This window comes from Lycium barbarum, chromosome 8 (assembly GCF_019175385.1).
Source record: "Lycium barbarum isolate Lr01 chromosome 8, ASM1917538v2, whole genome shotgun sequence".
NCBI classification, from domain to species: Eukaryota; Viridiplantae; Streptophyta; class Magnoliopsida; order Solanales; family Solanaceae; genus Lycium; species Lycium barbarum.
Window position 1 is genome coordinate 114,227,161 of NC_083344.1, and position 72,089 is coordinate 114,299,249.

Here is a 72,089-nt window from a genome sequence, read left to right on the forward strand (position 1 = left end):
TAACCTAGTATATTTCTATCGATTAAAGTATTTATCCTTTATAGTACAAATCCATATGAACTGATATACCTTATACAGACACACACAGAGCTTAGATTTAGGGATCGACTGCAACTCTGATAGGGGCCTCCTCCTTATGGTGTCGTGTAACAAATAAGGAACTTTTAAACCTAAAAGCTATGAAAAATTAAAATGTCCACAATTTTTGCCTTTTTAATCTAAGTAGATACATGAAATTAATTTTGGAAAGAAAATTCAAGTGATATTAATTAGGACATTAAATTTTCTGCAGAAAGGTGGATTCCAACAATAGCTAGCTGCTTGTCCAAAGTGCGTAAACATACATATTTTAATATGAAAAAATAAGCTACAATGTACTTCATCTTTATGACAAATACTATCAACTGATGTAGAATAATCAATTTCATAACTTACAAGTCAAGGCATTAGGGATTAGTTGCAACTTCCGATAAATCATCGATGACCATAGAAAAAAAAATCTGTCACAACCAGCTTGAATACGATCTCCTAGTATTTTCGATAAGACAACATATATAAACAAAGTTGCATAGTTAGAAATTAAGTAAATGATTTTAGATAAATATAAAACCACTTCTGCTGGTGGAGAACGAAACGATGATTGGTCTGAATTCTTTCGAACGATGCTTCTCTTACAGGGAAAAGATTTCTACAAAGGTAAATAAAGGAGACATATTCTTGACATTAAAAGAAGAAAAATGTCATGCTTATATTGATCTTCAGGATATTAGTTCACCTTTGCATGATGCTGAAACGTAAACATCTTGGACAGTAGTTTATTCTCTTTTAATTCTTCTAGAGTAGCCGACAAAGGAAAGTTTTCTCTAGCTCATTGCTGCCAAGTATATCTGTGCTGCTATTGTAATTTTTTCTTCACTACCTGGTTCATAGTAATACTGCACACGAAGACAAATATAAGCCAGTTTACAATTTCATCAGATGGTACACTTACCAAAATAAAGAAGGAAAAGCAGAACATGATCAATAATCTTTGTCGTCTGTGTTGTCAATTGAGTAAATTACAAACCTGTAAAAGAAGGCAATAAGAAAATTGTTACATGACAAGAATTGAATAGCCATAATAATTTGACTTCACGTACAAAGAAAAAAACAAACAATTGAAACTTCAGAATTTAAAAATCTTTCCACGAAGTTAGAAGTTATACAAGAAAAATCTATAGAAAGTTGAACATGGATACAATATGTAAATTACTTCAAAATCGGTTCTTGAAATCAATATAAATAGATACATAGGGTTACATGGACCTTTAAGTTAGAGTCCTTTACAAACTTGGCAAGGACTTCAAAAATAACGTGATTTTTTTACTTTTCTAAAAGTAAATTATTTGCCAAAACCGAAAAGAATTCCAAAAGTAAGGGTGGGGTTTTTACTTTTCCAAAAAAGATACTAAAAATAACCGTTGAGATTTTTACTTTTCCAATATAAATATATATTATTAGTGGTTCTTGTTCTTCTTTTTCCTTTTTTCATTTAACGTTTTCCTTTTCTTTTCCCTTAACCTGCGACAATTTGATTCCTATGAAGCTTCTTAATCCTTTTTTTTTTCCTTTACGTACACAATTTGGTTCCTAGTAAGTAATAACCTATTAATTGTCATTAATTTAAAAGGTAAAATAATCAACTATTAATTTGAGTAAACTAGTAAATGACAGTTTTGTCTATTGTAGAGTCTTTTAATGAAGGAGAAAAAGTTCAATCAATATTTCTAAAGTCCTCCGTGTTTTTAATATAGTATAGATAAACAAAAACAAAATACTTGTTAATTATAAAATCTCAATTGATTTTCATATTCCATTAATTAAAAATTGAAGCGACTAATGAATCCATAACTAGTTGTACCGTACTGATAAAAAATTAAAATCTAAACAACATATGCCTTTAAAATTAATTGAAAACAAGTTTGACGTAAGAATTCTATAATTGTATTTTATTTCGTAAATTCTAGTCTCTTAGTGCTAATATAATGCTTGAATTGACAGAGATTTTTGTCCAAATTTTCAGCAAAAAGGAATTTAATAGCTTTTACTTGATGATTAACATAACAATTTTAATATTTTATTTTTATACATAATATATTTGTTCCAAAATATTATTACATAATATTTGAATATGGCTGTTATAGAGAGGTAATTTTACAAAGAGTGTACCGCATAATGAATGTCATTGCTGTTATAGAGAAGTAAAATATAACATGAAAAATCAGTTTCGGAGAAAATCAGGCTGTTATAATGAAATGCTATTATAACGAATGACAATTATAGATAGGTTTGACTGTAGTTGTTTTAAACATTTGATGGAAAATCAATCAATGAAATTTAGAGAAATTACCAAGTGCGTTCCGATCATTTCGTATGCTTGTAATCACATTTGACAAAAGATTGCAGAACCATTTGAAATACCATTTCACTTTGTATTGTTTCAACAAAATTGAAAGAAATATTATTGCACGTTTCTCGCTTCCTTCGGTAAAATGACCACTCCATAGAGCCCAAGAGCAAACAAAATATTCGCATTAAAACAATTCGACAACGATTGTTTATTTTGTTGATGATGTTGTAAAGTACTAACTAGTAACTAGTATAATATTGTGTCCAAAAACAGATCTTTATTCACGATTTTCACATCTTATCAAATTGAAGGTGCCAAACCTCACATAATTAAATGGTGAGAAAATGGCCAAATGAGCCCCAACGTTTGACCGAAATCCCAACTACACATCTTATCTTTGCGGGAGTCTTACTACCCCCTGAGCATTTTAAAAGTAGAATATTTACCCCCCTAAAAAGCCCCACCCACATAGATGCTCGCTGGTGAAACGCACCCGCTTGGCACATGGAAATTTCAATTAAAACTTTTAAATCTTTTTTTTTTTATTTGTTATCCTATTTTATATTTCTTTTTCTTTCCTTTATCTTCCTTAATCAAAACCCTCTTTCTTCTGCAACACCCCCAAAGCCATAGGTGAGACCATTTTCGTTCTCCATTTTAACACACACACACATTCAATTTCATCTTCAATCATACATTTCTTTTCAAGAAATCTTCGCATCCATTTAAGAATTCCTACAAGGGATGGTTCAAAACTCTCAAGAACGTCTTCCTTCCTCAGCTACGTCACGCCATGTCATTATCCGCCAAATTCTCTAGCTTCCCACGTCGAGGTAATGCACCGTAGAAGAGATTAACGAATCAAGTCGATCAAATTGAGTGTGGGTTTAGGCTAATCGATGAAATGTAAAAAGTATAACATTGTATTTACTGCGTAACCTGAAAATGGGAGTAGTGAGGGGTTTTTGAGTGATGCGAAAGGGAGAAGAAGCGGCCTTGGGCTTGGAACCAGTGGTAAGTTTCGTGGTGATGGTTCTGGCGTAGCGAAGGACTAACTTGGCACCAAACCTAGCCATTATTTTGGATCACAAGGGCCCTGAGGTAAAGGGCGGAAGGAGAAGATGAAAGGGGTAGTGGTAGAACTTTTGGCGGTGGAGATGGAAGAGCTCATCGGCGTGTTTGATGGTGTTGTAGAAGAAGTTTTCACAAATTAAAAAAATAAGGAAAAAATAATTAAAAATACATATATTTATTAAAATAAATATTAAAAATAAAATTTTAATATTTGTTTTTGGTTCTCACTTTCTCAAGGAGAGTGAAATACCCTCACTTGGCCACGTAAGCATTTGGGGGTGGGGGGGGGGGGTAATTTAATATACTTAATATTAAATTACCTTTGTTATTGAATCAAATTCTTGTATGTTGACATTAAAAATATTTATACTAGAAATATATCATAATTATGCAAAGGTCAAAAAATATCTACATGTGTATGGTGTATTTATGAATGTTTATGGTATAAAATTAATTATAATTCTATATATTTTACACATACTATTATTAAAAATTTAAATTTTCAAACGTTAAAATAATCATAAACCACAAAAATTATTTTTTGCATAAATTAGGAATAAATCAGTAGTTAATATTAGGCTAGATTTTAGGAGACAAATTTGGAACCATCACAGAATTGGGGATCAGTTTTCTTTAGTACGTGAAACATTTATTAGGCTTTAGTAGGATTTTGCTAATATGGTACTAATTATTATTTGCTATAATTGTTATAAACATTTTTGTGCTAAAATCTGCAATGCACACTTTAACATTGTTTAGTAAGGTAATCTTCTCTTAGTTATTTACATTTAGCTTTGGGCCATGGCTAATGTCAGTATTAGCACACAAGCGTAAAAACGCCAATTCGCACGCTTGCCTCTGTTTTGGGTTGGTCTTTAATTTTTGTTCTTTGCCTAAGAAAGTGGCCGAAAATACTCCGAAGTTTTGAGTTTGAAACTCAGGTCAGTAAAAAAAGAAATTGCAAGGCAAAGGTTTCACAAAAGTTATGCGTTATAAGGCAGAACTTAGTTATGCCTTAAGGCATAACTTCTGTAGTTCTAAGTTAAGGCAACTCTATAGATCTAAGTTATGCCTTATAAGGCAAATGTTATGCCTTATGGCACAACTTGGAACTACAGAAGTTATGCCTTAAGGCATAACCTTTTGCGTTAAGGCATAACTAAGTTCTGCCTTATAACGCATAACTTTTGCGAAACCTTGCTTTGTGAAATTATTTTTTTCTTTTTTTTACTGAGCTGGAGTTCGAACCCAGAACCTCAGGATATTTTCGGCCACTTTTTTAGGGGAAGGGCAAAATTAAAGACCAACGCCTTTAAAGGGAAATCCGCGCAAAAAAAAAAAAAAGGGCATAAAAACAAGGGAGATTTTCACAAGTACAACTTTTCTAGAAGTTAATTATACAAACTACAACTACTTTCAATATTACATATTGTACCATCAAAGTAACTTATATGGTAGTATACCTTATTACTATCAATCCTCCCTTAATTATGACTATTCCCAAAATCTTGAATTAATAAATGGAAACATATTAAATATAATTACTCCTCCCAAAATCTCTCTCTCTCCCCCCTCTATGCTATCGTGGGGTCACACTGTGTAGGAAAGAAAAGCCAAGTTTTTATTAACATATATTTTCTAATTTAGAAATGACCTTTATTATAAATAGATTCTTTTCAAACTAAAAATTCTAGACATATAGGGAATATTTGAAAATGAATATCTAGTATAACCTTATTTGAAAAAATTATTTTGCCAAAAAAAAAGGGGGGGGGGGGGGGGTAGATCTATGCTTGTTAGCTCATTTTAAATTTATTTTTTCCCCTCCTTTTGATTTTTATTCCTTTACTTTTCACTTTAATGCAATTATCTTTTTGTGACTAAAATAATTTGCGGGAATTATTCGAATGTAAATATATTAAGAAAGTACATGAATATTCATATTAATTCATAACTACTATTCGCACTTCAACATGAAAATTATTGTTGTAACTTTTATTGTTACACCTCACACTTTCAGAGAATGAGCATGCCACGTACTTCACCGTATTAATGGAGTATCGGAGACGTCCCATGAAGTTCGGGAAGGTACCAGTCATAGGAAGTATGTAACAATGAAGTAAATGATAAACTACGATCTCGTAAGTCGTAACCAGGAAGGACAACCTTGGAACGAAAGGACATTACCATTATCAAGTATGATTAACGATAAATATCATGTATGGAGAGTCTCGGAAGATTCCGGGACCAAGCAAATCGAAGAAAATAAGTTTGACAAAAATTTGGAAAAAAGTTGGCAGAATTTTGGGTCAACTTTGGAGGGGTATATCTCCAGGTATATCAGGAGTTTTAAGGTGTTTCAAAAGCCTAAAATGAAGTTTGTCGAGTCCAGTTTCCAACTCAATAAACCACTCATCAAAACGACATTGAAGCAGGAGTTATGGCCATTTTAACATAAAGACTCCAAGCTGCCAAATGGCTTTCGCGGGTCCCACTTGGGAAAGTCGGTGGAAACGACTTATGAAGGGTATAAACCCCCCCCCCCCAACCCTATTTTTTCAGCATTTTACATTCTCATGAGTCCTAGAAACTTCCCAACACATCCCCCAAACATTTATAGCCCATTAAATCAAGAATTTAACAAGATTACACCAAACTAGTCTATGAAAGGTAATTGTTCTTGCTTCTACTTGATGTTGTGGTAAGTTTGGTCTTGAAGAAAGTTGGTGTGGCTGAACTTCTTCAAGTATAAGGTATGTTCTTCATCCTATCTCTTATGTTGAGTTGATTTGAAGGTTTAGCAAGTCTTAAAAGTGAAAATAGTTATGGAGGAAAGGGTCGTGTGGTTGGGCTGATTTACATGTATATGGATAATATCTAATATTGTTGGTGTGTTGATGAGATTATGCTCTTTGATTGGGAAGAAATAAAGTGTATATTATTGTTGTATGTTGAAAAGCATCATGTGGGATGTTTTATGGAATATTTTGGTGTTGATGATGATGTTGTTGATATTAGTATTGCTATTGTTGTTGTTTTGTTGGTATTGTGATTTCGGGCTAGGGATATAACAAGGGATATGATGCCCGAATTTTGACAGATTCTAAAGGAGTTTAATTTGAAGGCTTAAGATAAGAATATGACGATAAGTCTAACAGTGATATGAATTATCTTGAATGTAGATTCACGAGCTTGGAAGGATAAGCGTTAAGTAATAGGAGACCAAAAAGGCATGTTAAGTCTTTCCCTTTCTTTCATAAGGTATGTTAAGTCTTTCCCTTTCTTTCATTTTGGCATGATCCTATGACATGAGCGAACAATGAGTAATCGAGTCTCACTGTTACTCTACTCGTAGAAGTACTAGGAGTATCTCGGTTCTTGATGGTCCTATACCCCTTGTTACGATGGTCCCTTCTGTTCATGGGTCTTGAGTTTTGTATCATGATAATGTTAGTTCATATTTATGCATTGCATTCATTTATATATATGCACATTGACCCGTGACCAGAAGGAGTTATATACGCTTATATTATATGTATGTGGGCTATAGGGAAAGGGCGAGGCATTATATACGCATTACCACCTGATCAGCTGGACATAGTGATGATGATTATGATGCCCGAAGGGGCCTATATGATATATGGATCGGGCCGTACGTTCCTTGGCACTATGACCTATGCAAATCATACGCCCTCAGAGGCACTTTCAGTAAGCAGAGATATACAGATATGTTAAGATAGTCAGACATATAGATGCATTCATACAGATATGTTCAGATAGTCAGACATATAGATACATTCAGTTAGCCAGTTTAGCCTATGATTTTCAGATTTTATTCATGATTCCTATGTGTATGTTACTCTTATGCCTTACATACTCGGTACGTTTGTCGTATTGACTCCCCTATTGTTCGGGAGGAGGGGGGTTGCGTTCATGCCCGTAGGTTCAGATAGCCAAGAAGACAGATTGCATCCTTAGGCTGCTTCTTCAGCTTGACAGTGGAGCACTCCTCTCTTGCCATAGTTGCCGTCTAGACCTGGTATATGTTTTGATGTTTATGGGTAGGCAGGGCCCTGTCCCGTCCACAGCATGTCCAGTATGTCAGTAGAGGCTCATAGACACTTATATTCAGTCAGACAGTATGGCCTGCTCAACACTTGTTTGGTTATATAGTTTTATCGGGTAGCCTTGTTGGCTTGTACCCCAGTTCAGTTTAGTGATGCATGTATGTATATGCCTTTCGAAGGTGGTGACCCTCCAGTTTATGATACCTATCAATCAGCAGATTATGTTGTGAGTGCCCTCAGGTGGCCTAGAATGAGCATGAGCAGGTATGTTATGTATGTATTGTGACATCTAGGAGGTCAACTTCTGGGTGTCCGTCATAGCCCTCCGATTGGGTTGTGACATTTATATCATCAAAAACAATATATCAAGTATATTTTAATATTATATAAGGCATATAACATCAAGTATATTGTGCTATTGTATACATTATATAATATTAAGTATACCATACACAACATACAATATTGGTGTAATATTAATTATTGTGCTATTGTATACTTTATATAGTATTAAGCATATTATATCTAACATTTAACATTGATATATCAACTATTTTAATGAAATAAAATACATATATTAGTGATAACATAAATACACGATATATAAGAGTTAATTATATAATATACAACTAAGTTAGATATTACAAATTATGCAACTTATAGCTAAAAACAAGGAGATACCTTATATTAGTGATAACAAAATTTAATGCATATAAAAACACAACAATTGCTTACCTATAAAAGCTCCAGCACAATCAAATAGCAAGCTAATTCATGAATTCTTTTTAAAAAAAAAAAAGTTAATTCATGGACAAGTATATTATTCCATCTATATATTGTATATTGGATACTATATATGTTATTGTAGAGTAGAATTGGTTGGCACGTACAGTAATATATTCATAGATTAGGTATATTATAATATTATATAATATATACACAAAAGGTATCATTACATTATATACTATATATAATATAGAAACTTAAATATACTAATTTCTACTATTATATCCACAAATATTTTGCTATCATCTTTTCAATTAAATTTGTCAATTTGAATATACCATATACTTTTTTAGGTATAATCTCATGTACTTTTCTTATGCCATATACCATATATTTTCATTTACTTTTCTTAATATTAATATATTCAAATAATTTCTTTTAGTCAGAAGAAAATAATTGCATCAGTTATCAAGTGAAAATAAAAAAGGAAGAATAAAGAGGAGGAAACGAAAGAAAAAAATCTTTTTAAAACGATAGATTTAATATGAGATTTAAAGTTGATTTTTTTTATTTGGACAATTACATTCTCTATCATGCCCTTTTCATAGATTATTTTTTTTGGGGGGGGGGGGGGGGGGGGGGGTTGGAGAAAGTAAAACGAATTAAGTATTATTGATTTTTTAGAAATGTAAAAAGTTGTATTTTTGTAATTAAAAAGTTAAAATTTTAAATAAGTTGTATTTATGTAGCAGCGTCATAGATTGCAGCTCCTTCACCATCTAGCTTTGCCCACTTACGGTTACAGTGCCTCTATCGAAGCAGAACAGCCTCATACGGCTCCTCTAGGGATGGAGGTAGGCCCAGCGTTCCGGGGGGAAGAGTTAGAAGTATGAGTTCAGTTTTTTAGAAAGTAATTGTAATCTTTATAATTACCATTTCAAAAAATTGTATTTGTGTGACTTTCCCTAAAAACAACCAAATTGGTAAGGAAGCAAATTCATTTGTTAAAGGTCCATGGTTCTTGAGTTTCCAAAAATTCACCTACTATTATGATTTTTCATATTTATAATGCAAAGACAATTGGAGTCAATCAATGCCTAATTGAGGGGTCCGGTTCATAATGAATCCTGCCTTAAACACAGTAGAGTCAATTTGGGTGAATCTTTAATTAGTATATAAATTCTGAAACCAATTAAAGCCACGACTTTTCACAAGTCTTGCTAGTTTGTCATCTAGTTACTCAGTACCACAAGTCTGGCCAATACTTAAATTTAGTTCTACGTAAATAAGGACGAAGAAATAGAAGAGTAGGAGCCCGTTTGGATTGGCTTACAAGTTGCTTATAAGTTACTTATAAGCTATTTTCAGCTTTTATGAGTGTTTGGCTGGCCAGCTTAAAGTCATTTTGTGCTTAAAATAAGCTCAAAAAAATAATTGGGCCCATTTGATTTAGCTTATCTAAAGCAGCTTATAAGCTGAAAACAGCTTATAAGCCAAAAACAATAAATTAGACTACCCCAACTTATTTTTTTTTAGCTTAAAAGCTATTTGCGGCTTATAGGCATAAGCTCATCCAAACAGGCTCTAGGTAGTCGCAGCCGGGGTTGGATCCTGTCAAAAAAAATATCAAGATAGGGTCAAGTATTATGTATTCTTGCTTCGTCTTTTAACGGGCAATTAACAGAATTGCCCTTCTTTTGGGGTGGTCTTTAAATTTTGCCCCTCATAGTTGTAATCTTTAAATTTTGCCCGTCATATTTGTGGTCTTTAAGTTTTGCCCTTAGCTTGGATACCTGAGGTTCTGGGTTCGAACCCCCACTCAGGCATAAAATAAAAAAATAATTTCGCAAGGCAGGGCTGGAGGGAGTGTATGCCGGATCCGACATAAAGTCCTTAAGAAAAAACTAAAGTTATGCCGGAGGGGGCATAACTTTTCCTCAAGGCATAGTTTAGTTATGCCTTATGGGGCAAAACTTTTCTTTAAGTAACTAAGCCTTATGGGGCAGACTTTTAACTAAGGCATAACCAAAAGTATGCCTCATAAGGCAGAACTTTTCCTTAAGGCAAACTTTTAGTTATGCCTTAAGGAAAAGTTCCGCCTTATGGGGGCATACTTTTAGTTATATTTTATGGGGCATACTTTTAGTTATATTTTATGGGGCACACTTTTAGTTAAGGCATAACTAAAAGTATGTCCCATAAGGCGAATTGTTTTTCCTTAAGGCATAATTAAAAGTTTGCCTTGAAAAGTAAAATATATATATATATATGTCTCAATGCAAAGTCTGCCCCCTCCGGCATAACTTTAGTTTTTCCTTAAGGATTGTATGCCGGATCCGGCATAAAGTCCTTAAGAAAAAACTAAAGTTATGCCGGAGGGGGCATAACTTTTCCTCAAGGCATAGTTTAGTTATGTCTTATGGGGGTTCGAACCCAGAACCTCAGGTATACAAGCGAAGGGCAAAACTTAAAGAACACAAATATGAGGGGCAAAATTTAAAGACCACCCCAAAAGAAGGGCAATCCGTGCAAAAAAAATGTCTTTTAACTGTTAAACTTAAATTATTGGTTTCACATAAATAATGAGTATGAGCAGGGGTGTCCATATGGTTTGGTGATACAATCAATTCAAATAAAAAAACTGAACCAAATCTATTAAACAATATTTGTTTGGATTTGGTTTGGTTTGATTTAAAATTTTAAAAAATCGATCATATTTGGCTTGATTTGATTTTATAAAAAATAAATCAAATAAAAAATTGAATAATTATGTATGTAAAATTTATTAATTTTATAACTAATTTTAAATACTTTATATACTTTTTCATTAAAATTAAATTTTACCATTAATTTTAGGGAAAAGGTCCAAATATATCCCTCAACGTTGTGATTTAGAACAGATATACCATTCGTTAAAAATATGGTGCATAGATACTCCTGTTGTTACACAAATGGTGCAAATATGCCCTTTTCGCTGACAAATTTAAAAAAAAAAAATCATTTAGCTTGTTATTTAATTAAAAAAAATGTCAAATGGCTTTAAAAAATTAAGAAAAAAAATAAGTGTGCCTATTTTTATTAGTAGACATATTATTTTAAAGCCATGTGATAATTTATTTTTGGTGGGTCGGGTCTGATTCATTTAAAAATTGGGTAGACTTATTCTTTTAAAAGACAAGGAGATATTTTTTTTAAAAAATGAACAAGAAAACCTACTAGAAAGAAAATGGTTTCGTGGCTTTAAAAAAATAAGTCTACCCATTTATTAAAGCTTTAGTAGGCTTATTTTTTTAAAGTCATGTGACATTTTCTTAATTAAAAGATAAACTAAATGATTTTTCAAAAAAACTCTTGCTACGAAAAGGGTATATTTGCACAATTTGTGTAATGACAGGGGTATATATGCACCACTTTTTAACAGAGGATATATCTGCTCTAAATCGCAAAATTGAGGGGTATATTTGCACTTTTGCCCTTTAATTTTATCTCTAACATGCTAAATTGCTAATGATCTTAGGCCTTTTAAGTCCATTTCTTGAAAGAAAGTACCAAGTGCTTGGTGAACGATGCATTATTATGGGCCAATATAACATTTTTTTTGTGCGGCTTACCCATCAAATGCACTGGTCTTTAATTTTTGTCCCTCAAATTGGCGATCTTTAATTTTTGTCCTGCGCCTAATACCATAAGGTTTGGGGTTCGAATTCCGGCTCAGTTAAAAAACAAATTCACAATGTAGAGTTTTGTAGCAAAGTTAGGCCTATTCGGGTTAAAGTTAGGCCTTAAGGCAGAATTTTGAAACTCTGTCTTGTGAATTCAAACTCTACCTTGAGATTTTTTTATTTTTTTTTTATAATTTTTAACTGAGCGGGATTTGAACCCGAAACCAAGAGAATTTTAGCGAAGGACAAAAATTCAATTTGAAGGACAATCGTGCAAATGACACCCAATAAAATGCAACTTGGCAAATTATGACCGCTCCCACACAATTAGTGCTTAGTTGCGGCATTTGTAGCACAATGTAAAGAAAAACAGGAGTATAGTACCAGCGGGGGTTGTTTCCTGTTAACAAGCTAAGTTCAAGTTCAGTCAAATCCCTCTATAATTGTGATTCGTTATAACATCATTTCACTATAATGGTCTAATTTTTTCCGGAACCGATTTTTCATGTTATATTTTACTTCTATACATATTCTACTTATAACAATAGTGACATTCATTATAGCGATACATTCTTTGTAAAATTACCTCTCTATAACAGTAATACTCAAATATTGTGTAATAATATTTTGTAAGAAATATTTTATGTATAAAAATAAAATATTATGTCCTCATCATTAATGTTATGCACATAGTAAGTTTCAAGTATGAAATATTTTAAAAAATATATATATTTCTCATGTTAATCCGATTTAGTCTTGAAAATATTCAAAATCACATGTTTTCTATCTACCGATTTTGTATAAATTTGATACTTATTTCCGTGATTTTGATAGCTGTAATTGGTTTATTTTAAGTTTGAAATTTTGCAGACCAAATCATATTACTATGAGAATTATTTTTTTCCTTTTAATATATGCAAACAACTGAATCATACGATTTAATGTAGTCTCAATTTAGTTAACACAATTGGTATGATAATATCTCTGAATATTTGCAGAACTTTTAAATAATTGTTTGTTTATTTTTGTTTATAACAACTAAATGAGATCTAAACATCAAATGCCAGTATAGATACATAACAACACCTCATTATAGCAGCTATGAAATTTTCGGACAAACGCTGTCACTATAGAGAGATTTGACTACTGTATTATGTATTCTTGCTTCATCTTTTAGTTGTTATTGTTATATTAGTGGTTTCACATAAATAATAAGTATGAGTAGGGGTGTTCATGGTTTGGTAAAACAATCGATGCAAATGGAAAAACCAAATCTATTAAATAAATTAATATTTATTTGGGTTTGGTTTGGTTTAATTTTAAGCTTTAAAAAATTGATAATATTTGAATTGGTTTGATTTTATTGAACAAAAAATTGAATAAAATAAAAAAATTATATACAATATTTTTATAATTATATATGTAAAATATATTAAACTTTATAAATAATTTTAGATGCTTTATATGCTTTTTCATGAAAATTTTATGTTATCTTTAATTATCTCTAACGGGCTAATGGTCTTTAGGCCTTATTAAGCCCATTTCTTAAATGAGAGCCATGAATCTAAACCCATTTATTCAAAGAAACAACTACTCCCTCTGTCCCAATTTGTTTGATACTTTTCATTTTTCGAGAATCAAACTTCTTAATTTTGATCGTGTGTTTGAACATAAAATTTTTAAATTTTTTGACATAAAATTTACATATTTGGAAACTACGTAAAAATTATTGTAAGTCACAATAATTAATAATTTAAAATATTTAAAAGACATATGAAAAAATTAAGGTCAAAGAACAATTCATTTGACTCTCAAAAAGTGAAAAATGTCAAATAAATTGGGACGGAGGGAGTATGAGATTTACCTCGTTTGACTCGCATAAAGCGAAAAGTGTCAAATAAATTGGGACGAAGGGAGTATGAGATTTACCTACTTTTTTTTTTATTCATTTGATTAAGCTTATACATCTTAAGACATTTTCTCTATAATTCAAGAAAATGAAGGTCACCACAATAAAAGGATAATAACTGATTATAAGCTGGAGAAGGATGAAAGGTTCTTTCCTGATTTTAGGGGAAAAAAGAAGAGAAAATATCACCAGGTTGCTTAAAATATGAAAAAGCAAACCGATAATATGTTATTATATCTGTTTTGGTTCTATTCTAATAATTTAAAAATCGACTATATTGATTTGGTTTTAATTTTACAAAAACCAATCAAACGAAACCATGAACAACCGTAACTATGAGTAAGTAGTAAGTACTTACTGCGTCGACCTTGTCTAATAAAAAAGAGTACCAGTATTTAGGAGTATTTACTGAAGGGACAACTACGTATATATACATATTAAGGAGAAATATTTACGAAACGTGATAATAGTTTTATATTTATAAAACATAACATTACAAAACCTATACAAAACATGCTTTAAAAAAATTATTTTTTAAAAAACTTATTATTATTTTTATTTTTATTTTTTTAATTTTTTTTAAAATATTTTTTCCACTCAAAAATTTATGTATGAAATGTGTATATCTCGCTCAACGCTTAAAAAGTTCGCTCAAAATTTAGTGTATGAAAACGGTATGAAAAATGTATGAAATGTGTATATCTCGTTCAAGGCTTAAAAAATCAGCTCAAAATTGTGTGTATGAAAAACAGTATGAAATTTGTATCTCGCTCAAGTCTTAAAATTTCGCTCACATTTTCGTGTATAAAGTTCATGTTAGATTTCTGTAAAATTAATACAATTACAACAACATTGTATACAACTTTGATACAACATTCTGGACTTAAAATAATCGCTCAAATTTTGTGTATGAATTGTGTATATCTTGCTCAAGGCTTAAAAAGTTCGCTCAAATTTTATTTATGAAAAATGTATCAAGTGTGTATATCTCGATCAAGGCTTAAACATTACGCTCAAAATTTTATGCATGAGAATGGTATGAAATGTGTATATGTCGCTCAAGACTTAGAATTTCATTCACATTTTTTGTATAAAGTTCATATTAGGTTTCTGGAAAATTAATACAACTACAACAACTTTGTAACAACTTTCATACAATATTCAAGGCTTAAAGTTTTCGCTCACAATTTTGTGTATGACAATTATATTAAAAATTTCGTTCACACATATATATTTCATACAGTTTTCATACACAAAAATTTGATGTAATTTTTTAAGCCTTTGAGCAAATTTTTTTTTTTTTTTTAAATATATATTTTTTTAAAAAAAATATAAAAATTATTTTTAAAAAAAAAATATTCAAAAAAAAAAATTATTTTAAAAAAAATTCTGGAAGAAAAATAAAAAAACGAAAAATATATGAAAATCCGTCATGTTTCGTAATATATCGATATGTTTTGTAAATAAGGAAAACTATCGTCACGTCTCGTAAATATTTCTCATTAACATGTATATATATACGTAGTTTTCCCTTTACTGAACGATGCATTATTATGGGCCAGCAAAATGCAACTTGGCAAATTATGGCCGCTCTCAGTCAAGTAGTACTAGTTGCATTTGTAGCACACGGTAAAATTAGATATTTCTTGGGTGACTAACTCGAAAGAGGACTGACTTAGCTTGTTTACAAAAGAATAGTCATTTCCCCTTGTTGAAAAAAATATTATCATACAGATGCAAAATAAAAAATATTAAAAACTTATCAAAATATTGTATTGTGGCAAGTCATTTTCTTGAAAGCATATCGGTCCGACTAGAATGTAAATCAATTTAACTGGTCACTACCCAAGGTATCACGACACTTCTAAACATGTACACTTGTGACTGAAAGTTCAAAGTTTGCAAAAAAATGATTGCCCAGAAAGTAGACTTGAGAGGGAAAAAAAAAAGAGTTTTTGTAGGTGATTCACAAAGAAGGTTGGTTTATATTAGCTAAAAATGCTGGAAGTTTACGGAGACAACTAGTAAACGTGTCCGTGCTTCGTGCCGCGTGAAAGACATCAATTAATTAAATTAAACAGTAGTTGTATCTTTAGTCGATACATATTTCAAGCAGATGAAAATAAAGACCCTATCGAAAATTATTCAATCACCTCTGTAGACATATGAATTTTATGGAATTAAAATTCATATTAAATTTGAATAAATTCCTAAATTCAAGAAAAGTCAAGTTCCAAATCAATATTAAATTATTTAAGTCCAAGACATGGATTTGAATTAAAGTCTAATTCTATTGGGCTAGTTTGTTGAGTTGGTCTTCACAAGATGAGCCCGCTCCATTAGCCCAAGGTACATGTCATGTGTCAAATGATGTAGCGCGCCAAGTCAAGTCAAGGACCACTAAAATCATGTCACGTGCATAAGTGACACAACATGTCAAGTCAATAGAAGAACCAATCAAATGTCGCAAAGTGTTCAAACAATATGGTTCAACCAATCATATACATACCCTAGCTCTCCCCAGCAACTATAAATAGGGTCTTCATAAATTCAAAGGGCATCAAGAAAAATACATAGAGAAGCTCTCAGCCGCAAGTCTTTCGCATACTAAAAAGTCTTCGCTCCAAGTGGTGAGCTGTAAGTTTCTAGACCTCTACGTTTGTGATTAAAGCTCGGCTCCGCATACGTAGTGAAGTCTCAACAACAAGTAATCCGTCCATTCAAGAACAAGCAAAGCCCTTGATTGATGGCCGTATCGTGAGGAGAAGAATCAGAGGATCACATCTTTTTATTTAAGATTTCATAAAGATTGTAACCCCCGCACAAATTCTTGAACTTTGTCACTATTTTTTCTTGTCTTGATTATTATTTCCAGGAACGAAAGATTAGTCGTTACAACCTCAAAGTAATTAGTCACTGTAATAAAATAATAAAGCGAGAAACAAAATATTGTAGAGAAGAGAATTCTTATTTCTCTTGTTAGGGATGATTTTACAATGAAGGAGAAGCTCTATATTTATAACGGAAAACTGACTTGATCCATCACTAACCCTAATTTTTCTCCTAAAGATAGACATCCACAATAATATTTATAACACTCTCCCTTGGATGTCTTTTTGATAGATAATGTGCTTCATTATAACCTTACTAGAAAAACCCAGTGGGAAAAATTACACATTTCTAATAATACGCATTTTGGCTTCCTCATTAAAAGCCTTATCAGGAAAATCCTATTGGGACAAAAACTTTGGTTATTGGAAAAAGAGTACAATACGTATTAACTCCTCCTGATGAGAATATCAATCCAAAACTTGAATCTTCACACCCCAATCTTGTGCACGATCTTCTCGAAAGTTGCAGTTGGTAGAGACTTGGTGAACAAATCAACTATATTATCACTTGAACGAATCTATTGCACATTGATATCACCATTATTTTGGAGACTGTGTGTGAAGAACAACTTTGGTGAAATATGATTTGTCCTTCTATGAATCCTCTCTTTAGTTGGGCTATGTATGTTGCTGCATCTTCAACCTTTGGATAGAGTTGCTTCAGCATATAATATTGTTGGAATCACTCCAAGTGCATTCCTGACTTGCTTTATAAACAAATGTTATCTTTATATGATTTGACTGTCATGTAGAACAACATCGTATGACTGTAATCCCTCATAGTCATAGCAAAATATATAAATGCATCAATTGCATAAAGATATGACACTTTAGGACCAAATAATTCTGCAAGTTTCTCATTTCAACTCTTTCAGTAGATAATCTATTGCTTGTGTAAACTCTTCAAGAGTTCGAATAATATTCAAGTATTCAATTTACACTCATAAAGACATAAGGATAGTAGAGTCATGTGTACCCTTAGTCAATGAATACTCATTATGATAAAATCGCACTCACCTTGCTTGATATAATCCATATAAGAATTATGAACAGATTTTTAGAACCTTGTATATGCTTCAGGCATTAAAATTCTTCAAGAATTTTCATATAAATTGTGTCAAGTGACAATATCCATTAATATTTAAATGGTGACATTTTCTGTTGTCTGGTCTGCAGGTCCAATAAGCTTGAAGCTTACCAAAATGCGTCATTTCACTTAGTAATAATGTCTATGTTAGCATGCTTTATAGACATAGAATTCAGATCCTCACACTCTTTTACAGTATTATCATCGACGACGATATATCATTTGTATCGGTTCTCAATAGAACATAACTTATTGAGATCTCATCAATTCCATTATTTTTTTAGGTACCTAAACCTCTCATATGGTCTCATGATGTGTTATGTCGTAGGCTCTTCAAGAGCACATTGCCTCCTTATAATGATCATTGATCATTTGCTCCTCTTTCTTTTCAATGATTATTGCATTTGGAACCGATTGGTCTACCACGCTTCATGCATATAGTAGACTCTGTCCTTCAGGGACATGAATTTAATAGGACCATTTTGCAGCTGAAATTAGAAATTAATTTTGGGTCAGCAAATGATTCTAGCATTTGACTTGAATTATCTTTTGAGTGAGGATCATACTAATGATAATTCATAACATATTTCTCAGTTGCTTATTCTCTCCCCCTTACGTTAGAAAAAACTAACATATATTTCATATCCTCTTTAGGGGAAGCTATCTTTGTGCATCATTGTAGATAATTAATCATATACCATACATAAAAAATGTTAGATGGAAATATCTGGTTCCTGACCCTGAACCAATTGTGAGGAAAGAATTTATCATAATTTATTGGTCTGAATCATATAAATGCTGTTGCATACAATATATCATATTTCAGATCAACACATGAAGCTTTGTTCTCATAAGCAATGGTTTAGCTATTTATCGGAGACATTCAACGCCAAACTAGCTTGGATATAAACCAGCATTAACAAGATGAATTATCTTGATTACATAATCAAAAAATTGTGCTCTCAACTCAACTATTTTTAGCAACTTTGCATAAGTCAAACTGCGGGTTGACAATAAACGCACATGTGACCTTCTTATCGATGTATCTATTTAAGAAATCACATAACAAGTGAACGGGCTCATATTCACCTTTTATATTTTTTTAAAATTTAGGGAATTCAAGCCTAACATTAGCCAGTATAATCAACTTATCATGAGAACAAGCAACAAAAATAAATTCTTGAAGAGTCTTCTAGTTCTTCAATATATGTCAAATACTCAATCTGCACATCATATTGAATCGGGATGGCCAAATCGCTCATGCCGACTAATAAAATTATTTATACTAGTAAACTTCAAGTTTACCATGCCTTGTTCTATTTGTTTTAGTAAACATCTGGTTTACTATGACATGAATTTTGTTTTTGTACCAATAAACTTCTGGTTTACCGTGACATGTGATTTCATCATGCTTATATTTGTGTAATACAATTTTGAGAATAAAGAGGGTAACCATTCACATACATATTTCTTACCCACTATGATTTTGAAAATATTTAATCCTCCAATCATTTATAGCTTCAATATGATAGCCATTTACTTTAGTAAACTTCGGGTTTACTACAACTTGTGTTTCGATCATAACAACTTCGTATATTACAATCTAGAACGAATTACGTAATAGTATACAAGCTCTTCAGGAGCTTTTTAATTTATTCTCCATAATCACATATTGTTTGGACACTACTAGTGCCATATCTTCTAGATAAATAGTTAGCTCTTCTGGAGCCATTAATCTTTCATTTTGGACTACCAAATATTGCTGGTATCATAAAAGAAATTTTATTTAAACGCTACAGGTGTCATGGGATGAACATTAATTAAATGGACATGTAAAAACAATAGTAGAGTTCAAAGTTTGCTTCTTCGGGAGCAGATTTATGAGTTTACTACTTCGGGAGTAAATCATAAAATATTTAGAATATTTTCTTTTTCAATTATTCTACCTTTATCTGAGGTGAGGCGTGATATTTTCACAACCAAAAGAATGTCTGTATTTATAATCTTTTCGAAATATTATCATATTCACTTCAAGGAATAGACCTGTATTTATAACATTTATCAAAAGTTCTTATTCTCCAAGAATGGAACATAATCATCTGAACGTGACTTAATCAGATAAAGTTCTGATAGCTTATAACCTCTTTTAATATGTTGCTACTTCAGGAGCATATCGAGACATATATATATATATATATATATATATATATATATATATATATATATATATATATATATATATATATATATATATATATATATATATATAATGTAGAAAAAATTTCTCTCACATTACCACATCTAGTGGTTAGTGAATTTAATGACAACAGGCATATAACATTTTATCACTTCTGGTGATCAATTTTCTTTCTTCAAACTCTGTCAGAGTTTAAGCGATACTTTCTAAGTATAAGATTTGCAATTTATAAAATTGTTGCAATACGAACAATTACTATGGAATAGTCCGATAAATCATCAATTCGATTTGCTAAACACTGTCAATACATAAACATGGTACTCACTTACAATTTCATCTCACGGAGTGACTTTATTGACATATTTGAAATATTCTCTCAATTCCCCGTATCACGTGATGACGATAAGAATTGCCTTTTGTACCTAGCAATAGGGTGTACAAAGCAAACCGACAAACCGCATCAAATCGATAAATCGAGTCAAATCGAGAAAAAAATCCGATTAATGGTTTGGATTGACTTGGTTTGATGTTGAAAAAAAAAAACCCGACCATAATTGGTTTGGTTTGGTTTTAGCTAAAAAAAGTCAAACCGAACCAAACCGACCCGACATTACGTGTTTCGATTTTTAAAATATTTTATACCTCAAAATATTTATTTATAATGTAATTTATAAATATTTCTTTAATGTTTTCATAGTTTTTTTTGTCTTTTATCATATTATTTTAAGCTTGAACTTAGAATTTTGAATGCCAATAAGTTTTATATCCCATGAATGCTAGTAACTCAAATAAAGTCCAAATCAAAACCAACTCAACACTTAGCTAACAAAAGAAATGCAATTCTAACACTAGGAATGACAGTAATGTTGGATATCTATTCTTTAGTTTTGCATAATTGGTTTAGAGCGTAAAAATACATAGCTTAATTTTTTTCTTTGTCATGTAATTAATACTTATTAGCTGTACTTATTTTAGCATAACTTAGTATTTAGATTAAAGTCATTTTCTTTATAGTATTTAGATTAAAGTCATTTTCTTTATGGCTTTTTAATTAGCAATACTTATTTTAACAGATTTTATTATCTTCTTTGTTGAATATTTTAATATGATGTCATTACCCATCTCACATCTTGTGTTTTTTTGTTAAGAAACACCTTAGTTATATAGTTGTATCTTACTAGGACTAAAGAAATCTTTGAAGTAAAAGTCATATGTTTTGTATGAAGACTTTTTCGGAAAAAAACCCGAGCAACCCAAAAAAATCGAATAATCCGAGAAAACCCGAAGTTAAAAAACCCGAATTTTATTGGTTTGGTTTGGTTTATAAATTTAAAAACCAGACGCAATTGATTTGGTTTGGTATTTAAAAAAATACAAATCAACCCGGTCCATGTACATCCCTACCTAGCAAATATAATACTAATATCTCCAAATTAAAGTTGTTACTTCCATTCTTTGAAGATGTAAGTGATTGGTTATAGAAAGCACAAAAGATTAAAATTGCCATTAGTACAATCATTAGTAGGGATCAGAAAGTAAGATACTTATCTTGAAACTCATAGATTCTCCTATATCTCTGCCATGATATCAATCCAACAGACACTTGAAATAATATTAATTTCAAAGTTCCACGGTTCACCGTGAAATCAAGTGCTCAAGACATAGTCTTGTGCTGATAATGTTTTATAAAATAATAAAGCGAGAAGCAAAATATTATAAAGAAGGGAGGAGAATTCTTATTTCTCTTGGTAGGGATAATTTTACAATGAAGGAGAACGTCTATATTTATAAGGGAAAACTAACTTGATCCCAAAGTCACTAATCCTAATTTTTCTCCTAAAGATAGGCATTCACAATAATAAATAATATTTATAATAGTCACAAACTTCTCAATTATTTCTTGAGTTGTTGCTGTCAATTCCATTTGTATCTTCTCACAGTTTAGAAATGCAATAAATAACAAGGATGAGAGATATTCGATATCACTATTCTAAACCTTGAAGAGAAATTCAAAAGCAAGGGGAAGATATTGAACTAATTGATACACTCAAATTACACCTATTAATGGCGTAAAGCGGACGTTGTCAAATATAGTAACCCAACAAGGTTGGGGTCGAATCCCACAAGGAATATGGAGAGAAAAGAGTACTAATTGTATGCGATACTAGTCTTTAAAGGCTTTAATCCTATTCCTGATAGTTTGAAATAGTTATTGAATAATGTAATTAAGTATTTTGACTGAAATTGTATTTAATGCGAAATAGAGACTAAGGTTGTGTTCCCCAATTTGATTAGATATTATGCTTCAGGTTTCAATGTGATATACTTCTAATGGTTGTTCTATGAATATGCACTTGGTCTCTTAAGAACTTCCTAATGTTTCCCAACAGTTAAGTCGTATTTCCTCTTTATGATTCTTCCGAATGTAAAAGAGTTGCAATCGAAGAACGACCAATAATGCCAATTTAGACTTGTTCTTATCCCTAAGCTAGTCTATTAAACGAGGGTTAAAGCCTCGAGTCATTGTCATTCAATCTTACCAATACTAACACTCTTTCCCAAGAAAAGTTAATATAATGGCTTAGGATAATGCTTGCAATCATCACCCAACGCTAAATCACAAAGACTGAATGAATACTAACAACCATTATGCATATATCAATAATAGAAACCCATTCACATAATATCCATCATGGGACTCACAACCTTAGCTTTAAAATTAGCTACTCATAATTTTGACTAACAAAGAAAGCTTAAAAGTTGACATAATGTACTTACAATGCGATTACAATGTGGAATGGAAGTGAAGTTGTTGTCTTAAATGCTCCAACCACTTCTAATAATGAAAACCTAGAGTTTATGCTCTCAAAATGAATCTGGCTGCTGAATTAAAACCCTACATTAAGTATTTATAGAGCCAAAAATCACGCCAGGTTTCTGGACAAAAATGCCCTTACGCGGCATCGTTACGGACCGTAACCCAGGTTACGGTCCGTCCTTCAGTTCGTCATTTGTCAGCTTTGTTGTTACGGCCATCATGCGACGGACCGTAACCTGTGTTACGGACCGTCCTTCTGAGGCGTAACGTGTGATATTACTTGGCAACTCTCTAGAAATTTGGTTGATGTTACGGTGCGATGTTTGATACGTTCAAATTACACCTCTTAATGGTATAATGCGGACGTTGTCAAATATAGTAACCCAACAAGGTTGGGGTCGAATCCCACAGGGAATATGGTGTGAAAAGGTTACTAAAGTCATAGATGCTAAGTTCTAGGTCTAATGTCTTAATCCGATAATGTTGGTAAAAGTTGGTCTTTTCTATAACTAATTTCTAACTATTTCTTTGGTGGAAATTTATGGTAAAAGAAACTAAGGCTGTGTCCCCGTTAGATAGGGTGTATGATCATGAGTATTGATCTTGATATACTTCTAATGGATCATTATATGAATGCACTTAATCTCTATGTGAATCTCTACTATTTCCCAATAAATAAAGATTATGTCTTTCTATGATTTTTCCAAATATAAGAAAGTAACCATGAAGAACGATTAATCATGCCAAGTAAATTCCTCTTATTCCTAAGTGAATTTATTAAACAAAGTTTAAAGCTTTGAGTTCTTGTTGACTATTCTTACCAACCCTAATTATTTTTCCAAATAAATCAAGGTTTATGGCTTTAATCAATGTTTGCAACCATTAATTATGAATGAAGAATAAAGAATAATCAAACCCTAATAATACATTATATGTATATCAATCACAAAACCCAATCACAAAACACCCATCATTGGGTTCACAACCCTAGTAAGGAAATTTAGCTACTCATAAAGAAAGAAGAACAACGAGAAATAATGAGAATCATAAAGCTTACAATTGATTTAATGGACTTGAGAAATTACTTGCAATTGTTTGTAATCACCAAAAGAGCTCAAAAATATAGATACTTATGCTAAGAAATAATAAACTGAGGTCTGTGGCAAAAAACTCTGTACAAGAACCCTACAATTAAGTATTCATAGGAGCAAAAATCGTGAGAAGTGAAAAGACACAATTGCCCGTCAGGCTTGGTTTACGTTTCATTTTACGGTTCGTAAGATTGTTATACGGACCGTAAAATTACTTCCTCTCATTCGTCAAATATCACACCCTTTTTACGGTACAATTTGACGGTCCGTATAACTGTTTTACGGACCGTATAAATGTCCCGCAGAAATGGCTCGTCGATCATTGCTCACTGTGACCACTATACGGTATATTTGACGGTCCGTCAAATATTTTTACGGTCCGTATAATTGTTCCGCATAATTGGTTCGTCTATCATTGCTCACTGTGACCACTATACGGTCAATTTGACGGTCCGTTAAGAGTTTTACGGTCCGTCAAACTGCCCCGTCAAACTGCCTCTTCAGTGACTCTTATTTTATCCATTTCTTCGACTTTGGCCATCAAAACACTTGATACCTGAAATCCACTAAAAAACACATTAAATCACGTAGACTTTGCTTAAAAACAAGTAACGCTTATAGCCGAAAAGCATCAATTGTGGCGTAAAATTACGCCACATCAACACCCCCAACTTAAAGTGTTTGCTTGTCCTCAAGCAAGCCATACAAAACAATGACTCAATCTACACCTAGATATCATAGAATAACAATGTCTACATCGGTTTTGACTCAGAACTTTTGGCATGCATGTTTTCCTTCAACTGACCACCCCAACTGTCTATTGTAAAGCAATATTACACCACTTAAGAATGTTATGACTAACATGAATCTTCAATACATGACATTACATTATCGAACATATTATCATGCACACAAATGCTGCTTTCGGCGGTCACTTTATTTTGTTCAATTCTCATCCTTATGCCCTCACATAGACCAAAGAATGTCCCAACACACATATATACGACAAGAATGGGACGAAGATGAAAGAGAAGAGAAAAACACTCCACACTCACAAAGATTTCATATCTACACATGCAAATACCATAGGCTTGCCCTTATTTTCTATGTTCTCATCCTAGGCTTGTTCGGTTGTGATCACATTAGGACTTGTTTCGGCTTGTAATGTAGGTTTGGGGACGGGTCAGATACTTTTTGGATATTAGTGACTCACCCTCCTTGAACACTACAACATCTTGTCATCTTAATTTGCCTCTTTTCTTTCCACCCCTTTATTTTCTTTCAGTTTTCGACCTCGATGTGGTTTTACACCTAACCAACTTACAAATCTTTTTGTGTTACAATTTTCTGATATATATATATATATATATATATATATAATTTTTTTTTATATATACGCAACTACCACATACGCAACTACCACATCGAATCTCCACTAGCAAACTCCACCACCCCCAACTTATGTTTTTAACATGTACTCCACATTTAATTCACCCCCAACTTAGGCATTTTGCCTTATCTAACTAGTCGCATCAAGGAGGGAACGGGTGCGAAGATGGATTAATTGCACAAAGGGTAAGGTTTCATAATTGGTTATCCAAGAAAAAGGTCAAAAGGCTCAAAAGGGAAACTAGGGGTATTTAACACTTTTGGTAAGGCTTATTTAGGCAAAGTGACTATTTCAACAAAGAAAGCCTAAGATCATCTCACAACCAAACTAACTTTCGGATTTCATACACGACCAACCGGGCAAGTTCTAGATTATACATGCATAAACAGAATCAAACTAACAGGTCACACACACATTGGCATAAGGACAATTATTTTTACACTTGTGACCTCCTAAATAGTCATTTATCACACACAATAACCCAGTAATAATAATAATGTCATATAAAGAATCAATCATGTTAATCAATCCTGTTCTAAGTATGCGTTTTTCAAAATTTCGATGGGTCCAAAATTTCCAACAAACCACAATACATGCCATTAGTTATCAAGTAGTACCAAATAAGACAAAATGACTCTACTCAACCTAAGTAGCATCCTAAACATGCCAGTTTCAACAAAATAAAACCCCATTCAGGAAAAGAATTCTGGCAAAGAAAAGCCGAAGGGGTGTCTAAACACATATTTACTCTCTACTACTATGAAATAGTCCCACCCCCAACTAAAGAAGCATGCATTGTACCCAAAGCATGAAAAAAAGTAAACCAAAGGGATAGGGCTACCTGAAACGCTCTAGGCGTCCTGCTTGTCCTGAGGTCTCGTCACCTCAGTAGTAGTGTCCAGTGCATGCTCTGCCGCTGGAACGGTAGTACCAACTGCTGGCCCTATTAGACCCTGAGAGCGTGGTTGCCCCCTGGACTCATAGCACTGCCTGTCATCTCAACAGGAGGGGCATGGCTGGATGACGCCCCTGTAAAATGGGTCTCCTCACGAGAGCGTCGCTGAACCTTTCGAAACTGCTCGTCCTCATCACTGGCATCCTCCTCATCATCAGTCTCCCCGTCCTCCCTAGGCCTTTTGCTGGTAGCCCGAGGTGGGGACTCATTTCCCAGCAAGTCGACAACAAGCAACAGAGATGCTAAATATAGCGGCTGTGCCTGTGGCGGGGCTGCAGACGCAAATCCCTCTTTCACCTTCAACGCTAGCACATCTGTCTTCAGTTGCATCAATTCCATTTGCATCGTCCCTAGATCGACTGTAGGGCCTACCTTCTCAAGATCTAAAATCCGTCGCTCAAGTCCATCGATCCTAGAATGAATGAGTTTATGGGAATCTTCCCACTTCTTCCTTGCGGGATCCAAGGCTGCTGCCACCCTTTTATCTATATAACCCTATAGCTATCCCATCAAGTTAGCAACTTGGCGGTCTGCCCTGTCTGCTTTCACAAACGCATCATGGAAATTTTAAGCATTAAACTGTATCATAACACCGCCAGGCAAGGCTGTAGAAGCTGAGGATACATGGCTGCTCTGAGAGGTAGCAATGCTGGGGATGGCTGGAGCTGCCTGGGATGAAATCCCTGTAGATGTATCCGCGGTTCCCGAAACGAATTGATCTGATGTGGTTGTGGTAGTCAGCCTCTCCTGCGATATCTCGGGAGCTGCTGGCTCATGTCCCTGGGATGTTGGAGGAGGCATCCCAGCTGCTAGCTTTATAGGAACATCTGGAGTAAGGTGGACGTCCCCATCTCGACTCTTCCAAAGGTCATACACACTCTTGGCTATTAACCGATTATCTCGATGTGCATAATGATCGAGATTTTCCCGTAAGCATAATGCTGTAATGAGGCAGGGATATGCTAATGACAACTCCTTTGTCATTGCTCTGTGATGAATTTGTTGAACCACCAACTCTCCCACATTTATGTTGTACCTTGACATGATGGCCGCTACTAGTATGGCCCGCTCAACCGTCAACACATTATCCGCCTGACTGGGGTACAACCTATGAATCAACACGCTCCACCAAAATTTTCCTTGCATGGACAAATCTACTTTCTTTATTTGTAACGAGGTGTTTTTACTCCATTCAAGGGAACCCCTTGCTATCACCGACGCAGCCCATGGTAACTCATCCAGTTTGTCGTTCCGATCACCACCCAATCTGTATTGAAGCTCATCTGTGTTTGGAGGTGGTACATAGTCGGGGCCAAAGTAGAAACGATTGATCGTCTCAGTAGAAATATTTATTCTCTTGCCTCGGAATGTCACCTCTATCAACGGGGGTGAATTTTTCTTTTTAAGCTGAACCGGCTTGAAGGTATTTTTCATTTCTGCCGCATAGTTAGCATAAAATTCCCGAACTAGGGATGAGATGTACTCCCCTGGAGAGTGGCTAATGAAGTTCCACTGATGGTGGTCAAGAGTAGCAAGAAGCCGTGGAAAACCCGCCAGTCTGTCTAGGCTAATGCGTTTTTCCTCATGAATGCTTTTCTTCGGGCCACCCCCTTCTTTTTCTTCAAGCCCGTGCTCGTATATTTCTTGGGAACCCGGCACAGAGAACCTAACACTGTGTTCTGATTTTTCTTTCATTCGGATTTCTCATAGTCTGGCAGCCTCCACCTCATCTTCCGAGCTGCTAGAGGACGGAGAAGTGTCCTTCTCCTCAGACTGGGAGGACACTTGTACCTGAGTAGCAACCCGAGCTCTAGCGAGTCTTGCTGCCAGTGGTTCGTCGTCCCCTGCACTAATTTCTCCTTGGTCGGATGCATCATGGAGGTGTCGGTGACTTTGAGCTCTGTCCCTGCCTCGTGACGTGGTTGGAGCGCTTCCTCGAACTTTTGGAGGCATACATGTAGAAAGTAAGTAAGTATCGCCTTCAAATTATATGTTAAATGCACAAGTTGCAAGGAATTAAAGAGTCAAATGTGTTGTTTGGACGATTTGACGGTGAGGTTTTACGGTCCGTAGAATGTTTTTACGGTCCGTCAAACCTACCGTCAAATTGTCACAGTGATTGGATTTTGGTTGGACCATTTGACGATGAGGTTTTACGGACCGTAGAATTTTATACGGTCCGTCAAACCTACAGTCAAATGGTAACAGTAAGTGGGTTTGGTTTGGATCATTTGACGATGAGGGTTTACGGTCCGTAAAACAATTTTACGGATCGTCAAAGCTACCGTCAAACGGTCACATGGCATTATAGTCACATTAAACACTTGACGATACAGCTTGACGAACCGTCAACATTTTTACGGTTCGTAAAACTTGTCGTCAAGTTCTTCCACTTAGTTTATGGAATTCATTGTGACACTTGACTCGTTGATTCACAAACAAGATTATACATTCCAACCCCCTTGTAGAACTCATAAAAAGCCGGGGTTACTCAGACTTCACCCCTTTTCGTTATCGATTTTTCTTTTTGGCATTTCATCGAACAGTTGGCGGGCATCTCAGTGATTGACTCCAAAGGCTTGAACAAAATCATTGAAATGCCCTCCAACCCATCAGATCATCAATTATGAGTTCACCAATAGCCAAATTTATGCACACACCCCAATCCCGACATATATTATCAATGATGAGACATAATTTCCATTTATGATCATAGGAACATAGAATCACATACCTGTTGGCTTGTTAAAGTTCGTAATACAACACACAATCACTAATTTCCCAACGGGACCTTGGTCTCGTGAAGACAACCAGCAAAAACAATTATTTTTACCCCAAAATTTGAAATATAAGACGACTGGGAATTTTAGTTTTTGGCTAAGGGAAAGAAAGAGAGTTAAATGGAGAAGGGAAAGAGGGGACGTTGGGTGTAAGTGTAGGGAGTGGGTGGGGGAAATTGAACGAATTTGTGTGAAGTGGGATATGAAAGGATTTTGATCGGTATTTGAATGGGGAATGAAAAATGAAACCCAGCCAACTCTTTATATTCCTTATCAGATAAAATAATTTTTTTTAAACGTTTTACAGATCGTAGAAACATTTTACGAGACGTAAAAACGTTTTACGGCTTACCTGGGAACAACAAAATGGCATCCTTTACTGTGACAGTTTGACGCTAACATTTGACGGACCGTAAAAATTTATACGGTCGTCAAATGCAGCGTAAACACATCACAGTGAGCAGGTTTTGTTTGTACCATTAAGCGGTCCATTATACGGTCTGTCAAATGATTTTACGGTCCGTCGAATGTACCGTCTAACGGTTTTTTCTCCACTTGTTCATATTCTGCACCAAAACAAACATTACCCTATATCCAACTAGAAACCTAAATGAAAATAAATATTACACTTGGGTTGCCTCCCAAGAAGCGCTTGATTTAACGTCGCAGCACGACGGTGGTGATCATTTACTCCTTATCTTGGTGCACCAGATCATTGTTCGTTCCGAGGTGCTTCAACCTATATCTGTCAACAATCCTGTCCTCCGAAACCATACCGTGATAGTGCTTCAGTCTCTGCCCATTCACTTTAAATATCCGAGTACCATCTCCGGACTGTAACTCAATTGCTCCATGGGGTGAAACACCTACCACCTCAAACGGACCAGACCACCTTGATTTAAGCTTACCAGGCAGCAACTTCAATCGAGAGTTAAACATCAATACAAGATCACCCTTATAGAACTCTCGCTTCAGGATCTTCTTGTCATGGTATTGCTTCATCCTTTCTTTATAAAGTGCTGCGCTCTCATATGCTTGGTACCGAAATTCATCCATCTCATTTAGTTGAAACAACCTGAGCTTGGTTGCTTCCTCCCAATCCATATTCAGTTTCTTCAGCGCCCACATAGCCTTGTGTTCAAGCTCCATGGGCAAGTGACAAGCTTTTCCGAACACAAGCTTGAAGGGTGAAGTCCCAATCGGGGTCTTGAACGCAGCCCGGTATGCCCATAGAGCATCATCGAGCTTGCGGGCCCAATCAGTTCTATTTGCATTCACGGTTTTTTCTAGAATACTTTTGATCTCCCTATTGGATACTTCAACCTGTCCACTTATCTGAGGGTGATAAGGTGTTGCCACCCTATGTTTTACACCATATTTCTCCATCAATCCCGCGAAAGCTCTATTACAAAAGTGTGATCCACCATCGCTGATTATAGCCCTCGGAGTACCAAAACGAGTAAATATGTTCTTCTTGAGGAACCCCATGACACTCTTGGCCTCGTTATTAGGTAAAGCCGTCGCTTCTACCCATTTTGACACATAGTCCACAGCAACCAAGATATATTTCATGCCACCCGAGCTCACAAAGGGTCCCATAAAGTCAATCCCCAGACATCGAACACTTCTACCTCCATAACAAAATTCATAGGCATTTCTTGCCTTTTTCCGATATTCCCTTGCCGCTGACATTGATCACAGGACCGAACCAATAGATTAGCATCGTGAAAAATGGTCGGCCAGTAATAGCCGCATTCAATTACCTTAGCTGCAGTTCGGTTTCCGCTATGGTGACCCCCAACAGGAGAGTCATGGCACGCTTTTAGAATTTCCATCACTTCACTTTCCGGAATGCAACGCCGAATAATGTTGTCAGCGCATGTCCGGAACAAATACGGTTCGTCCCAGTAGTACTGTCGAGCATCCCGCAAGAATTTCTTCTTTTGGTAGGTTTTGATATCTTCTGGAACTAAGCCTGTTACCAAATAATTTGCAATGTCGGCATACCACGGTGCCACCTCCATTAACACAACCAACACCTTTTCATCTGGAAAAGCATCATCGATATCAAGCTCATCATAAGGTCTCCCAGCTTCTTCAAGCCGAGAGAGATGGTCAGCCACCTAGTTTTCGGTGCCCTTTCGGTCTTTTACCTCAAAATCGAACTCCTGCAGCAATAGCACCCATCTGATCAGTCGCGACTTTGCTTCCTTCTTTGCCATAAGGTATCTCAAGGCTGCATGATCAGTGTAAACCAACACTTTGGACCCCAACAAATAAGCCCGAAATTTCTCGAAAGCAAACACAATGGCAAGCAGCTCTTGCTCAGTCACTATGCAGTTCATCTGAGTAGCATTCAGTGTTCTGCTAGCATAATAGACCGGGTGCATAATTTTATTGTGCCTCTGCCCAAGCACAACACCTATTGCAAAACCACTAGCATCACACATCAGTTCAAATGGTAGTGACCAGTCAGGAGTAACAATAATAGGCGCAGTAGTGAGACGCTCTTTTAACTCCTCGAACGCCTTCTGACACTTCTCATCAAACACAAATTTAGCCTCTTTTTCAAGAAGCTTGCACAATGGATTGGCAACTTTGGAGAAATCTTTGATGAAGCGCCTGTAGAACCCAGCATGTCCCAAGAAACTTCGGACACCTTTTATTGAGATAGGCGGAGGAAGTTTTGAAATTACATCAATTTTTTCTTGATCGACCTCGATTCCCTTTTCAGAGATTTTGTGACCGAGGACGATTCCTTCCTTCACCATAAAATGGCACTTCTCCCAGTTTAGCACCAGATTGGTCTCCTCACACCGTTTTAGCACTTGACCCAGATGGCCAAGACAATCTTCAAACGAATCACCAACTATAGAAAAATCATCCATGAACACCTCCAAGAAATCTTCTACCATGTCAGAGAAGATTGACATCATGCACCTCTGAAAAGTGGCTGGTGCATTACACAAACCAAACGGCATCCGACTGAACGCAAAAGTCCCATAAGGACAAGTAAAGGTGATCTTCTCCTGATCTTCCAAGGCGATGTTGATCTGATTGTAACCCGAATAACCGTCAAGGAAAAAATAGTAAGAACGCCCTGCTAACCTGTCAAGCATCTGATCAATGAAAGGCATAGGGAAATGGTCCTTGCAAGTGGATGTATTGAGCTTGCGATAATCCATGCAAACTCTCCATCCGGTTACAGTTCTGGTCGGGATCAACTCATTTTTTGCATTCGGCACAACAGTGATGCCGCCCTTCTTAGGAACACATTGGACCGGGCTCATCCATTTACTATCAGCAATCGGGAAAACCACGCCTGCATCTAGCCATTTGATGATCTCTTTCTTGACGACCTCTTGCATATTCTCGTTTAGTCACCTCTGATGCTCTACACTTGGTTTGCTGCCCTCCTCCAACTGAATTTTGTGCTCACAGATCCCAGATGGGATACCTCGAATATCTGCTATGGTCCAACCAATAGCACGCCTATACTTCCTCAATACCTCCAAAAGCTGCACAATCTGCTCCTCAGTCAATAAGGATGAAACAATCACCGGTAATGTATTGTCGGGACCAAGGAACTCATATTTCAGGTGTGATGGGAGCTGCTTAAGCTCCAACTTAGGTGGCTCAATGATCGATGGCTTTGCTGGAGGAATTGTTCTATTTTCCAAATCAAGACTCAGCTTCTTTGGGTGGTATGTGTATGAGCCCAACCCAACAAGTGAATTAACTGTCTCCTCATAGCCTTCCATGTCTTTAGCATCGAAATTCATCAGAATACCAGCCAAAGCCTCACCCAAACTCTCTTCTTCCATTTTGAACTCCACTGCTTCATCAACAATATCGAATGAATCAATTGCCGAAATACTCTCGTAAGCACTTGGTAACTTCATCCCTTTGCTAGCCTGAAAGGTTACTTCTTCATTGTTGACTCGGAACTTTATTTCATTTTTTTCAGAATCCATCAAAGCCCTCCCTGTAGCAAGGAAAGGTCTCCCCAGAATGATAGGAATGTCCCTGTCACGACACAACTAGGGGCCGCGACGGGTACCCGGGGCTAACCACCGAGCACCGCTCGTTCTATGACTTATCCTGCTAATTTAATACTCCTTTAATCAATTTATATTCAAATCATAAAGAAATCATATTTTGTTTGAAACATAAATACTTTTGTAAACATAAGCCTTTAGGCTATCAACATAATATGCACAGATATGTATATAAGTTTCTACATAATGGCAACCTTGGGAGACCACACAACCCACACTGCGTATCTACGAGCCTCTACTGGAGTACTAGACATATACATATATACACAAAAGCATAGCTCGACTAGCACCTCCAAAATAGTGGAGTGCTCCTGTAAATCTGCTGATAGCTCCTATAGGTCTGCGCCGTCTCTCTGTCTACCTGTGGGCATGAACACAGCGTCCAAAGAAAACGGACGTCAGTACGAAAATTGTACTGAGTATGTAAGGCATAACAATGGAAATACGTCAATGAGATAAAGGAAACATCAATAAGGAGCAACTGTATTTGACTGTCACGTATAGAAGAAATAGCACATGCTGACTTACTTCATATCATATATTGCTGCGGAACGTGCAGCCCGATCCATATATCATCATATATAAATATATTGCCGCGGAACGAACGGCCCGATCCATATGTCATCATACATTAATATATTGCCGTGGAACGTACGGCCCGATCCATATATAGTATAGTATGTTAGTGCCGAGGAACGTACGACCCGATCCATCACCCATATATCCCGCGTCCGGGCACCCCGCGTCCGGGATGAAATCATGATATGCCAGCTGTACAGGTGGCTATGCGTCTATAGCGCCTCACCTTTCCCCACTTCCCCTGAGAACATTTTCATATCATATATATATATATATATATATATATATATATATACATACATACATAATATTCATAACATGCAGGAGAACCCAAGGAAAAGCTATAACTCCATCGGAGTGACGTAAGGTCGAACACCTCCGGGTATATTATGGATTAATCATGATCGTCATGTCTCACCTTGAAGGGACAATCATCATAAGGCGAGACTGTCAACGAAGACTAATATAAAAAGGGAACAGAAAATAGGGTCATAATCTTGTAAGAAGTCATTCTTTATACTTTTGGAAATCTTTAAGGAAATGTAGTCGTCATCCATGAATAAAATTGAGAAATCAAGAAATAGCTCAACATTCTTATATCGTCATTGAAATCATAACTTGAAATCTTAAAACATGAAATCGTTCTCATCGTAGTCATCATAAGAAAATATTCTCATCTTCAACATCATCGTTATCATTACAAAACGTGTCCATCCTTATGATCATAAAAGCTTACAAAATCATAAAACTTTGTTTTGGAAAGATACGGACATTTTGGGACACATTTGCGGGTTATCAAGAGAGGAATCATGCCTTGGAATCATAACCGTTTAGCTTTGGAAAATGAGAAAGCTATGGAAGCATTCATGAAGTCGTAACATAGGAATCATGCCTTTGAAGGAAAAGGGACGAGCCTTAACATACCTTTGTCGTTTAACATATATGTTACTCGCTTGTTCTCCTTCGATGCTCACGTTTCTACCTTCACAAGAAGTCGCATGAACGTTAGCCAATCGGTTACTTAAACGTGCCCACTAATTCTAGGAGAATTTGGGCAGCATATCCTTTGTTTCTACTACTTTTCCCATGTCATATTTCAACTCCCAACACTCACAATACTACTCACAATATCACAATCCACAATCCACAATCGTAATTTATGTACATTTAGCAAAATCCACCATTTTCTTCCAATTAACTCACGTTTATGGGTTTTAGCTCATCATCATATTTTCCCATACATCACACCTATTTCATGGTTTACGTGTCATTTATAACGTATTCATACCCGTAACACACTAACATTCATGATTCACTTCAAACCTTCACCCTACAATGTCACTATTCACCTTTCATGACCCATTTCCTACATTCTTCTTCAATCCAAGCATTTTAACTTATCAACACTTTAATCATCATGAGAAAGTTATGAAACTTACCTTAGATAGTGATTGAACAAGTCTTGAGTGGAGTTCCCCTTCTAGCACCAAAACCCTACCTCACCTTCCTTAGGATTTTCTTGAAGAAGATAAATCTTACTTGAGTTTCATACACTTTGATTCCTGAATTTGATGTTGTTAATCTTGGTTTCCTTTGATTTTCTTATGGATGAGATGTTAGAGAGAGTTCTAGAGGGTTTTAGGACTAAAATGGTGAAAAAAATGAGTTAGAAACGAAATTGGGTCTATATATAATTGTCCAGAAGATTCTGGACTGGCACAACATGCGACACTATGTGCGAGTCTCTTGTCGAACATGCGAGTCGCATGTTGTGTCGCAGGTCATGCCAGTTGATCAACTCTCACTGGCACAACTTGCGACACTATGTGCGAGTCGCATGTCTAACATGCGAGTCGCATGTTGTGTCGCAGGTCATGCCAGAACGTGATGAACTATCTGCCGTAAAATGGCCATAACTTTTGATCCCGATGTGCTGTAAGGGCCCACCAACTATGGTTGGAAAGATATTTCAATTATCTACAACTTTTATAATTTTGTGTTTTTCCCAAATTCCGACTTAAAAATGGAGTTTTGGTCCCTACAAACCAGATCCTCCGAAAGTGTTTCCTTAACTCGCCCTTTTTGGATGGCTTGTGCCCATATTTGGCTTGTGGGTACTTCTTGAAACTCACTTGGATCCTAATTACCAACATAAGGGGAATTATAATTCTTCTCCTAAATATCTTTAAGACATCGCTAGTTCGATACTCGAAATTGTCCTTCGCCAGTCGATCCACCGTGCGCGAACGAAAATTTTCCGGGGTGTAACAGTCCCGATCAACAGCACAGTCAAGAATCACGAAATCAGCGGGCAACATAAAATCACCAACCCGCACAATGACATCATCCACCACCCCAACAGGTCTTTTGATAGACCTATCAGCCATTTGCAGTCTCATCGTAGTCGGCCTTGGCATCCCCAAACCTGATTGTTTATAAATAGCAAGGGGCATCAAATTTATACTCGCCCCATTATCACACAAGGCATGAGCAAAATAATGGTGCCCAATAGAACAAGGAATGGTGAACGCCCCAGGATCTCCCTTTTTCTGCACAAGTGTGGTTGAGATGATGGAACTCATAGTATGAGTCAAACTCACGGTTTCATGTTGAACCGTCTTCTTCTTGGTCAGCAAATCCTTCAAATATTTTGCAAAACCGGGCATCTCCTTGACAGCTTCCAAGAAGGGAAAATTTAGAGATAACTGCTTCAGCTGATCATAATACTTCTCAAACTTAGCATCTTCTTTCTTCTTTGCCAACCTCTGAGGAAAAGGAGGTTTAGATTTGAACAGTTGTGTCAAAGGGCGGAGAGCCCCTTTTATGGCTTGCTTGCTCATTTTATCAGCTTCCCTCACCATCTCTGGAATATCATCACCCTTCTTGTCAATAACAATCTCATCAGCAGTGATGGGTGCTTCAGACTGCACCTCATTCTCTTCATCTATCGGCTCAGGATCAATCACCTCTTCAGTAGCCCCCTGTATTGTTTTACCACTTCTAGTAGTGATGGCAAAAACACGGTCTATACCGCTTCCCCCATTCTTGGGATTTGGAATAGTATCACTCGGAAGTCCTTCTTTTTTTGGAAGGTGCTGCTCTCTAGAAATATCCCTCATCTGCGACTCAAGCTTCTGAATGGCCGCTATATGGGAACCCACTGTTTCTGTCAGCCCAGATAAAGTCCTTTCAAACTTCGATTGATTAGCCAAAATCTTCTCAAGCATTTCTTCAACTTTCGAACTACCCTGCTCTGATGACTGCCCTTTCGGTGGTAAATAAGGATTGGAACTCTTGTTCCCAAAATTGTTGTTGTTGTTATAGCTCCCTTGGTTCGCACCACCATAATTATTGTTGTAGTTCCCAGAGTTGTTGTAAGCACTTTGACCTTGCTGAGGTCTCCATTGATTCTGAGTCTGATAGCCACCTTGGTAATTCTGTCTTTGATATCCCCCTTGAGAGTTATTAACATAATTGGCATCTTCAACCTGCATCGGTGGCCCATCAAGGAACGGACCATCTTGAGCATGGAACATCCCTTTCGGCAAAACTGCATCATCCTCACAAACATGTACCTTTTTGATTTGAGATTCATCAAACTTTTTCGTCAGCAAGGAAATATTTGTTGCAAGTTCTGCCAATGTTTGTTGGGTGTCCTGATTCTCCTTCACTATATTCTGGAGCATGGCATTACCATACGGTACCACATCAACATTGTTCGAATGCCAAGCCTGATTATGAGTTGTCAGTTTGTTAAGTATGGTGGTCACTCGTCGAAAGGTCTTGTTCATAAAACACCCATCAACTGCGTTGTTGGCTACTGACTGTGTCACTGGATCTAACCCTCGATAGAACTTCTCCATCAATATATTTTCCGGAAAACCATGATTTGGGCTCCTCTGCAAATATTCTTTGAATCTCTCCCAGGCTTCATATAGTTTTTCCCCCGGTCGTTGCTTAAATTCATAGATCTTGTCACGAATTTCAGCCTTTTTGCTAGGGGGGTACCACTTTGTGAGGAAAGCAGCTACCATTTCTGCCCATGAAGTAATAGAATTTCGGGGCAGCTTCTCAAACCATGTTCTTGCCTCTCCAGCTAAGGAATATTTGAATAACCTCAACCGAATAGCATCTTGTGGAACATTGTTCTGGATATGATTAGCACACACATCCACAAAATTCTGCAAATGACGTTGAGGGTCATTCTCGGTAGAATTCCGAAAGTATCCCTCAAGTGTCAACAACTGGTATAGAGAGGAATCAATTCTCACAGTAGCAGCTCCAACTCGAGGCTGAACAATAGGAGATGCATAGTCCTCCTCCGGAACAAGTTCAGCGAAAATATTTTCATCGTATGATTCATTCGCCTGATTGTTCACCAGATTTCCCTGGTTTTCAGCACGTTGATTTTGCTGATGTCGATTCATGTTCACCTTCTTTACACAAAGTAGCAAACAAGGTGTGATGGAATAAGCAACAGACTTTAATCAAAGCAAACACTATTTAGTAATTTCAAAACCGTATTCCCCAGCAACGACGCCAAAATTTGATACGCTCAAATTACACCTCTTAATGGTATAATGCGGACGTTGTCAAATATAGTAACCCAACAAGGTTGGGGTCGAATCCCACAGGGAATATGGTGTGAAAAGGTTACTAAAGTCATAGATGCTAAGTTCTAGGTCTAATGTCTTAATCCGATAATGTTGGTAAAAGTTGGTCTTTTCTATAACTAATTTCTAACTATTTCTTTGGTGGAAATTTATGGTAAAAGAAACTAAGGCTGTGTCCCCGTTAGATAGGGTGTATGATCATGGGTATTGATCTTGATATACTTCTAATGGATCATTATATGAATGCACTTAATCTCTATGTGAATCTCTACTATTTCCCAATAAATAAAGATTATGTCTTTCTATGATTTTTCCAAATATAAGAAAGTAACCATGAAGAACGATTAATCATGCCAAGTAAATTCCTCTTATTCCTAAGTGAATTTATTAAACAAAGTTTAAAGCTTTGAGTTCTTGTTGACTATTCTTACCAACCCTAATTATTTTTCCAAATAAATCAAGGTTTATGGCTTTAATCAATGTTTGCAACCATTAATTATGAATGAAGAATAAAGAATAATCAAACCCTAATAATACATTATATGTATATCAATCACAAAACCCAATCACAAAACACCCATCATTGGGTTCACAACCCTAGTAAGGAAATTTAGCTACTCATAAAGAAAGAAGAACAATGAGAAATAATGAGAATCATAAAGCTTACAATTGATTTAATGGACTTGAGAAATTACTTGCAATTGTTTGTAATCTCCAAAAGAGCTCAAAAATATAGATACTTATGCTAAGAAATAATAAACTGAGGTCTGTGGCAAAAAACTCTGTACAAGAACCCTACAATTAAGTATTTATAGGAGCAAAAATCGTGAGAAGTGAAAAGACACAATTACCCGTCGGGCTTGGTTTACGTTTCATTTTACGGTCCGTAAGATTGTTATACGGACCGTAAAATTACTTACTCTCATTCGTCAAATATCACACCCTTTTTACGGTACAATTTGACGGTCCGTATAACTGTTTTACGGACCGTATAAATGTCCCGCAGAAATGGCTCGTCGATCATTGCTCACTGTGACCACTATACGGTATATTTGACGGTCCGTCAAATATTTTTACGGCCCGTATAATTGTTCCGCATAATTGGTTCGTCTATCATTGTTCACTGTGACCACTATACGGTCAATTTGACGGTCCGTATAAGAGTTTTACGGTCCGTCAAACTGCCCCGTCAAACTGCCTCTTCAGTGACTCTTATTTTCTCCATTTCTTCGACTTTGGCCATCAAAACACTTGATACCTGAAATCCACTAAAAAACACATTAAATCACGTAGACTTTGCTTAAAAACAAGTAACGCTTATAGCCGAAAAGCATCAATTGTGGCGTAAAATTACGCCACATCAATGTTACGGACTGTAACATGAGTTACGGACCGGAACACCATACCGTAACACGGATGGTTTCCATGAAAACTTTCTGGAAATTTTGGTCCTGTTACGGTTCACTGTTACGGACCGTAACATGAGTTACGGACCGTAATTCATAGCGTCACGTGTCCTTTCTGGTACGGATCACGTTACGGTCCGTAACATAAGTTACGGATCCCGTTACGGTCAGTAACATGAGTTACGGATTGTCATTTAGCTCAAATTTGTCCGTTTTTTAGCATTTCATCTCATTTTCGATCCTTTGTCAACCAATCCTATAAAACACAAAAATAACATAAGAAACAATGTAAAAACACTTAAAAACAAGCAACATTTCTAGTTACAAAGGCATAAAATGTGCCGAAATTCACGGCACATCACTAATATACCCTAAAAATAATAAATAAGAGAGGAAAAAGAGCAGCCGAAAATTACCATGGAAGTACCCACGAGAGCTCCAAATCTATATATATATAAAGCAGGGACAAAGGACCGCCTACATGACACTCTCTATGACCTTCATTCTTATTTATCTTTTTTCTTAGATTTTTGAATTTTTCAACTCATAAACGTTATCACTAACACCCATTAGAGAGTCCAAAAGTTATTACCAAACGCCACGACAGTTACTGCATAATCCAAGTCCACAACGGTTACTAAAGAGTCCAAGTTTCTATAAAAAAGCAAAGCATGTATCGTTCTGTTCCACAACGTTACACTCTTTCCTTCCACTTCTTCCTCCCTCTCCCTAAAATCTCCATTTGTTTCTTCTTCTTGGTCCTGTCTTCTTCTTCTTCATGTAATCAATCCCCAAATGTATGATTCTTATTGCTTACTCTAACGCGAAAGATTTTGCCATGAAAAGAAGGGCAATTGTTTTTCTGTTTTAAGTTTCTACATATTCATTTGCAATCTATAATTAGGTTTTTTTAAACTGTATTGGTAGTTACCATTGTGATTGAGTTGTATTTCTGTGATTTGTTCGACAATTTTAGGCTAACCGCTAAGTTGAAGCAGTGAAAGCTTTATGCTCGACGAAAGCAGTGGTTTTCATAAGGTGGAATAAGATCTCCTTTTGTCACTTAATCAATGATTTTGCCGGTGTCTGTAATTAGCCCTTTTGGTGGAAAACATTCCTTTTCCATTTTGTACTTTCTTTAATTTCAAGATTGTTACGTCTCTGAGGATATTACATAATCAAACTTGGTTGCATGACTTTTTGAGTTATATATCTTAAGGAGATATTAAAGGATATTAACAAAGGCATCCTTATCAGTGGTCACTTCACTTGAAAAAAAATCATTTCTGGTATGCTTTTGTTTATGAAAATAGATGATAATTGGTGTTCTTTAACTTTTTCCCCCGGAGGTATTCTTTAAATTTACTCTGCATAAATTTATTTGATGCTAGCGTCTTCACCACATTCAAGATATCTATTTTTTTTTTAACAACTGAGCTGGCGATTTACTTTATTCTTCCACTTTTAAAAGGCAGGTCAATTTTCAATTTTCAAATGCGAAGGCATGTGTCGTATATTAATTTGGTTAGTGTACACACCTGGTGTGATTAATTTTATACCATCCTTTTCCTCCTTCTTTCGCTTTTCCCCACACAACTTTAAATAATTTGGTTTCTTTCTTCCTGCATGTTGTTAATAATGTTTATCATTTGTGTAATTACTCTAATTATTAATCGTATTACCTTAGCAATTTCAAAAGTGACTTTCTTAATCCTCTTTTGGGAGGCCAAAAGCACTTTTTTTAATTAAAGCAAAAATTCTTATTTTAGAAAGGTGAGGTGTTTGGCCAAGCTTTTGAAAGAAAATAAGAGTTTCTGGGAGTAGCGGAAACTGTTTTTCAGAAGCTAAAAGAAGTAGCTTTTCTGTAAAAGCACTTTTGAGAAAATATAGAAGCGCTTTTTAAAAGTTTAGTTAAACACTAATTGCTGCTCAAAAATGAGTTTTAAATTAATTGGTCAAACACAAGGGACGGAGGGGGTATTCATTTGAAATCTCAAATGCATTCTTCAATTTTTGTATATATAACCCAAATAAGACAACATGAGTTGGCATTGGCACTATGATAAGAACTGATATGTTTTGATGACATGAGAAACCCTAAGGAACCAGATACAATTAGGTTCACTTGTCTGGACTTGGTTAACCTTATGATATCTCATATGTTGTTTTCTAACATGCTCCTTGAAGGATCAGATGCCTGCAGGATTTGCTCATATATGAGAGACTAGATATGTTGATTCAGAAGGACTAGATGGGATCGGGTCTCCAGCCTGCTCAGGTAACAATGCAGTTGTAGAGATACCGACAAAATTAGTAACGTCCAAATCCACTCCTCAAAGAGAAAGTGTACACGGTCGTATGCAATATAATTTACCCAACTATGAGTTGGGGTCGATTCCACCGGGAACAATTTACTAGGCGATTTAAACAAGTAAGGAACTATCACTTTCTACGCTAAGCCAAACAAACACTTGATAATATTTTGATTTTAAGAAAATTATAACTAATGCAAAAATGTAAACTAACCTAGAAAGCAAGTAAAATGATCAATGGCCACAAGCATGGATACAAGGAACTCTCAAGTAACAATCCAATATATTTTATGATATTACAACTAAGAGCGGGTTTATGTTCATAGATAATGATTTCTAAAATCTCATTGAAAGTCTTCCAACCAAAGCAATGAATTTCACTCTAAGCTTTTCCAAGCCTTAGAGTGTGATATTAAGCACAATCAATTTAACCTCAAGTAACTATCCTCTTCCGAGCTCAAGTTATTAGATGGGTTTAATGACCTAAATTCTTTTTTATTAATCTTTCCCAACCTAGATTTCCTCTTCCGAGCTCAATCAAAGTAAATGGTCGAATCTTAGGGTTAGCTAATCCCTTAAGAAACATTAAAGAACAAGATTAATTAAAACAACAAAGACCCACTTCAATAGCAATAAAAATCATTCAATACATAAGCATAACAAGAGATTTAATCCAACACTTGATAATGAAAAATATCATAAACAAGATTCAAGTGAATGAAGAAAATACTACACACTTAAATATTCAATACAAAACAAGGAATTGAAGAAAGGTTTAAGAAATATCTCATTAAGGTGCTCCAATCTTCTCCTCCAATGGTGTAGATGCCCTAGCTCTCCAAGCTCGAAAATATGGCCAAAGATGAATATAATTGCTCCCTTGTCTTCCTTTTGTAGTTCCCCAATTTTTCCAAGTCCAAGAAATGACAAAATATGCCCCAGATTTCAGTTTTTGCAGTTCTGCCCCGTTTTTGCAAATCTGTCCCCTTTTTGCAAAACTGGATAGTTTTTGTCTAATTTGGCCTCTTTTTGACTTTATTTTCACTTGGTTTCTTCCGATCACTTCTAAATCACATAAAACCTATAAAATAGATGTAAATGATGTTAAATGCATTGTTTTATCAACCAAACATAGCAAAAATATAAGATTAAAGAAGAGATAAATTGGTAAAATACCAACTTATCAACAGTGTATCTAGTACTTACAACTTGTTCAAAGAACAGATGAGGAACCAGGTTCCTCCAGGTAAAGGTCCTGGTCACTTGTGACGACCCCCTCTGGGGACCCACTACTCAAGGTATTGTCTATGCCAGGGTGCTGCCCGTCCGCACAGGGGCTTGCCCCATTATCCCTCTTCACGCTGCAGCGCTACGGGGTATCGAACGCGGAACCTCTAGCTCCTTTACATTCCCCAAAGGGAATCGCCTCAATTGGTAAGAGGCGATTCCCTTTGGGGAATGTAAAGGAGCCAGAGGTTCCGCGTTCGATACCCCGTAGCGCTGCAGCGTGAAGAGGGATAATGGGGCAAGCCCCTGTGCGGACGGGCAGCACCCTGGCATAGACAATACCTTGAGTAGTGGGTCCCCAAAGGGGGTCGTCCATGGTGATAACAAACATGATTGATCGACAGAATTCCAACATGAAGCTAAAGCACATCATTGACAAGATTCTGAAAATCAAACGGGAAACGAACTTCCAGGTGAAACATTGCTTTAGAGAATGTAACCAAGTAGCGGATAGTTTGGCAAAGCTAGCCTCTAGTGCTGCTGGTCCTGATGGTTTCAATGGCACTTTCTACCATAAATGTTGGGACATTATTGGTAATGATGTCAAAGATTTTTTCCAGAGTTTCTTTCTTGGCAAAAAGCTCACCAAATTTTTTACCCATACTTTCCTGGTTCTTATCCCCAAAGTGAACGCCCCAGTCAACTTCTCTGATCTCAGACCTATTAGCCTCACTAACTTGTCCTGCAAAATTATCTCCAAAATTATTTCCGTTAGGCTTAACCCTCTTTTGGAGAAAATCATTTCTGAAAATCAAAGTGGCTTTATCAAAGACAGGCTTATCACTGAAAATGTCCTCCTTGCGCAGGAAATTGTCAATGGTATTAAGAGTTATAATAGGGGAGGTAATATGATTATTAAACTTGACATGGCTAAAGCCTATGATAGAATGTCCTGGGATTTCTTATTGGCTGTCATGAAAAAATTTGGTTTCTCTGATGATTTTCTCCACATCGTTAGTAACCTGCTTGCTGGGGTTTGGTACTCTATTATCTTGAATGGCACCAGAAGTGGTTTCTTTACCTCGACTCGGGGGCTTAAACAAGGTGATCCTCTCTCACCCTCTCTCTTTATTATTGGGGCCGAAGTATTGTCTAGGGCTTTAAATAGTCTTAATCAACACGATCACTTTAACCCTTTCTCCATGAATTCCAAAGGACCTATCATTAACCATCTCGCTTATGCTGATGACATTGTTATTTTTTGTGGAGGTAACAATAAGTCCATTAAGCTTATCATGCATCAACTCAGGAGATATGAGAAGGCCTCTGGGCAAAAAGTCAATAACAATAAAAGTTTCTTTATCACTGCTCCTAACACTTCTGTTTACAGGATTAACAGGATGAGAAATATTTCTGGCTTTATTGATAAACCTTTCCCTTTCACTTATCTTGGCCGCCCTATTTACTTTGGGAGGAAGAATGCTCCTCTCTTCGATGGCATGCTTTCTAAAATTGTTAAAAGGTTAAATGGATGGCAAGGGAAAATGCTATCTCATGGGGGGAAAATCACTCTTATTAAGCATGTGCTCCAATCTCTTCCTATCTATATTCACTACTAAAAAATCAGCGTTTAGTGACGGAATATTAGCGACAGACCATATTGTGTCGCTAATTAACGACGGATTAGCTACGGATTTCTCATTTTGTCGCGAGAAAAGCAACTAAAATTTTATCTCATTATATAGTGACGGATTAGCAACGAAAACTGAGTTTCGTCACTAATAATTAGCGCGAATTTTTGGCGCCTTAAATTTCACTACAGATTTAGCAACAGAAGAGGCGCGACAAATTTTATTTTTCATTAGCGACGGATTCAGCAACGAAAAATCCGTCGCTAGGCCTTTAATTTTTCTCGAAAAAAATATATATTTGCAGCAACGGAAAAATTTGTCGCAATATTAATTATTAAAAGAAATCAATATATTATTCAGCGACGGATTATAAAATCCGTCGCTAGTCCGTCGTTAAATGTAAAAAAAGATATCTCCTAGCTAGGGCACACATTATTTCATTTCAGTTCAAACACAGTAGCCAACACAGATAGAGAGAGAGTGTGTGCGAAATTGCTAACATAGAGAGAGAGAGCACAACATAGATCAAAATAATGTGAATCTAGGGTTTCTATTGTGTTTTTCTCTTCTTCTACTGCAACTTTTATCTAAAGGAAAGGTATGTTTTGATTTTTCTATGTTTTATGGGCAGTTTCTTTATTCTTTATCTCCTTCTTTGTGTTTTCTGACATTAAATCTAAAACGAAATTAAGATATATGTGTTTTCTTGCTTATTATCTAAAGGACAGAGTGTCTTTAAGTTTTTTTTTTTGGCTAAAATCAAAGTTGGGTGTCTTGAAAACTGTTGGGTTTATAATTTATTTGAAGGTTAAGTGTTGGGAATCTCTATTTCGGCCAAAATCTGATGAAAATGGAAATTCGACCTTTGTTTGTGCTAAATCTTGTAGGATAATATTATTTGGTGGTTAAAGTTTGATTTAATTTGTTGCATGTCGAGAAAAAGCTTGAAGAACTCAACATTCTTTATATTCTGTGATTTGAAATCAGTGTTAGTGAACTGGGTTTCTTACTCAATTTTTTTTGTTTCAGTTTCAGTTTGTCATTTTTTTTAACTAAAAGGTGAATGATATTTTCTGTTTCACTAAGTTATTTCAGCTTGTTCTTCCATTTAGAGGTCATTCAGTTGTATTAATGATATGAAGACAAAACTTCTGGCTGCGTTGCCTTTTGCTGCTGCTCTGAGTGTTTCAATGATGCATCCTGGTTGAAATGTTACTGCATCTTTAGAAGCTGAAATAAGTGTCAGGTTGCTAATTGTTTTTTAGGCAAGCAACTGCTATAGTGGAGACATATTTTGTGCCTTACTTTGCTATTTGATGAACTGCTACTACATTTGAATGAGTTTTGTATCTGCACTTTGAGAGTTGTTTACTATGTTTGAATGATTGCATTTACAACAAACATATGTGGTCTTTGAGATAGAAACTCCTATACTTGATTGGTGCCTACTTTTGCCAAACAAGAATTGATGCTACATTGCGAAAATCCTGAATAAAAATTGCTGCACTTTTAGTCATTTTGCTGTTGTATGTTAGGGTAAAACTGTTGCTCTTAATATATAGTTGTGCATTTGATAGAAGCTCTTACACTTGACATGATTGTTCTCTTTTAGAAGGCAAAGAAATGACTGCATTTTGTTAAAACACAGAAGATGATATACTTTTTTTAAATGACATTTATTGAGACTGCAAGATCTGCGTAGTTCCTAGATCTCCTTCTGTCATTTTGTTATTAAAATGTTCATGCTGTATTGTGGAGAACTAGTACGATTACTTGAGATAAGACGATTACTCATGTCAAAATTCAATTATTATTGACAGAACGGTGAGAATGATTTCTGCTGAGTCTATTTGGGGCGTTTCGGCAGTTCTTGCTCTTTTTGTATTGTAGCTATGTGTGCAGGCATAGATTGACATCATGCCAAGTGTATGTTTCTGTGCTTTACCGATTCTACTTGCGGAGTATAATATGCCCTTTGCTATTTGGTGATTTGTAACACTATGAAGTTGTAGTTGCAAGACTATAGCAGCCAACCGATAATTAATGATTCTAGCACTTTCTTGTTGGACAGGTGGTGTGGAGTATTATTTGCTCCCTTGGAATATGGAAACTGAAGCTTCTTTTGGTATTTGTAATTTCTTAAGGCAATTCAGCAGTTCCACTGCTGCTAGAAAAGTTGATTTTACAGACCTTACATAAGAATTGTATCTCATTTCTTGTTTACTGCATGAAAGTATATAGGAACCTTTTTGTTTGTACATATTAAAAGATAAAAAAAGTATATCATCTACTGTTGTACTATGATTTTTCTACTGTAATCGATTTCAAATTGCAGTCATCCGTATAAATGGTATCCACAAATTGCAGTCATATTTATGCATTGGAGGTGATTTTCTTTAGCATCACTGTGGTTAGTCTTTGTGTATCTTTTATTATATGGATACTTCCATATTAATGGACTAATTTTTTCGTCCTGTTTCTAATGTCCGTAAGAAGATTTTGACCTGATGAATGTTGAAGGAGTTACAAGAGGGAATGTGGCAAGCCATCTCCAGGTATATTTATATATATTTTCATATGTTTCCTTTAATCTGCTTTATATTTTTACAAATGGTATATATGTATGCTTTTTGTTACTGCTCAGATATATGTATGCTTTTGTTACAAATGGGATATAAAGTTGCATTGCTGTTGATGTTCTATGTTGTTACTGGTGTGCTTTTAGTACAGTATTTTTAGCATTTTTGTACTGCTAATGCTAATGAAATGCAGTGCAAAAATGCTAGTTTTTCAGCATTTCTGCACAGCGTTTCAGCATTTCTGCAATGCGTTTCAGCATTTCTGCACAGTTTTTCAGCATCTCTGCACTGCGTTTCAGCATTTCTGCACTGCGTTTCAGCATTTCTGCACAACGTTTCAGCATTTCTGCACAGTTTTTCAGCATTTTTGCACTGCGTTTTCAGCATTTCTGCACTGCGTTTCAGCATTTCTGCACTGCGTTTCAGCATTTCTGAAATGTAGTGCAAAAATGCTAAAAATACTGTACTAAAATGCTGAAACTTAGTACAGAAATGCTGAAAAACCAATGCAGAAATGCGAAAAATGCAGTGCAAAAATACAAATACGCAGTGCAGAAAAAAATCACTGCTGAAGCACAACACTAAAAAAATACTGAAACGCAGTTTAGAAAATCGTGCAGAAATGCTGAAACGCAGTGCAGAAATGCTGAAAACGCAGTGCAGAAATGCTGAAAAACTGTGCAGAAATGCTGAAACGCTGAAAAATTGTGCAGAAATGCTAAAACGCTGTGCAGAAATGCTGAAAAACTGTGCAGAAATGCAGACCATATCTCACCATATCTCCAATAGTTTCCTTTGAACTTGAATGCCAATAAAGATGGCTGAATACAATCTATGAATTACCAATGTCGTTTCATGGTTTTCAATTACTGTTTATTAACTTGTCTATAAGAATGATTTGCTTGGAATAAGAAATATGTTTTAGTAGTAAAATTGCAATGTAAATTGGCTACTTCGATTGAGTCTTTGTATATGTAAAACCATTATTCTAAGAAGTTACATTTTGCATAACTTGGGGGCTTATCGAAATCCCTAATTTGCTGCTAAACTTGAAATGGAGTGACTGCTGCCTGCTGTTGGTTTTTCGAGCCACATTTGGAGTTGGGTTTGTTGGTAAGAAACTACTGCATTTTGGATCATTTGGCTGCTGAACTTCAGGTAAGCTATTACTGCATATTTTTGGTTAACCGTTACTGCAATTGGAGCCTTATCAGTGTTAAATGGGCAGGCAGTAGTTGCCACATTCTGTTGTATAAAACACTGTTAGGATCAAGGGTGCTATGTTGTTACATCTCCTTGTCAAGGTGTACTGTCTTAAAGGCTGTTGTGGCATTTTTAAATTCATTGTTGGGACAACCTTGAGATAATTTTGAGTGTTGTTGCACTGAGAACATATTGCTGCACTTGGTTTCTATTTTGAGAACTAAGGTGTAATGGTTGTGCAGTTCTGAATTTTAATGACTCCTGCCTTTACATTTTGTTGTTTTGCTGCTTGGCCATTACCTACAGTTGGCTTCTATGATCGGTAATGAATTGAGATTAAATGGTTGCTTGGTTTTTGCCATAGCATTTTGGCCTAATAGTGAACGACATGTGCTACTACATTTTATGGGTTGTTGTTGTATTTTTGATTTGGCCATTGCATCTGATGAATTAAGCTCCTACATATCTTGGTGTTGGAACTGTTGTGCTATAAGGTTACTTGCTGTTCCATTTTGAACTAAGCCATTGCTTTTTTTTTTTGGGCTAAACATGAATCTGCATTGCTGTTGATGTTCTATGTTGTTACTGGTGTGCTTTTGCTGGAATTTGTAATACTGTTACTGCATATACCAAAGGCGACTTAATCTAAGGATGGGTACTTACAACCCCACCACAAGTCCACAACTAACTTAACCTTCCAGCTCTTATAATATACAAATGCCAATTAGTACCTAATTGTATATGCGAAGCTTATTTTTTTTTAGTCGGTCCAAAAAGAACACAGTTGTTATTGACTCTTGAAAACTAATGTACTAACATATGTTGAGATGGGGAGGATTGAACCTTAACAAGTCCTTATGACTGAAGACTACAGATTACTAAAACTATATTCTACTGGTAAATATTCTACAACTCAAAAACTTATAGATTTTAGCATGAAGATCACAAGAATTATCTGCGGAAAAGAAAATCCCAAGTAACCTTGCCTCCAAACTTTTTAAAAATATTGGTGTAGTAGTTGGTGTGTGAATATGGATGGATCTAGTGTTGTAGCCGTTATTTTGCCAAAATCTTCCATATTCCACATTCCTCTGTCAACTCATGGTCCGATTCTTTAAAAGGTAAAAAGTTATTGTTTCAAGTTATTTTTGGAGTAGCTAGGGAGAAAAGATGTAAAGATAGCATAGAAATTTCTTAGAACTCAAAATATGGAAGAACTTAACCAACTCAAATAAACTAGTAACTGATACTTTCATCTGAAATTTACATCCTTAACAAGATATATGCTGATTTTTCTTTGAGATTGGAAAGAAAGTTTACCGCTTCACTGCTATATTAGTGTCACTTTTACTTTGTTTTAGAATAAAATAATACATGTGATGTGAATGTAGAATAATTCTACTTACTTCATGCCCATTGGCACTATAATTGCAGTTACACTTCCCTTGCATTTATTAAATCTTTGTTCACATCTCTCATGTGATTTGCATTGTGTTTCTTTATGGATTGCTGTATGGCCAACTAATTCTTCATATACATGCATGTGCTTTGGTTCCTTTTGCCTTTTTTTTTTTTTAAGTTCTGCTTGTATTAGTGTTTTAAGCTAGTAATTTCTCCCATTGAATACAATTTAAATTTTTATGCAGGGGCAACCCCCTGATTGCATACTAAAGGACGCAAAAAACACCAGCAAGCTAAGTTATTCAAGTTTGCTTGGGAGCATTAATCCTATGAGCAGATCTAGAGTTTATCAAGCTTTGGCAGAAGAAGATATTGAAGCTGTAAGTAGATGAAATTCAAAACTAATGAATTATGAAATAGGGTCACTGGAAATCATACCTTTCTTATACTTGAACATTTGGATACTTTTCTCCATGTTACTTATAGTTTTGGTGTAAAGGGTTCTAGCTATGACGTGTAGATAATTGGGATATTTTGTTAAAATGGATGTGGTTGAACAACACAAGCATAGTGTATTGTATACATTTTCCAACCATCTAAGTGCTATTAATGCAATTGATTAAACTTATCAGTAAAACAGAAAGGAAAACATGAGCAGAAGGTGTAAACTTGGGGTATATGGTATTAGCTTAGTGCTAGCAGCCAATTAACTTGTGGTATATGGTATTAGCTTAGTGCTAGCAGCCAATTAACTTGTGATATATGCATTTTGTGGGGCTTGTTTTAGTTTCTTTATAGTCTAAAGTTTTGGTTTCAAGTCTTTTTTGATGTTGATAAGTAATGAAACATTATTGATTGAGAGTAGTTCTTTCTCAGGATTATACGGCTTAAGCTGTAACCGTGACAAGATATCGGATGGCTAAAGCTCTTTTAATTTTTGCAGGATGCCAAGGGCAATGATGTTGATCTCAGTCTGATATTGATCAATGTGAAGCATATTACGAAGCTGCTAGGGGAACAAGGAAGAGAAGAATATATGGTCTTGGATCTCAAGCACAAAGTTATCTGCTTTTTGTTGGAAAGAACAAAATTATGCACTAACAATACTTGATGGATGTGTGGGTTCTTTTGGTAGTTGACAACTTGGTGTTGTCGGTGTTTTGGACTTAACGATTAGGATTTAGCTATCTATTTTGAATCTTTTTTATAAATATTATTTTATGTGAATGTCAGTTATTTTAAGGGTATTTATTACTTTGTATTTAGTATGTGTTAACAGGTGTATTTAAAATAAATAAAAAATTGGAAGAAAAATATTTGTGACAGATTTGCGACGGATTTTGGTCGTTGCTAGATGGAAAACAGTAGGCTACAGACTGCGACAAACATTGTATTGTCGCTAAATGCAGGCACAAATAATTCAAAGATTTTGCGACGGATTAGCGACAATAGTTTTCGTCGCTAATTTACTAAAACGATGAAATGAAATATGAAATTAGTCACGGAATTCATAACAATAGCAACAAAATAATCCGTTGCTATAATGTGGAACGGATTTCATACGTCGCTACTCTGTCGCTAAGTTTGCTACGGATTTCATTTTTCCGTCGCTAATAGGTTAGCAACGCGCAAAATCGCAACAGACGACATTCCGTCGCTAATCCGTCGCAACACATGTTTAGCAACAAATATATGCTGATTAGTGACGGAATACGTCCGTCACTAAACGCTGTTTTTTTAGTAGTGATTATGTCTGCTATGAATCCCCCCAAAGGAGTTTTAACTCTTATGAAGAAACATTTTGCTAATTTTCTTTGGGGGTCAAATAATGGTAAGAACAATTACCACTGGTCTTCCTGGGATAAACTATGCCTACCCAAGGAAGAAGGTGGAATTGATATAAAGAAAATGGAAGATGTCTCCAACACTCACATTGTGAAAAGATGGTGGAGATTCAGGACACAATCGTCGCTCTGGGCCAACTTTCTACAAAGCAAATACTGCAAGAGAGCTCATTGTGTCACTAAAGTTGCAATCTCAGCCGACTCCCACACCTGGAAAAGTCTTGTAAAAATTAGAGCCAAGATTGAACCACACATTGTTTGGAAGATTCGATCAGGCAACTCTAGTTTTTGGTGGGATAATTGGACAGGTAAAGGAGCTTTAGCTAAAATCTTCCCTGGCATAGGAAGATCAGCTAAGCTCCCAGTTAACTTTTTCTTTGATAATAACAATTGGAACTATGCTAAACTTTTAAATGTTCTTCCTATGCAGGCTGCCCAGAGCATTGCTCAGATTAACATCGGTGAACAAAATGGAACAGATTTTCCAATATGGCAACTGTCCGAGGATGGATGTTTCACTAACAAAAGTGCTTGGCACTCCATAAGAGCCTCGGCACCAAGCTCCCCGTTCCTCAACAGCTTGTGGCACAAAAGAATTCCTTTTAAAATTTCCTTTTTGAACTGGAGAATTTTTAAAAGAAAATTACCATTTGATGACACTATTGGCAAATTTGGAACTGATAGAAGATCTATGTGTGTGTGTTGCAGGGTCCCTACATATGAGACAATACAACATTTCTTTGTTGAAAGTGAAATTGCCCATCAAATCTGGAGCTTATTTGGCAATCCTTTGGGAATTCGACACACTGACCAACCTGTCCCTGCAGTTTTTAAAAAATGGAGGGATTGTAAATACACTAACAATGTTCAAAAATTGATTCTGCGGGTCACTCCCCTCATCATATGTTGGGAATTATGGAAGCAAAGATGTTCATGCAAGTATGGGAACCAAGAAAGATACTCATTGGGAAGATGCTCATGCAACGAATTTGGACCATCAAATCAGCCGCGAGCAAGCTCTTTCCCTCCATCACAGACATGACCAGATGGACCGAGATCTGTTGCATAATAGAAAAACTAAGACCCATCAAAAAGTGGTGGCAAGTCCTCTGGAAAATGCCACCTGTTGGCACCTTGAAGATGAACACGGATGGAAGCTATATCGCAGAACAAGGAAGAGCGGGAATCGGAGGCATCTTGAGGGACTGCCGTGGAGACTTGATCGTGGCCTTTTCTATCACTGTGCAGTGCAGCAGCAACAACGTCGCTGAAGCTCTCGCGGCAGAATTTGGGGTGACATTGTGTCACCATTTGGGGTACGTTGATTTCATCTTGGAACTCGATTCCATGGTGATAACAAACATGATTGATCGACAGAATTCCAACATGAAGCTAAAGCACATCATTGACAAGATTCTGAAAATCAAACGGGAAACGAACTTCCAGGTGAAACATTGCTTTAGAGAATGTAACCAAGTAGCGGATAGTTTGGCAAAGCTAGCCTCTAGTTCCAGCCAAAACTGACATGCCTAGCCTAGCTAGAGGGCCTTTCCTACTAGATAAAAACCAGATGCCTAGCATTAGATCCAAGTTTGACAAAGCTAATTTTTATGTTAGTTAGAATGCTCACGACACCAGAATTTGGCATCCATGTCTCGGCCTTTTCTGGAATTTTTGTGGTGATGGGATCACCAAATATTGTGTTGTAATGGAGGTTAGGCTCAGCCCCCCCCCCCCCCCCCCCCCCCCCCTCCTTGTAATTTTTTGCTAATACAACACTGCCCAGAGGGAAACTGGGCAATTTGATGGAAAAAAAAAAAAAGGACCCCTCTGTGGAGAAAGAAAGCAATTCAATTTGGTAAATCTTATCTGCATTTGAAACGTGAGCACAAAGTTATAAGCTATTAGAATCAATTGACTTTTTGACATTCAAATTTGATTTGAAAGATTGACTATTAAATAGGGGAAAGGAGAAAATAAACAAAATATTAGAAATTTTATTTAAACGTTCTCGGACTAAAATAATAAAAAAAAGATTTTTTTCTGGAAAGAAAACTTTCAAAGGTCCTTTTGCCTGTATTATAAAAGAACACTATTGTTTTGAAGAAGAAGAAGAACACTTATATGAGACCTTCCTGTTCTTAACAACATTCTTGGCTCTTACTTCGCAACCTTGACAAAATATGTTTACTTTTATTATCGTAAAGAAGGTACAAAGATAAAAAAAAAAAAAAAAAAAAAAAAAAGAAAGTTCATTGCAGATCCTTGCAATACGCCGTATGCATGTTTTAAAAAAAAACTAGAATGTACTAATATAACATACGGACCATGGGAGATGAACACGAACCTTTAGAGTGAAAGCTTTCATAGAAATTTAAAAGAACCCATCAATTCCTGCAATATGGTTTTCGCTTTCAGTAATCCGATGAAAAGAAGTGGAATCAAGAGGTACATTCTGAAAACCAAAAGCAAATTCGTCAAACAACGGTAGATTTTGGAAATTGTACCAAAACAATAGGTTTTTGCCAATTTATGATGGATTGATATACAGCCAAAACCTCTCTATAATGGCAGCGTTTGTCCGAGAATTTCATAGCTGCTATAGTGAGGTGTTGTTATGTATGTATACTAGCATTTCATGTTCAGATCTCATTTAGCTGTTTTAAACAAAAATACGCAAAAACCTATTTTTCGGTATCTTTTATGTTATAAATGAAAAGAAATGCTTGTTAATTTTAAAATCTTAATTGATTTTCATATTTCATTAATTAAAAATTAAAAAGACTAATAAATTACTCATAAATTCATAACTAGTTGTATCATACCGATATAGGTGATGTGCCGTGAATTTCGGCACATTTTATGCCTTTATAACTAGAAGTGTTGCTTGTTTTTAAGTGTTTTTACATTGTTTCTTATGTTATTTTTGTGTTTTATAGGATTCGTTGACTAAGGATCGGAAATGAGATGAAATGCTGAAAAATGGACAAATTAGAGCTAAATAACGGTCCGTAACTCATGTTACGGACCGTAACGTGATCCGTACCAGAAAGGATACGTGCCGCTATGAATTATGGTCCGTAACATTGAACCGTAACAAGACCCAAATTTCCAGAGAGTTTTCTTGGAAACCATCGGTGTTACGATGTGGTGTTACGGTCCGTAACTCATGTTACGGTCCGTAACATCTCACCGTAACATCAGCCAAATTTCCAGAGAGTTGCCAAGTAATGTCACAAGTTACGCCTCAGAAGGACGGTCTGTAACACAGGTTACGGTCCGTCGCATGGTGTCCGTAACAACAAGCTGAAAAATGACGAACTGAAGGACGGACCGTAACCTGGGTTACGGTCCGTAACGATGCCGCGTAAGGGTGTTTTTGTCCAGAAACTTGGCGCGATTTTTGGCTCTATAAATACTTAATGTAGGGTTTTAATTCAGGAGTCAGATTTCTTCTGAGTGCATTAACTTTAGGTCTTTCATATTAGAAGTGGTTGGAGCATTTCAAGCAACAACTTCACTTCCATTCCACATTGTATTCGCATCGTAAGTACATTATGTCAACTTTTAAGCTTTCTTTGTTAGCCAAAATTATGAGTAGCTAATTTTAAAGCTAAGGTTGTGAGTCCCATGATGGATATTATGTGAATGGGTTTCTATTATTGATATATGCATAATGGTTGTTAGTATTTATTCTGTCTTTGTGATTTAGCGTTGGGTGATGATTGCAAGCATTAGCCTAAGCCATTATATTAACTTTTCTTGGAAAAGAGAGTTAGTATTGGTAAGATTGAATAACAATGACTCGAGGCGTTAACCCTCGTTTAATAGACTAACTTAGGGATAAGAACAAGTCTAAATTGGCATTATTGGTCATTCTTCGATTGCAACTCTTTTATATTCGAAAGAATCATAAAGAGGAAATACGACTTAACTGTTGGGAAACATTAGGAAGTCCTTAAGAGATCAAGTGCATATTTATATAACAACCATTAGAAATATATCAGATTGAAACCTGAAGTATAATAGCTAATCAAATTGGGGAACACAACCTTAGTCTCTATCTCGCATTAAATAAAATTCCATTCAAAATATTTAGTTACATTATTCAACAAATATTTTAAACTATCAGGAATAGGATTAAAGCCTTTAAAGACTAGTATCACATACGATTAGTATCCTTTTCTCTCCATATTCCCTGTGGGATTCCACCCCAACCTTGTTGGGTTACTATATTTTACAATGTCCGCTTTACGCCATTAATAGGTGTAATTTGAGCGTATCAAATTTTGGCGCCGTTGCCGGGGAATACGGTTTAGAAATTACTAATTGTTGTGTACTGTTCTTTAAAACTTTTTCTATTCCATCACACCTTGTTTGATGTTGTAGTGAACCAGGTGAACATGGCAGGAAGACCCAATCGCAATCAAGGAAACCAAGGGGGACTCCAAGTGAACCCTCCTGCACCACAAGAGGAGGAGGATGAGAATATATTTGCAGAATTCATCAATGAAGCTGATTATGCTTCTGCTGTGGTTCCTCCTAGAACGGGAAATGCTAATTTCAAAAGTGATAGTTCTATCTATCAGCTATTGAAACTTGAAGGCTATTTCCGCAATTCTTCGGAGGATTGTCCACTCCGACACCTGAAGAACTTCCTGCATGTATGTTCTTAACAATCCCAAGGTGCTGTTCCTATTGATGCACTGCGATTATGGGTCTTCAAATATTCCTTGGCTGGCCAAGCAAGGGAATGGTATGAAAAGCTCCCCAGCAATACTATTCATACATGGAACGAGTTAGCCAATATGTTCTTGAAAAAGTGGTTCCCACCAAGCAAAAAGGCTGAGCTTCGGGACAAGATCTTTGAGTTCAAACAACTTCCGGGGGAACAATTATATGCATCATGGGAGCGTTTCAAATACTATCTAGCTCAATCTCCGACTCATGGATTCCCGGATGCTATCCTCACCGAGAAGTTCTACAAGGGGTTAGATACCATGAATCAAATTGCTATCAATGCTGCAGCAGGGGGATGCTTCATGGACAAATCATTTGTCAACATCACCAGGTTGCTCGATAAGCTTACTACCCACAATCAAGCTTGGCACTCGAGTGACAGTGAAGTCTTGTCATATGGTAGTCCCTCTGCTGCCGCGGTGGCCAAAGAAAATCATGAGCGAGATCATGCCTTTGTTCAATTGCAAACCACCGTGGATTTATTGTCGAAGAGGCTTACGGAGAAAGAAGCCAAAGGTGTTAATGTTGTCGAGGAGATGCCACCTCATGCTCCCGAAATGTACCAAGTCTCTGAAGAAGCTTATCTAGAGGGGCAGCCACAATATGAAGATGCTAATTATGTCAACAACTCGCAAGAGGGTTATCAACGGCAAAATTATCAAGGTCCGGGTAATCACCCATGGCAAAATCCTCAACAATAATTTCAAGGGAACAATTATAGCAGAAATGATCAGGGAAATCCAAATCAAGGGAATTACAACTACAATAATTATGGCAACAAGAGCTCGAACCCCTACATTCCACCTAGGGGCAAACATCCAATTCCCAACAGTGGAGAGATAATTCAGCTAGCAACTCTGCTGGCAACACGTCTAATTATTCTGCGGAACTGAAAAGTATGATGCAGAAAATGCTAATGAATCAAGACAGAACAGAGAGCACAATCAAGGGAATGTCTCAGGTCCAACTATCTCATTCAGCTTCCATTCAGAAGCTTGAAGCCCAATTCAGAGACCTTTCCAGAGAAGTGCATACTCCTCAACGTGGACAACTACCAAGTGATACAGTTCCAAATCCAAAAGGTAGTGGGGTAAACTCTGTGGAGCATGTAGCTGCTGTTAGCACCAGAAGTGGAAAAATACTTCAAAGTGCTAATAAAAAGGTGATTGATCTTGAGCCAACTGTTGAAGAAAAAGCGCAGCCTGATGTACCTGATGATATTGCAGAGGAAGAACTAGAGGAGGAAGTCCCTACTATAGCTGAAGAGTAGCAGAACTTTGATAATCTCAAGGCACAAGGAGAAAAACAGGAAAAGGGGAAAGCAAAACTTTCTGGCGCTCTCCGCCCGTTGAGCCAACTGTTCAAATCTTCACTGCCCTTTCCTCAGAGGCTAGTGAGAAAAACAGAAGATGACAAGTGCTTGCAATTCTATGATCAACTCAAGCAGTTGATGATTAACATTCCTTTCATGGACGCTGTCCAAGAAATGCCTAGCTTTGCTAAGTATTTGAAGGATCTCTTAACAAAGAAGAAGAAGCCATTGAAACGCAACACTGTAGGTATTACTCACCGCGTTAGTACTATTCTTTCCAAGACCACAGTGCAAAAGAGGGAAGATCCTGGAGCATTCACAATTTCATGCACCATAGGGCAACAGGATTTTGCTAGGGCTTTGTGTGATAACGGGGCTAGCATAAATCTTATGCCTCTGGAAATTTTTAAGAGATCGGGATTAGCGATGCCAAGGCCAACTACCATGAGGTTGCAGATAGCTGACAGATCGATAAAAGGGCCAGTGGGGGTAGTTGATGATGTGCTTGTTTAAATCGGGGAATTCCTATTGCCGGCAGATTTCATGATTCTTGATTGTGCTATTGATCAGGAAATTCCTATTATTCTGGGAAGGCCTTTCCTTGCAACAGGGAGGGCTCTTATGGATTCCGAGAAGCACGAGATCAAGTTCCGGGTGAACGATGAGGAGGTGACTTTTCATGCTAGCAAAGGCATGAAATTACCTAGTCCTTATCAAAGTATTTCAGTCATAAACTCTGTTGATGAGGTGGATGAAGCAGTGGAATTTAAAATGGAGGAAGAATGCTTGAGTGAAGCATTATTGGCCATCTTGGTAAATTTTGATGCCGAACAAATGGAGGGATATATTGAGACAGTGAATTCACTCACTGGTCTGAGGTCTTACTCTTATGAGCCCAAGAAACTGTCTCTTGATTTAGAGAAATGAACAACTCCGCCAGCAAAACCATCAATTATTGAGCCACCGAAGTTGGAACTCAAGCAACTTCCATCCCATCTTAAATATGTGTTTCTTGGAGAAAATGCTACCCTTCCAGTTATTGTGTCATCACTTCTGAATGAGGGACAAATTCAAAGACTTATCGCAGTCTTGAGGAAGCATTTAAGAGCTTTGGGTTGGACTATTGCAGACATCCGGAGGATTCCCTCCAGAATTTGTGAGCACCAAATTCAGTTGGAGGAGGAAAGTTCACCAAGTTTTGAGCATCAGCGAAGATTGAATCCACCGATGCAAGAGGTGGTAAAGAAAGAGATTATTAAGTGGCTAGATGCTGGGGTGGTTTACCCGATTGCCAACAGTCCATGGGTAAGTCCAGTCCAGTGTGTGCCAAAGAAAGGGGGCATCACTGTTGTCCATAACTCAAAAAATGAGTTGATTCCGACAAGAACTGTCACCGGTTGGAGAGTGTGTATGGACTACCGGAAGCTGAACATGGCATTATGCAAAGATCATTTCCCTATGCCTTTTATTGATCAAATGCTTGATCGGCTAGCTGGAAGGTCTTATTATTGTTTCTTGGATGGGTATTCAGGTTACAATCAAATCAACATTGCATTAGAAGACCAAGAAAAGACTACTTTCACCCGTCCCTATGGGACATTCGCTTTCAGCCGAATGCCATTTGGTCTTTGCAATGCCCCTGCTACTTTTCAACGATGCATGATGTCGATATTCTCAGACATGGTTGAAACCTTTCTTGAAGTCTTCATGGATGACTTCTCTGTGGTGGGAGATTCATTCGATGAATGTTTAGACCATCTTGATCGGGTGCTACAAAGGTGTGAAGAGACAAACCTCGTTCTCAACTGGAAAAAATGTCATTTTATGGTAAATGAGGGAATTGTCCTTGGCCATAAGATTTCCGAAAGAGGGATTGAGGTTGATCAAGCCAAAATCTATGTGATTTCAAAACTCCTTCCACCCATTTCAGTAAAAAGGAGTTCGGAGTTTCCTAGGGCACGCCGGATTCTATAGGAGATTTATCAAAGACTTCTCAAAAATTGCAAACCCAATGTGCAAACTCTTGGAAAAAGAGTCCAAATTCAATTTTGATGAGAAATGCATCAAGGCTTTTGACGAGTTGAATCTGAAATTAACCTCTGCACCTATTATTGTCACACCCCGACTTTACCAGGGTGTGATGGGCACTCGACCCCACATTCGGAGCCGAGCGAACCCGCTGACTCTTATTACATATATAATCTTTTGAACCAATTAAGAAATGAATACATAGTAAGCTCTCCAATCTTTTTTTTCTTTTTTCTTTTCATAAGTAAAGTCTATAATCATGTGGGACCCGTGACATGAGATATAATAATATATCGACTGGCGAAACCGTCTACAAAGCTGACACTCTATACCCACGACTCTGTCTGCAAAGTCTCTAACCTCGAACATAGCGTCATAGTACATATACTCTGACTTGGCAGCACTCCAGGACAAGTGGAGCCTACCAACTCCGCTGGAACATCTTCTATGCTAACTTCGCATCCTTTGGGTGTACCTGCATGGCATGAACGCAGCCCCCGGAGAAGAGGGGTCAGTACGAGCAATGTACTGAGTATGTAAGGCAAGAATAGTAACATAGTAAGAAATATGTGTGTGAATAATAACTGCATGGAAACATAAAACATATCATAGAATAAAAGAGTAACCTGTACATATGAGTGCCGCTGAGGGCGGATACCATGCATACTTATCTGGTCATGTCATGTCATATCTTATCATATCATCTCATATCGTATCATATCATATCATATCATGTCATGTCATATCATGTCGTGTCGTATCATATCATGTCATGTCATAGCACCGAACAATGTCGGCTCGCCCACATAGCGCCGAAATACGTCGGCTCGCCCATATATCCCGCGTCCGGGCATCCCGCGTCCTGGATGATAAGCCAGCTGACCAGGTGGCAATGAAACATGTTTCCCTTCCCATCCCCCACCCCATGTGCGTATACATATCTTATATACATGTGTCGTATAAGCATGCAGGAGAGCCTAAAAAAAATCATGTATCCATCGGAGTGACGTAAGGTCGGTGACCTCCGATTACATTATGGAATAACCATGATCGCTTCGTCTCACCTTGAAAGAACTAGTATCATAAGGCGAGACTATCAATGAAGAGTGTCATTATGAGAAAATATAAAATAGGGTCATGAGGCATCGTCTCATATACTTGGAGCCTTTAAAACAGTGAATATCCATAATAGAGTTGAGAAATCAAGAAATAACTTAACATTTTCATATTGTCATATTCATGGTAGGAACATATCGTCAACATATTTGTCATAGACATTTTCTCATATTTGACGTCAGCGTTGTCATTGTAATACATATCCATCATTTTTGTCATAAAAGCTTACAATACCATAAACCTTTGTTTTCGAAAAATACGAACATTTTAAAAAAACGTTGACGGGTTATCGGGAAAGTAATCATACCTTAGAATCATAGACATCTAACTTTTAAAAACAAGTAAGATATGGAGACAATTTTAAATTCACAATATCGGGATCATGCCTTTGAAAGAAAAGGGACGAGCCTTAACATACCTGTTCCACGTCCTATTAGCTACGCTTATGTGTCCGAGCTTGTAAGTCTACATTTAAGATAATTCACACTAATGTTAGCCTTTTCATCGTACACTTGTACCATACTTCAAATTATACTATTTTAGATTCTGCCGAAAATCGGGCAGCATCTCCCCTGTTTATGTGCCTAGCCCGAATTTTAATTCAGCAGCCAACAACAACAATAACAATACCAACATCAATTATAATGTTTCCAACTCCAAAATATCTCATAAAACAGCCTACACGCTGTTTTCCAACTTTCATAACTAATTAACTCAGTATACAATTATTTAATCGCGTATTCTTCGTAAATAAACTAGTATTAGCACAAATAGAAAGAGATTCATACCTTTCTCCCTTTAATATTTCTTAATCTCCACTTTTCCATGCTAAATTTAGGCTACCACACGCCTACCATATGATTCTGCAGCGAAAACTATACGCTATCTGGACTGTAATTGGGAAATTATACCTAGTTTGGGCAAAAATTTGGCTTGGGGAGTTGGGGAGAACTCTCCAGATTTTTGGAGAGTTTTTGGGGTGTTTTTTTGTGTGTGTTGATCTGAAAATGAGGAGGGTTTCCCCCTTTTTATGATATTTAGAAGCTGCCAGAAACGACTGGAAAAATGCTCAGCGCGTTCGCGCTGCCTTCTGGCGTGATCGCGCACGGTTAAATAAATTTCTTCGGCGCGTTCGCGCCCCCTTTGGGCGCGTTCGCGAAGGGTTAAATTTTCTGACTGGATGTTCGTTCAGTAAAACGGTCATAACGCTTGATTCCGATATCGTATGAGGGCCCACGACCTATGGTTAGAAAGCTCTTTCAATTATCTACAACTTTTATTTCTGGGGGTTTTCCCAAATTCCAAACATATAATGCCGTTTTTGCCCCTTTCAAGTCAGATCATCCGAAAACGTTTCCTTAAATCGTCCTTTTGGATGGCTTATGCCCATTTTTGGCTTATGGGTCCTTCTTAGGACTTGATCAACTTTCCATATACTACTCGTATGTATCTTCATATGTCCTTTATAAAACTTTGACATGTGGGCCCCACTTAGCTTGCAGCAACGAGGGCTTTTCGTCAATTAACATACGAACTAATTTACACCATATGGTCTCCAAATGTCATATATATGCTATTATTACCTTCTTATAACACAACCTTCATTCTGAAATTGATTTTCAGATTTTTGTTCAGCGCGTTCGCGCCACGTTGGGGCGCGTTCGCGTAGACCATTTTCCTGGTCTGCCAGCCCAACTTGTAACACCCATATATCCTTACCCCGATGTCCGATTGAGGATCCGTTTGTTGCGTTGGAAACTAGACTTCCTGAACTTCACTTCAAACTTTGTTTTACCTCAAAACTCTTAATATACTAGAACATTTCATTTCTTCTATTTAAACCAAAATTTCGTATCAAACCTTGCCTAGCTTTCTTTAACCTCTTTAATCCTGACGTAACTTTACTCTCCCTTTGGCCCATACTAAGCCGCCTACAGTTTTTGATAACGCAAAATTTTTTCGGGGTGTAACAATTATCGTGTCCCCAGATTGGTCGTTGCCCTTTGAATTAATGTGTGACGCCAGTGGTCTTGCAATTGGCGCTGTTCTTGGTCAGCGGCTAAACAAAATCTTGCACCCAATTTATTATGCCAGCAAAACATTAATGGAGCTCAACTGAACTATACAGTAACGGAGCAGGAACTACTTGCTATTGTTTATGCCTTTGAAAGGTTCTGAGCTTATTTGTTGGGTGCTAAGGTAGTGGTTCACACTGATCATGCTGTCTTGTGCTACTTGATGGCTAAAAAGGATGCTAAGCCTTGGTTGATAAGATGGGTGTTGTTGCTACAGGAATTTGACTTTAAAGTCAAAGACCGAAAAGGGTCAGAAAATCAAGTAGCTGACCATCTCTCTAGACTTGAAGCACCAGGGAGACCGATTGATGTGCTGGATATTGATGACACTTTTCCGGATGAAAGAGTCTTGGTCATCTTCAATGATGTGGCACCATGGTATGCCGATATTGCCAATTATTTAGTAACTGGCATCGTTCCTGAAGAGTTGAAGAAATATCAAAAGAAGAAGTTCTTGAGAGATTGCCGACAGTATTATTGGGATGAGCCTTACTTATTCAGGACTTGTGCTGACAATATGATCAGAAGATGTGTGGCTGAATCTGAGGTGATGGATATTTTGAAGGCGTGTCATGATTCTCCGGTTAGTGGGCATCACAGTGGAAATAGAACCGCAGCCAAGGTATTAGAGTGTGGCTACTACTGGCCAGCCATTTATCGTGATGCAAATATGTTGGCACGCTCTTGTGATAAATGCCAACTCCAGGGCACGATAGGTAGGAGGCATGAAACTCCGATGAATTTTGTTCTTGATGTGGAGCTCTTCGATGTATGGGGGATTGATTTTATGGGGCCCTTCGTGAGCTCCTACGGCCTGAAGTACATTCTTGTTGCGGTGGATTATGTCTCTAAATGGGTGGAGGCGGTGGCCTTGCCTAACAATGATGGTAGGAGAGTCAATGCCTTTCTAAAAAAGAACATTTTTACTAGATTTGGCACTCCTAGAGCTATTATTAGTGATGGTGGCTCTCATTTCTGCAACAAACCATTTGCTGATCTTCTTGAAAAATATGGCGTGCATCACAGGGTTGCCACTCCATATCATCCTCAGACGAGTGGTCAGGTTGAGGTCTCAAACAGAGAGATAAAAAGCATCTTGGGGAAGACGGTCAATGTGAATCGCACTGACTGGTCCAAAAAGTTGGATGATGTTTTATGGGCATATCGCACGGCGTTCAAAACGTCTATTGGGACTTCACCGTATAAGTTGGTACTTGGGAAGGCATGTCATTTGCCTATTGAGCTTGAGCATAAAGCCCTTTGGGCATTGAAAAAGCTGAATATGGACTGGCATGAAGCAACAAAGCTGAGGTTGTTTCAAATCAACGAGATGGATGAATTTAGGTACAATGCCTATGAAAGTGCAACACTGTACAAGGAAAAGATGAAATACTATCATGACTCGAAAATCCTAAAAAGGGATTTTCAGCCAAAGGACTTGGTCTTGTTGTACAATTCACGTCTAAAGTTCTTTCCAAGCAAGTTAAAGTCTCGGTGGTCTGGTCCTTTTGAAATCGCAAGTGTTTCCCCGAATGGAAGCGTCATTGAGGTGAAATCCGAGGATGGCACTCGAACTTTTAAGGTGGATGCACAAAGAGTGAAGCATTACTATTGGTGTATTGATGATGGTAAGGTCGTTGACAGGTATCGTTTGAAATACGGTTCCTGAACTCGAAAATGAGGTATCCCGTCGAGCTGTGACGTTAAACCAAGCGCTGTGTGGGAGGCAACCCACATTTACCGCTTTGTAAGTAGTTTAAATTTTGTATTTACTTTGTTTTCTTTTGTGTTTTGATGTGCTAATGTGGTAGGATTTTGAGAACTGAAGAGGCCAAATAACTGCTGAGTTTCCCCAGACGAGACGCTCCACGTTACGGCCCGTAACGCATGTTACGGTTCGTATCATGGAGCGTAACAAGCGAAAAAGAAAATCAGAAATCACTGAAAGATGAGGAAGAGTGTTACGGTCTGCGTTACAGACCGTCGTATATGTTATGGACCGTAACGCATGATCGTAACTTTGACAAAAAATGGGGCATTCACTGGAAATTTTGTATATGTTACGCCAGGTAATACGGACCGTAACACGAGTTACGGTCCGTCGGCTGTAATGCCAGATCATTAATGAAAAAGGGAAACGGTGTCGTTTGGTTGACCGTAACACGTGATACGACTCGTATCTCATGTTACGGTCCGTAACAGGGAACATAACCGTCGGTCATGTTTAAATACATGACTCGACGGTTACAAAATTTTAAAAAAAAAAACCGGTGCCCTTAAATATTTTTTAACTCCCTCTCCCCATACTTTCCCTCTTCTCTTCTTCATCTCCCCCTCTCTTCATCTCCCACTCTCCTTCATATTTTTCTCAATCTCGTTGCTATTTTCTTGTCAAAATTACTGCTTTAAGTTCGAGTTTCATCCTAGCATCGCAAACGATCAGGTATCACCATGTCTTAACTCTCTTTCTTCTTTTATCGACACGATTGCTATGATCTTCATGCGTGAATTCATATGGTATGTGTTGCAATTAGTGTTTTTATTGTGTTAATTAAGTTTAAATTCCCATTGATTAATTGAGCGGGATTTGACAATGGTTGGGGGTTGGGATTGGTATGTTTGCTGTTTGAGAGACTCGTGGGCACAAGCACATTATTTTCCACTGAGTCGGAGGGCATCCCGATTGAAGGTTTCATTCGTGAAATTCCAAAATCAGTTTTCCCACCAACTGTTCGATAAAAGTTCCCAATGAAAACTTTGGTAAAACCGGGTGAAGTCTGAGTAACCCGAGGTATGTGAGGGGATAAAATGTTGTTTTACACCATACCCATGGAGCATAAAGTCAAAAATCTTGGCCTCACGCTTAAACCGAGAAAATTAGGCCAAGCAATTTGTCTGTTAACCTGTTGCCCGTCGTTCTGTGTTACGAGGCGTAACGTGTGTTACGGACCGTAACATCCTTCGTAACATCACCGAAATTTCCATGAAAACTTTCTGGAAATTTTGCTGATGTTACGGTGCGATGTTACAGATCGTAACCTATGTTACGGACCGTAACACCCCAGCATAACACGATGATTTCCATGAAAACTTTCTGGAAATTTGAAAGACGTTACGGTGAGGTGTTATGGACCGTAACACGAGTGACGGTCCGTAACATCATACCGTAACACCTCTCAAATTTCCAGTAAACTTTCTGGAAATTTTGGTCCTGTTACGGTTCAATGTTACGGACCGTAACGCGTATGACGGTCCGTCGATTATGTTACGCTTCCTTTGCTATAAATGAACCATTTGAGTTATGGTTGGAGATACGGCCCGTACCACCATCGACGGTCCGTCAACTGTGTTACGGTGCCTGGGCTAATTGAAATCCTTAACTTGAATCAATAGAGTGTATAATTGAACAGCTTCTGGTACATCATATCTAACTTTGCCTTCCACAGGTATGGGTAACCCAAAGCAAGGAAAAAAGGTTTCACCCAAGGTTGCAGGCAAGGGAAAGGGTCGTACAGCAAGCAAAGTCACCTTACGGCTGCGCGATGAAGATCAAAGCAAGGACAAAAGAGCTACAAAGAAGCCGGTTGCACCTACCAGGCCAGCCACACCATCCGAAAGCTCCTCCTGGTCTGATGCGAAAAGTTCGTCTAGTTCGTCAAGCCATAGTGAACCCCAGCGGGCTGTCACACCAACACACCGACCTCAACCACCCATTAGACAGCTTATTGCGGAGGAGCGCGAAAAAGAGCGCAAACAGGAACGGAGAGAGACAGACATCCGGATGAGGGAAATGTATGAGAAAGACCTTCGGTTTTCGGTAGAGGGATCTGAAGAACTGTATAATAAAGGTTGTGAGTTAGCAAAGAATGAGGGAAAGGACCCGAGGAGAAGTATTTTCGAGGAACGGAACGTCAGTTTCGATGGTCTCGAAGGATATCCGGGCATTCGTGACACCATCCGATTCCACAAGCTCGAATTTTGAAAAACCCTGTGGGGTCCTACATCCCGGCTCTTGTTCGGGAATTCTACGCTTCTTATGGGGCTGTTGTATTCAAAGCACTGAAAAAAGGGCAGCGCGCAACTCAAGTGCTGGCAATGACTGAGGTAGTAGTGCGAAAAAAGAAGATTGATGTCTCTCCGTCGGCAATAAATAAGGGGAGGATTATATTTAGCCTACAGCGGCGGAAGAAGGGGAGTTTGTATACAAAATTGAACAGAAAGATACAATCTCCATAAAAAAATGGGTGGCCTCAGTGATTGCACGGACGGCATATCCCGAATGGGCATTAGTGCCAAAGTTGACAACCACTGCACGAATTTGGAAGAACACCCTCACGCCAGAGGCAAAGTTGTGGTGGAAGATTGTTCTGTTCCGCATCCGTCCTACACAGGCAAATAATTATTCTGGTGGCTGCCCTTATGTCGAGGTATAAAATCAACTTTGGCAGACTGATAGCAGCAGATCTCCGGGAGAGATCCACCCAACCAGCCACTTCCTCATTCATCCGTGTTTGTTTACTCTCTTATGCTTGCGCGAGGGACCAGAACCCCTCCCCGTGATCGATCACAGTGTGATCTCCAGGAGTATCTACGACATCACAAAGGGGAGGGATGATATGCTAAGCCAAGGTTCACTGTCATCTGCCTCGTCTTCTGATGTGCCGGAGGGACCGACGGGATCAGATGTTTTACCCTTAGCTATCATGGGTACTGAGGAAACTGTCGCGGGTCAACCCACAGATTTTGAGGTTCCACTTGCTGATTATGCTACACAGCCCATGCCAGCTCCAGCCGCACCTACTTCGGGTGGTCCTACATCGTCAACTGGAGAGAGCCCAGCACCGGCTCAGCCAATACCAGGAATCCCACCCAAGCTTGCAAGAAAAATGATGTTCAACCGGGAGAATTTTGGGGCAGTGGTCCTGCAAGCAGATCGCACAGATAGGCAGGTCAAGCAGCTCATGACTGAGCTGAAATTGTACACTAAAAGAGTTATTGATGCTGCGTTGCTGCCAATAAAAGAACAGATGGCTGATGACCACCTACGGATCCACTCTCGGATAGATGGTATTGAGAACAGAATGACTGAGTTGACTAGGACACACCCTGCTATGGAGTTGAGCACTATTCGGAGTGAGTTGCGGTCTGTCAAGGATGAGGTACAGAAGTTGAAGGCACAGGACGTGGCTGTTGTGACGGACCAGCTTCCGAAAGTACACACAGAGTTAGTACAGAGCTTATACCAGCTGGTTCACAGTCTACTTGGTGATGATGAGATCGAGGACACGGTTGAGGAGGAGCACGACGAGGAGTTGGAAGAGGATACCCGTTCTTTAGCCAAAGGGAAGCGCAGGAGAGCCACGTCAGATAATGAAAACCTAGAGCCCATCCTCCAGAGTCTTGATCCATTTGCTGCTTTGCGCCCACAGAATGAGGAAGAGGAGCGGCGCACTTTGAAGAAGCTCCGACATGAGTCTCGGCTGAGTTCTGACACCACTGGAGCTACTTCTAGCTCAGCCCATTCAATTGAGCCAACTCACATTACTTCTCCCCCACCCTCTGTGACTGGGGCTTCTCGTGTTGGGCAGCCTGACACCACCATTGCTCCACCTCATGATGCTGCTGCACATCCGAGCGCCTAGTGCGCTCCAGGGAGGCCCTCCGTTCTTTTGATGCTTTATATTGATGCATTGGGGGCAATGCATGTTTCTAAGTTAGGGGTGTGGGTAATTGCTATTTTTATTGGTATTGTTGGTATTTCTTTGATATATTGGATATTATTTATTATGGTTTTTGTTTTTGTAGGTATTTTAGCCCAAATTGTGATAGTAAGCATGTGTTTAGGACAATTGTTCTTGTTTTTGTTTTGTTGGTATTGTTTTTATTATCAAGTATGTGTTAGGACCTTCTTCGGCTGTTCTTTGCTATGTGTTCTATTCCCGAAGAATGTTATGTGTATGCTAAACCTGGTATGTTTAGGATGGTTAATTAAGAGTAAAGTAATGATGACTTAAGTGGTGGTGGTCCGTGTTCCTAGCATATATAAAAGTGGTTTTTACAAGTCAATGATATCCCTCCGAAAAATAATTTGTGATGTACATCAAGAATGAGTTGTTGATATTGACATGTATGGTTCTTTTAATGACATTGCAAATAAAGGGTGTCCATGTATGTGAAATCTTCAAACGGAAGTGAAGTCAGAATATTTAAACAATCCTTATGCCATTGTGTTGTGAGTTCTTAGTTTCCATTTGTGTATGATGCGTGTAATCTAGAACTTGCCCGGTTGGTCGTGCGTGAATTCTAAGGAGAGTTTGATTGTGAAGTGATCCTAGGCTTTCTTTGTATTGACTCCAAATCCTGTTTATCTTAAATGAGCCTTGCCCGTACAGAAAATGATCCCTAGTCTCCCATTTTGAGCCTATAGACTTTTTCTTTGATTAGCCGTGAACTAACCTTCCCTTCTGTGAATAAACCCATTTGGTACCAAGTCCCTCCTTGACACTGAAGAATGACAAATGAGGCTAAAAGCCTAAGTTGGGGGTGATAAGTGAAAAATGCGGAAAATGAGGCTAAAAGCCTAAGATGGGGGTGATAAGTGAAAAATGCGGAAAGTAAGGCCAAAGGCCTGTTGGGGGTGATCGTGAGTATTGCGGGGCATGATTCAGTGTGGACATATATATATATATATATATATATATATATATATATATATATATATATATATATATAAGTTATGAATAAATCCATGCTGAAGCTGTAGGGTCAGAAATAAGAGGAAGAGAGGTGAATGAAGTCAAAAAGAAGCGTCAGGGAGGGTGAGTCACCACTATCCAAATATTCATCCTACCCATCCCTAAGCCAATGTTACGAGCCTAAAAAGTCCTAATGTGATCACAATCAAACTGTTCAAAGTTGAAGGCATGGAAAATAAAGGCAAGCCTATGGTATGTGCACGCATGGTATGCAAATTTCTTTGTGAGTGTGAGTGTCCTTCTGTCTCTTTAGTTCTCTGTCCCATTTATTTTATGAATGTGTGTTGGGACATTCTTTGGTCTATGTGAGGGCATAGGGTTGGTAGATTGCAAAGTAACTGGCTTCCGGAAGTTGAAATTCATGTGCATAGAGACTCCCGTACTATGATTGTGTCATTAATTGAGGTTGCATAGTAAATTACAATTTTTCTGAAATGTGCATCTTGTGTCACAAATAGGAGATGGATAAGAGCCTAAATATTTTTCTTGGATTGAAGAGTCCATGCTAGAAACACATGCCAAAACCACCGTAGTCATTCTTATTTTGCTAAGATGTCATGTGTTAGTAGTGAGTCTTATTGTAGTTGCTTGAGGACAAGCAAAAGCTTAAGTTGGGGGTGTTGATGTGCCGTGAATTTCGGCACATTTTATGCCTTTGTAACTAGAAGTGTTGCTTGTTTTTAAGTGTTTTTACATTGTTTCTTATGTTATTTTTGTGTTTTATAGGATTGGTTGACTAAGGATCGGAAATGAGATGAAATGCTGAAAAACGGACAAATTGGAGCTAAATGACGGTCCGTAACTCATGTTACGGACCGTAACGGGATCCGTAACTCATGTTACGGACCGTAACGGGATCCGTAACTCATGTTACGGACCGTAACGGGATCCATAACTCATGTTACGGACCGTAACGTGATCCGTACCAGAAAGGATACGTGCCGCTATGAATTACGGTCCGTAACTCATGTTACGGTCCGTAACATTGAACCGTAACAAGACCCAAATTTCCAGAGAGTTTTCTTGGAAACCATCGGTGTTACGATGTGGTGTTACGGTCCGTAACATCTCACCGTAACATCAGCCAAATTTCCAGAGAGTTGCCAAGTAATGTCACAAGTTACGCCTCAGAAGGACGGTCCGTAACACAGGTTACGGTCCGTCGCATGGTGGCCGCAACAACAAGCTGACAAATGACGAACTGAAGGACGGACCGTAACCTGGGTTACGGTTCGTAACGATGCCGCGTAAGGGTGTTTTTGTCTAGAAACTTGGCGCGATTTTTGGCTCTATAAATACTTAATGTAGGGTTTTAATTCAGGAGTTAGATTTCTTTTGAGAGCATTAACTTTAGGTCTTTCATATTAGAAGTGGTTGGAGCATTTCAAGCAACAACTTCACTTCCATTTCACATTGTATTCGCATCGTAAGTACATTATGTCAACTTTTAAGCTTTCTTTGTTAGCCAAAATTATGAGTAGCTAATTTTAACGCTAAGGTTGTGAGTCCCATGATGGATATTATGTGAATGGGTTTCTATTATTAATATATGCATAATGGTTGTTAGTATTTATTCTGTCTTTGTGATTTAGCGTTGGGTGATGATTGCAAGCATTAGCCTAAGCCATTATATTAACTTTTCTTGGAAAAGAGAGTTAGTATTGGTAAGATTGAATAACAATGACTCGAGGCGTTAACCCTCGTTTAATAGACTAACTTAGGGATAAGAACAAGTCTAAATTGACATTATTGGTCATTCTTCGATTGCAACTCTTTTATATTCGGAAGAATCATAAAGAGGAAATACGACTTAACTGTTGAGAAACATTAGGAAGTCCTTAAGAGATCAAGTGCATATTTATATAACAACCATTAGAAATATATCACATTGAAACCTGAAGCATAATATCTAATCAAATTGGGGAACACAACCTTAGTCTCCATCTCACATTAAATACAATTCCAGTCAAAATATTTAGTTACATTATTCAACAAATATTTCAAACTATCAGGAATAGGATTAAAGCCTTTAAAGACTAGTATCGCATACGATTAGTATCCTTTTCTCTCCATATTCCCTGTGGGATTCGACCCCAACCTTGTTGGGTTACTATATTTGACAACGTCCGCTTTACGCCATTAATAGTTGTAATTTGAGCGTATCAATAGGATTA

The 72,089-nt window shown here is 37.1% G+C and overlaps 1 protein-coding gene and 2 non-coding genes across 3 annotated transcripts; 2 read left to right on the forward strand and 1 right to left on the reverse strand.

Moving 5' to 3' along the window:
• The first annotated feature begins 37,552 nt into the window (after positions 1–37,552).
• LOC132608447 (small nucleolar RNA R71) lies at positions 37,553–37,658 on the forward strand. Its single transcript, XR_009570367.1, has one exon. It is a non-coding gene; the product is annotated as a small nucleolar RNA R71 (small nucleolar RNA).
• Positions 37,659–49,218: 11,560 nt separating this feature from the next.
• Positions 49,219–51,294, forward strand: LOC132605303 (uncharacterized). The gene is made up of 2 exons (XM_060318498.1): positions 49,219–50,425; positions 50,989–51,294. Exons 1-2 carry the CDS (start codon positions 50,285–50,287, stop codon positions 51,154–51,156), a joined length of 309 nt encoding a protein of 102 aa, XP_060174481.1. The 5' UTR covers positions 49,219–50,284; the 3' UTR covers positions 51,157–51,294.
• A 5,442-nt stretch (positions 51,295–56,736) lies between these two features.
• On the reverse strand, positions 56,737–56,843 carry LOC132608529 (small nucleolar RNA R71). Its single transcript, XR_009570440.1, has one exon. It is a non-coding gene; the product is annotated as a small nucleolar RNA R71 (small nucleolar RNA).
• Positions 56,844–72,089: the final 15,246 nt, after the last annotated feature.

Coding starts and splice junctions, on each gene's coding strand:
- LOC132605303 (XM_060318498.1), top strand. CDS start 50,285: ATGCAGGGGCAACCCCCTGATTGCATACTAAAGGACGCAAAAAACACC. Junction 50,426..50,988: donor CAGAAGAAGATATTGAAGCT/GTAAGTAGATGA, acceptor TAATTTTTGCAG/GATGCCAAGGGCAATGATGT.